Here is a 60,948-nt window from a genome sequence, read left to right as displayed (position 1 = left end):
AGGGATGCTATTTCAGTGCATTAACCGTGTCAAGAATCCTCAGTGTATAGCCGCAGAGAGTGTTGACTACATAATATTATAGCTAAACAGCTGTTATAGTCCAGTAGTTTAACATATGACTGCGGCAGGCACCTTACAGTGCAGAATCATATTGACAGTACTCTTCATCACTCGGTATAAATCTACAGAGTGTTACATATTATTAGTACTTATTATTGCTTACTATCTCCTAATCCAAATATTATAAATGCGAAAGTGCCATTTTTGTTTGGTTTGCATTCACTTGTAAACTATTCAATCGACTGTATTGAAATTTTACATGGACATTCTTAGGGTCTCTGGTTTGAATATATAGACCTATTCTCATTTTGAAAATCCCTCCGGGCTATGTCCCACTGGTATCTGAAGTAGTGAAAATTCCCATATTGGCTCTTTCAATAAAGTTGTGAAATAATTATTGAAAGAGCCTGTCAAATGTTATCAACTACTCTGTGTAAACATTGCTTTATGACATCACTACCATATGTTTAATTGGTTTAACCACAATCTTTCATTTGCAAAGCTTATGAATTTGCATGAAAAGCCATGGGTAACTGCTAGCAGCATTAATTAGGTATAGGAATCAAATACAAGCATATTTTCATTCCCATACCACCCACAAATGCTTTTATAAATAATTTAAAGATAATTTATTTACTGTAAAGATAGTAAATATTTTTGACAGCTGTATGGTCACGGTACGCAATGTCTCTTTGCTTTTATTTGCATGAATAAATCACAACTTTCATAGTCTGATGTACGAATAATAGCGGACATGAATTAGGAAAAAAGAACATGTAATTTATCTATCAGGTTTAAAGATATTCATTCTTTTAAAAAACAATATAACTAATCATTGTTTCATATTGATTGCCAAGATTATGAGAAACCATATCTGCATATGCAATTCAACATAGTCAAAATCATTTCGCAATTGTCTCAACCAAAAAGGATATTTTCATTTATAACTTAATTTAACTTTAATAAATTTATAGAATTTTGTAATCATACATCAGCTAATTTTTAAATCTAGGCAACCAGACAATCTAAATAAAAGATAATCAGTATAAATATAAATTGTCTTTATAAATTTTATTTCTTTGTTGAAAATATTCTACATAACAGCTGATGACAAGTATAATATTTTATGATATTCATTCCTTTATCAATACATAATATAAATTAAAGTCGCTTTTTGTGTTGGTCTGTTTGTGCATCAATATTTTCTAAACTACTCAACGGATTTTGATATGGTTTTCACTGTCGGCTTCGTTATGAACTAGGGCAGGATCTTAAATATTATGCATCAATATTGTTATCATAGAAAGTAGAGAAAAGTTTGTATATTTGCAATATATATATAAATATTTGAGCACTTTGATTGTTAATATTGACTTTATAACCTTACAACTTATAACAAAATAATGTACTACAGAATTGTAAATTTTAAAAAGGCCTACAAAAAGGTCCGTGGTGGCATATATCTATCTCCTAAGAATAACCCTCAATAACCATGATTCTCTTTTAAAGTTTACATTTTTATTAGCATTTCCAAGGCTACTTAGATTTATAAAGTATAATAAGATTAATAATATCAATGCATTAAGATACGTACAGATTAGACCAAATTAATCTTTATGCAAATAATTTTGATCAATATTTTGGTAGATAGGTATTACATTTGAACGGTGCCTTTGCTCTGATTGGTCAAGTGGGACCAACCAACTAAGGTTACTAAGTATACTTTTAGATTCTCAAATTTATTGTCATTTTATTGTTGTAACATAATTAAGAAAAATATTTTATTTTTTAACAATTTAATTCTTGACTATGGTTGTTTTTAGTAGACTTAGTGATTTATGTGGTAATTAAATATTTAATAATTTTGATAGCAAGGTAACATAACTCAAATTATGTTATGGTAGGTAAATGTACAATTTTACTTTTCCATCTGAAAAATCTGAATGTAAATAGGTATTTGATTAAATATAGATTGAACGTTTTTTTCCTGCCAAATAAGTAAAAAAGGTTAGGTCTTTCAAAGAATACGTATCTAACTACTAAAAAGACAAATAATTTATTAAAGGTTATGGAATAAAATCTAAGGTAAAAAGGTGGCAACTGACTTAAAATACGTTCATGACATCAGCATTTATCTGAAAATTTTTATTTGGTGTTTTAAAAAATAATGGCAAAACCCGTAATCGGTTTTTTACTTCAAACATCTAAGTATAAAGAGAAAGGTTACATACCTAAGGTATGTAGGCTTCGAAATTTTGCACAAAAACAAATATTTTATGTTTTTTTTCATTTTTATTCATGCACCCCAAGGGATATTAAAAAAAATGAATTTACCTTAAAAATTATGCAATTGTGAGTCTGACGGGCTATTTACGATTCTATAAATGTTTTACTATAAAAACTGATAATTATCGTGAATACTAGTGTTTTATAATTTACATTCTGTATATATATAGTTTCTTACAGGAAATTCTATACTGCGTAGAAATTGTAAATCTTATTATTTCTATTTATACCACAGTTTTAAACTCCTTGTTATAAGCAGATCTTCAGACACACAGCTGGCATCAGTTCACTAACATTATCACTAAAGTATAAACGTTAAAAGCTACATTCCTCTAATCAGTTGGCTAGAGCACAGAAGTAGTTCAAAAATCATTGTGAAAAATAAAGTAAAATAAAAATCCAAGGGGTTAGTAATGGTTAAATAATGTGGAAAATATCTGTTTAATTTGCCTGCATAACTAAGTAGAAAATTTGTCGCTACAACAAAAGAAACAACAAGGTGAATGCCATTATAAGCCAAACACCAAAATGTAGTCTCTTTATACTTTGACAGCGACTTAACCACATTGATACTAAGAACAACGAGAAGTACTTGGATATCATTTCCCCACACATCAGTATGAATCAGAACCCATTAGAGGTGCAATGTAAATAAAATAAGGAAATGAAACATATTGCTAGGTTAGTAGTAGGTAGGTTGGTAGGTAGTAATAAACTAAACCATCTAATGGAAATCACATTTAATAAGATTCTCAAGAGCATAAAGTAACAGAAAAAATATAAACTTTAGAAACAAAGGTGAAAAGTGGATGAGAGCAACAGCAAAAGTAAACCTCATCTCTCGGAAAGTATACAACCTCTTATTTACATACTTAATAAATATATTTTATTGCAAATATAGCTATGTACAGACCTTAAAATTAAATCTTTGGAATGGTCAATAAGAAAATACTAGACTGATGACTAATCTAACAAACACAACCATACATCAAATAAATTAAATACTGCTGAAAATGTATTAATGTAAAATTTGTTTTTTAGTAAATTTTAAGTGAAATAAAACATAAGAATAAAGTGGAACTAACTTTCTCCCATATCATTTTGGAAATTAGAATAATGGGTGATGACCTTCATATGCCAATGTAGCCTGTCTGTAAACTTGATAAACTCAGAGAACTTTTAACTGAAATCAAGACATTATACAAAAATAATTTCTATCTGGATTATTTTGTTTTGGTTTTAAATCATGCTTTTGGCTGTATTCATAAACTACCACAGGTCTGTAGTACCAATAGAATTTCAGAAACTATTTCACCAAGACTACAAGGAATATTCTTCAAGTTAAAACAATTCTTTCATGTACTGTACATATTTATTTATGTCAGCAAACACTTTCCTCCTGAGTTAAAGATATCCCTCCTCCATCAGATTCAGAGAAAAAATATTAAAGGTAAAGTCCAAGGATTAATAAATTATAAGTTAAGGACATACATTAACAAAAGCTTGGAAAATACAGCAGTCAGATAAGGCATATGAATTCTACACGAGAAGTAAATGTACAGACTATTGACTTCTCAAAATATTGAAGTTTATTTTTTTTCAATAAGAAAATATGCCAATAAGAAAAATTTTTGTTCTTTAAAAGTAAGTTTTTCTCAATTCTCTTGGATATTGTACCTAAACCTTCTTTGTTCATGCTTATCAAAACATCACATATTGCTTTTCAGATAATAAAATGTTCTCCTTTTTGTGCTTATTATTAACAGAACTGTTATAAAATAACAATTGTCAAATATTAATTTCAGCTACAACTGCCTTTAGTGTTATCCTGGTACTGTTTAAATGACACATATTACTTATACCCGAAATCCAACAGTGATTTACAACTCTTGTATTTCTAGAATTATACATAAAACGTTGCAAGTATATGTAGTAAAAGCATTTAAATTTACTAGATTTTGTCAAGATTTTTGCAAAAGGTATTAAAACCACTGCTACAGACCAAAGTTTCATCTGTGAAGAGTGTTTTACATATATCTACAAGTCAGCCTTGCTCTTGTAAAGATCATACAACTCTTCATGTTGTTATGGAACCATATGGGAGAAAGTTATTTATTCAAATTAACTAACTACATAAATTCCCTATAAATTTCAGATTTTAAGTAAAGAAACAAAAAAATATTAATATTAGCCAAAGTTATATCGCATTTTAACTTTCCTGATAATAATAATCATTTTCAATAAACTTTTTAAAGAATTACATTTGTATCACTTGGTTCTCATATAATAAATTTTTATTTTAACGAATCCTTTAAAACAACTAATAATGAGTAAACCTCACAGAGGCTTAATTAAAGATCTATAAGCTGTTTAAACATATTGCATATAACTTCTATAGAAAAACAGTTATAGCCATGGTCAATTATTTCAAATCAACAGATAAAAATTCTGAAAATAACAAATAGATCTGATAGTAATTGTACAATAGAAATGTTAATGATGTAATTTCACTGATTGCCAAAGTGGTAAAATGTAACAAATATCTTAAGTTGTAAAAATATTAATTTGCCCAACGAGTTTTTACTCTTTGTATCAAAACTTTCTCTCAGTAACAAATTCACAACACTGTGGTGCTCCTTATAGTTTAGATTGTATCTAATATTTTGAGGATTAATATCATTTATCATACTCAGATTCATCCATAATCCCTTACATCCACCTCAGGCAACGATTTTATAGTAGTATAGTGGTTCTAATTGTGAACTAAAATCATTGCCTAGTGTCTCAGAAATTTCCTACTGGATTTTAAATTGTCGGGTGAAATATTTTCAACTTGCATTATGTTTATGCCTGAGATATCTTACGGATTATTTGTCATTACGCTTTGAAGTTTTATCAGAAACAAAGCACTCTGGCAATCAACAAAATACATCAAATTAAAAGCTCAAAAAAGCACAGCTTCAAATGAATGCTTGAGAGTATAACATCAATAAAATATTTTAATAAGACAATGAATATGTCACAACAAATTATTATTGTTCAACTGTAATTTGTTTGTATGGATCTATATTGATCCTAAAGCACATGTAGTTTTAAATAGTACATTTTAAAACTCATTTAAATAAAGAAAATAACCTGGAAACTGTGAAAGTACTGCTTTATTAAATGTGTTTTTATAAATATACAAACACTGACAGAGTTTTGTTATAATATATTCATTGTCTATTGTAAAAACAATTATTAATTTTTAATACAGCTCCAAAGTTTTAATTATATTTTTTTTTCTCTTGATAATAATGCCAAATGGAAAGATTCAACCATACAAACAATATTATTGCTTGCATTTACCACACAGATTGCTCTTTACCTGTATACATAAAACACTAAAAATATAGTTTAATGTTATATTCAAAGTTTAATACAATTAACTACCTTTATTTGCTTATCATATCACAGGAATATAAATTGTACAAATTAAAATATTTCCCACTCAAATAATTTTTTAAGGCACATACAACAATAAAATGAATAAATGATGAATCTTCAACTGGAAAGGACATGGAGATACAAAGCAAGCTACTATATACAACGGCACATTTTGTCCCATTGACATAACCACCTATATTTAATACTAAACCATAAAGCACGGGAGTATCGTGAATTTTGACTAGCTTATTTAAAAATAAAATACATTAAAAAAATGGCATGAAAAAAATGTTTTCAATAAAATCCTGGAAAGAAAGAATCCTACTATTAATAATACTTGAATTTGAAACAAGAATACTTTCTGATGTCAATGAGTACAGGCTCATCTTTATTTATGACATTTGCTAAGAATTTGTTGAGATTCTTAATTGAGTTCTTGCTAACTTAAATGTTACACGTAAACAGAGTTCCTTATTTCTGAACACCTAGCAGTTTCGCTGCGTCATCAGCTGACTTTGACAAAAGCATTTTGTCAACGATTGTTTTGTCCTGAATACCAAGCAGGTTGCTGATGAGATCTGACTCGTCCTCTGTTCGTTTGGCGAGCCATGGCTTGACATTGTTGTTGTTATGATTGGTCGTGTGACCTGCATCGTCATCGCTGGCAGGGGAAGTCTCTTCGGGTGCAGCACCGTTGTGCTTCTTGCGGTGGCGAAGCATGCTGTGCTTAAGTGTAAAGCGGCGGCGGCAGATGTCACAGGAGAAAGGTCGCTCGCCTGTGTGGGTACGCATGTGACGTCGCAAGTCTTCAGCAGACCAGAAACGGCGTAGACAGAAGGCACACATCACCTGCAACACAAGTTGATATAGTTTGTTTGATATTGACGAAAGTATATTTAAGAAAATCTATGGTTGTATAAATTAGCTGAACAGTTTTTATAAAAATATCTTATTTGTAATTTGATTTTAGGATTAATTAAATAACGATATAGCATATTAATATTATTGTCATCATATTATTGATGTAGCATCATCAAAGACCATCTCTCAAGGGACTGGACAATTTTTATTTCTCTGTGTATATAATAAAATATCTACAGAAAAAACTGACCCATAGGCTTATAAACTGCATGAAGCATTTATTTTTTGTCAACTGATTATACTTAAGAAAATTTATTACAAATACATTTTAAACATTCTGAAAGTTAGGTATTCTGCAATATTAATAAAACAAAGTAGAACAAAAGTACTAAGGGTTTAATAGTCCTAATACTGTCTTTACTTTGTAGATAATTTTACCAAATTATTGTTTTTTCTGTAGAGGAAAAAAGGAATAATGTTTAAAAAGAGAAATAATGATGAATGATGACAAAGTAAACTAAAAATGGTGGATACAAGAAATCAAAGGTTTACCAATGCATAAAATATGGAAGCTAACATGATTAATAATAATTGTGTTTGTATTCACTTAAAACACAAGTTTACTGTAGTATGTAATTATTATGAAATCTTTGCTAAAAATAATGCTGAAAATTCATTTAAAAATAAATGGCAGGTTTATTGTGAATTTTTACCTTTCTATTAGCATAGTCAGGGAATTTTCCACGAAGCTGTTCTAGGCTTTCCTCCCCACCCTCCTCTGGGCCTGGAATATCTTCAACAGAAGCCTCCAAAGCTCCCTTGGACACCAAAAGCTGGAAATCATCATAGTGGCGGTCTCGGATATGATCCAGTGCCTCCTGCCTTTCTCCAAAACTCCCTTCACAGAGGTGACATTTGAAAGGTAAATCTGATGGCTGTGAGGCTGTCGTTAGGTTCCGGTCCACAAGGGTAGGATGTGACTTATAAAACTGACCACTTTCTGAAGAATGACCTGGATGTATTTCTCTGGGATCAATGGGGATTCTTTTTTCCTTTTCTACCTCTCGTTCGTTTTTACATTGCTCGTTATCCACGACTTCTATTTCCTCGCTGACACTGCCTTGGCTTTCATACCCACTTTGCGTTCCTTCACTCCTGCAGTTCTGATGTTTTGTTGAAAGATGTTTCTTTAGATTGCTCAGTGTGGAGAATGTTGAGCTGGGGCAGCTTTTACACTTGTAGGGCCTTTCAGGAACATTCCTCATAGTGTAGTTAGGGGCTGCGGAGGAGTCACTGCCAACTGGGGCAGTAGGTTGATTGTCCACTGATGCAGGGGTGCCACCCCCATGCTTTCTCAGCAGGTGACGGTCACAGTTGCTCTTGGTTGTAAACAACAAGGGACAGAAGGAACATTTGTAAGGTTTCTGGCCGGTGTGGGTGAGGACGTGACGACGAAGTGACGATGACCATGGGAACTTGCGGAAGCAGTACGGACAGGACACTCTGTTAGGGGCTAGTGAGTAAGCACTCTTCTTTTTGACCACTGTTGTGCTCGGTCCACTATTATTCTCGGATTCAGACCTGCAAAGTTGTGTCTAATTAATTATAAATGAATTAAATTACTAGAAATGTTCATATAATAACTTCAATGAATATACAAGTTTACATGATAGAGAGAGGATGAGAGCAAATTCACTGGAGATGCAAAACATAAAAATAATTGAGTAAAACATTTTAAAATTCCACCTAAGATTTGCTTCACGCAATAATATTTACATTATAAGTCCTCATATGTAAGATTGGTAAAAGCTAAATTATTAAGTATGAAATAATGATAACAATTTATCACCTAGATGTTGATAAAGGGACTGAATTAGATTTTTGTTGTAATGAACATTCCCAGCCATTACAATCTTGTCAGAGTAGCTATATGCAATCCAAATCGTATTTCTGTTATTTAATTTGACCATTCACAGTAATGTGGGTATTTTGATAAAGTACGGTAACTGATTCATAAAATAATGAAAAGACTATGCTGTTTCAGATCAATTTAGTGATAACTGAATTAATCATAAAAATCCTTGACAATTACTATGTGGTATCACAGTAAACATACCAAAAATAAACTTACCGGTTCTCATCACTGCCAGAATTGCAGCCTTCACTAGCACTGCCTGCTGCCACCAGGCCTTCTTCATCTTCTTCACTTCCTTCTCCTCCTGGATGATCTTCATCAGAATGGAAGTACTGACGGAATGTTTGTGTTGATGCATTGTCTAGCAGACGAGAAACACTAGCAAGGTCTTGGTTTTCTTCTTTCATTGATAACTTTTTTCGCAATGTTATTTCTTCTTCAAGTTTTTTATTATTTTCAGCTTGACTTATTTCTTCATCTCTAGCTTCTTCATCTATGATTAAATCCTCATCTTCTTCTTCATCCATGAGATCATCGTCATTATCATCCTCATTGCTATCATTTGAAGTATGTTTTGATTTTAACTGTTGTGCTATGGCATGTTTAACTTCTTCAGATATGCAGATTTTATTTTCTGAGGCAACACCTAACTTATCAGTTACAGCATGATCATTTGAAGCAGATGATCTAGATACTTCATCCTCTGATTTTACATTATATCCTGGTAATCCGTTGTGAGAGTAAAACTGCCCATGGTTAAGCAGAGACTGAGGTACTTTAGAAGACAAGGAGTGATTTCTCCTCACTGGCAAATTTGCTGCATTCCTTTGCCTTTGAGTCCAAAATTGTGGATGCTGTTGTTTGATATGTCTTTCCATATTGGACCTTAGAGTGAATCTTGCTGAACAATGTTCACATGAAAAAGGTCTTTCAGTACGATATCTTCTCTGTTTTTGTTTTGGAATAAGAACACCATTCTTAATTACCATTTTGACTGAAGCTGATGTGTCTTGTTTTGGTTTAGGTGGTGCTAGCTTTTCAGGCACTGTTGGTTGGTGTATCTCTTGGTTCCTGACTTCTTTTTCATTTTCTACATGAACTAATTGCTTAACATCTTTGTTCAATGAAGGGGAGAAAGACTTTCTTTCTTCTTTGTTGTTTTCCATCTGCCATTTAAATTCAGCCATTGCTTGTTGATGAAGTGCTTGAATTCTATCAGCCATGGCAATCTGATCCAAAACAAGAGATCCTCCAGAAGTTAGCTGCAAACCTCGAATCAGCTCTTTCTGAAGCCTTTCTTTCATCTCAACAAAGTCTTGGTTAGTATTTGTTGGGAATAAAACAGGTGGAGGTGGAGGAATAAAGTAAGGTGAGTAAGGACCTTGGGGTAAAGATGCAGTAGTACTGAATGGTGGAAATGTGGAAGCATTGTTCAAGTAGAAAGGGTGGGCACTTGGACTATAAAATTTAGAAAGATCTATTTTTGGTATCATAGCTGGATTGGGAGGAACAGGACTTTCTCTTTCAAAAGAATGATGCGGAGAAGGAGTAGAAATCTGTAGTTCTTGAGGATAATTGGGAGGCAGATTTGAAGATAATTTTGGTCTCTCTGCGGTTTCAATACTGAGTGGGTAGTTGTTATTTTCGAAAGCAGAGTTTGATCTTTTTGAAAGATCTTGAGGTCCAGCCTCCTCAAGCTTGTCTCTCAATTCTTTATCTTTAATTTTTTCTGGTGTACTGTTTTTCTTTTTACTTAAGTCTAATACATCCATGGAGAGGTCCAATGGTACATCACGCTCAATTTCCATTTTAACAGGAGTGTCAGTTGCATGGTCTGATTCAGTATCTTCATAAGTCATTGTGCCTACATCTAAACATTTTCTCTGCCCATTGTCTATTCCACCAAACTGTTGGCCATAAGTCATCTTTTGTACTTGTATAAATGCAGATGGTGGTTTTTGTTGGTGAACTGTCTCAAAAGAACTTAAGTTCTTTTCTCCAGTATGTTTAATGAAATTTGGTAATCTCTCTACTGTTTTAATGCTCTCCTTATTTTCAATATGTTTTGGTGTATCTTTCTCAGAAAATAAGGAGCGCTTAACATCATCTCGATTTGGTTTGTGTTCAATTTCATTAGTAGGATCTTCTGATGGATGATAAATTATAGACTTCTTAACTTCTTCTCGGGTCATTTTTGCATGTCTGTTTCTCAAATGACGTTCACAGTTGGCTTTTGTGGTGAAAGCATAATGACACAGAGCACATTCATAGGGTCTATCACCATTATGTGTACGCATGTGTCTAATTAGAGCAGATTTGTCAGAACTGAAGTGTGGACACATATTGCACCTGTAGGGGGCAGAGTTATGACCACTACTACTTGATAAATGTACTCGATTATGGCCTTTCAAAGCTCTTAAGTTTGGAAATATGGCACTGCAAAGCCGACATGGGAATTCCCCTCGCAACTTCATTTTCCTGAACTCTGCAGCAAAACAATCCTGTTGTTCCTCATCATTCACAGCAGAGTCATAGACTCCAATTCGTGAGCCTGAGTCTGGAGGGGTGACTTCTAGCACTGTGGGCTGAGGCGACTTGGACAAGTCATGTATAAGGCCTCCAGCTGATGTAACTGAGATAATGCTCTGGATATCTGCGAGATCCCTGCCCTCTGTATTATTATGTTTGTAATAAGATTCTCTTTTGAACTTCTCATTTCCAGGAGAATTATCATGATTTTGGACATTTGTTACTGACTTGTTCTGTAAATCGAGACATGCAAAGAAATTGTATCTTCTGTGTTCATCTTCAATTTCATCAGAGCTGTCAGAGACCTTAGTTTTGCCCCAAGACATTCTCTTGTCTCCACTGCTAAGATCAGTTGGAGTGTCATTGTCACTAGAGGACAAGTCATTGTCCTGATGGCAGCTCTCCCCAGATGATGCGTAGTTCTCCTGCCCACAGTCTTGACGGTGGATACTGAGGGCAGATCCACATGGAAATGCTCGACCACATTTGTCACACTGGAATCTGTGATACAGGCTGCTAGCATGGTGCACACTCTGCTCACACATTGCTCTGGCAATGTGAGGAAACTTTTCACTTGAAAAATCAACAAATGTCAAATCTTTAAATCCAATAGTTTCCTGTTTTGTATTTGCCAAAGAGTGCTTCTTCACTTCTGCATAATGGACCATGTATCGATGTAGATTCAATACTCGATGACTCTTAAAAACAAGATTACAGGGATCACACTTTGCTTTGTAGTCTGGATGACATTCTTCGATGTGGGTCTCAAGGAGATTCGAGGAGAGAAAGCCAGTTTTATCACACAAGACGCAGTCAAATTTTTCTGTTAGAAATTTCTTGTCGCATTTCTTTTTCCTTGTGGAGATGTAATCTTCAGAATCAGACTTCCTCTTGTTTGTCTCTTGACTCGAAGGAGGCGAAAGTGTTATGATATTGTTATTGAATTCTGATGTTGTTCTGGAAACTCGTCTTCTCTTCACGTTTATTAGGGCAGGAGAGGGAGCTTTGGGTGAGCCTGGACTGTCAGAGCTAGCATCACTCTCATAGCTAAAGCTATCACCATTCTCACTGGAGGCATGTGTGCGCATGTGGCGGTGCATGTTGCCGTTGGTGGTGAATGAAATGCCACAGATTTTGCACTGAAACGGACGCTCTCCAGAATGCACCAACATGTGACGATCCAGAGAACTTGCAGAACTCAGCACCTGTAAATGATTAACACTTAGTTTTACAGTAATTTTTACAGTTTATCAAGAAAAGGTCTAGATTTTAAACATTTTTGTTATTTTAAATATAATCAAAAAGGAACCTTTTAATATACAGACAGTTAATAAGCTCTTGAATGACCTAGACTTTGCAATTAGTTACTAAGAAAGTACTTAAAACTATATTTGAGTTGGTATTGAAAATGACTGTATTAAATATATAATTTGTTCTTAAAATATTATACATAATTTTCTACATAATCATATAGAGAAAATACAAACAGATATTAAAAAAATGTGTTAAAAATCATAAAAGTTTTAATTTTAGATATATACTGTCTTAATCTTATACATAACAGCCTACTTAAGCTAAAAAATAAATATTAGGATTTAATACCTTGCCACAAACTTGACAGGCGAATCCTTTTCCAGACGAGAGATACTGGAGCTCCTCTGAGAGGAAATTATGGGAGCGGATGTGTATGGTGAAGTCATGAGAAGAGAACACGACCGTGTCACAGATGGGACAAGTGTAATGGGTGTCCTCCTTGCTGCTCACTTCCTCTCGCTCAACCTGCAAGACTCAGTTCTTTAGGAAAAGTGAAAAAGAATTTGATGCCACAAAAGAATAAATAACATTTATTCTAAATAATTAATATATTTACAATGTAAAAGAGATAAATAAAGATAAAATGTCTTCTATAACCATATTATAGATTTGTTTGTTTTAGTTAATTACAACTGTCAAAATTTTAAATTTCATAAACAAATGTTTTCTCCATTAGAAGATAACAAAATGCATTTATGTAATTTTCAGTAAAAGTACAATAAAAGTGTCCAGCAATATTTTTTACTCTGTAGAATTACCTACAAGAAATTTGTATTTTGATTGTGTCTTTATTTTAAAAACAAACTTAACAACTCAGTGATCTTTTACAAACGTTTCAATCAAATTTAAAACTGGTTTTCTTTTATTTCTCTGATTAAATTGTTATTTACGTAACAGAGAAGAGAAATGTACTAATCGTAACAAAAATAAATGTCCAAATGTAAATTAAAGATGACATTGTGCTTGTTGTGACAAGATTTAATATATCTATTTTGTTATATTTCACATATGTTTGACAATAATCAGTGAGCCACAAATGTTATTTTTATGTTTTGTTTTATTTTATCTTATAACAATTGATTTTATGCTTATATTTCAATATCATATTCAAACATTAAGCAGCTAGACCTAACAGTAAACAAAAATTCAAAATATTTGTTCCAGTTTGTATCACCTACATTGTTGCTGGAAATTTAGAAAATGTGTAAATCATTCTTATCCTGTCAAAAACCATCCAAACCAGTAATTTAAAAACCAGCTGTCGTGGTAGATGCCTTGATTTTAATCCTATAAGAGCAATGCAAAAAATATTGAACACATCTAAATTATTTTTAGTTTTATTTTTATTGGTTATTCAGAAAAATTTCAAATTTGTATCATATTTTATCTTTGAAATATTTTTAAAATATGTGCTTTATAAAGAAGACTAAAATGCCTTTGGATGTGTATTAATTATATATTTAAAATGAGACATCTCCCATAGTTCTACAACCTACAATAAGGGTGTAAATTGTTTCAAGTTCCACATTGTTCTGATGGGGTAAAACTCAAGGTCTCTTTACTACAACAGAATTTTAAGGAGAGCCCTTGAACTTTTACTACACAGATTGGTAACTCTTATTGGGTATATCACTATAATGAAATTTGAACCTTCTTTTTTAACATCATAATACTAGTGTCTTATTTAGCCTACTATATTATTATATATTAAGAGCTTCCTTGACTAAGGGATCACACTGCTGGAGGTGAGTTTGAGAGTTTATGTGATATAGTTCTTATTTCTTGCAAAGTTTGCAGATCCTTATACCACTCACCTCGTAATCAGGGCTATTTTCGACTAGATTTTGTGTGTTTGTACAGCTGTCTGCACTCGGGTCTTCTGACTTCTGTTCGGAAATGCTGCTGTTGTCTTTGGCTTGGTTGTCGTCTTTGGCATTGGTTGGAACAGCATCCTCTGCTGACTCCTTCACAGCTGGGGAAGGGCTTTGCACTGGATTTGTAGCCATTTCTGCATAAATAATGTTATACAGTGAGAATGTTATTATAAACATGTTGATTTCCTACGAATTAGTTATTTTATGCAAATTGTTTTAGATTTACATCATCTGCAAAAATTTTAAGCTAACTATTATAATTTATGTCAACTTGGATTTGGAAAATGTTTCTATAGCAAATATTTGAATTCTACTTTGCATCATAGTAATCATATATAACAATTTCTGATTAGGTATATCAATTAAATAACTAAAATGTATTCATATAGTATAAATAAGGAGTAAAAAATATAACATTTCAATGAATAAAAATATAAAATTAACCACAGTGACATCTCAAAAAAAAAAACAGCTCAAGCATGCTAATAAAGTCAATCATACAAGAAGCATTGATTATTTAGTAACATTGTGTTATACAATACAATACATAACATAGCCTAATATAAAATGATTTTAGAAATTAAGAAATAACGTTGAATTAAAAATAACTACTTTGTAATCCCCTTCACTAGTTTTTAGTACACACTATTTTCAGTATTAAATAAAGTTAGTACAAGGTTGGAGTACATAACACCATGTGTCACGTAATAGGCTTTGCTGCTGAGGTTACTTGACAAATTTTTAGTCTATAGCTTATTAGGTTACATTTGTTACTATGTCACATGTTAAAATTTCACAGGGTTGTACTCAATTTGCGTACAAATTTATTTTTCTTTAATTTTCTCGTTGCCTTTATAGTTACTTTAGACAATGTTAAAATATTTTCTAACGCCCAGCCAAATCCCATGGAATGACATGTATCATATCAAACTTGATGTTACTCGTAGAAAAATAAAGCTTCATGCACAATTTCTAGTCTTTAGGTTAGTTCACTCTCGAGGCATGGTGAAGACAGATAGACAGACAGAAAGAAATGGAATTGTTCCACCCCTTCAAATAATAGGCTTCACTGATGTTTAGCCAATTAAAAACATAGTAAAAATGTATTATCAGAAACAAAGTATAATACTCGTACTTTAAAAAATGGAACAAAACACATTATTTATTTATAGGGGAGGAGAAAAGAAAGGTTACCATCCAAATATGAAAGACACGACTTTCTTTGTTAATTGTTTGTTTGTAACCTTCTTTATTTACAACTTTAAATTAACATAAGTTAGGAATGTACGTCAATATTTATGTAATTTACAGTGAAAAATAAAAATATTATAGAAAGCTAAGAGATGTTTAAATTAATATAGCCCACAAGAAGTGGTTGTGATTGTGAAAAAAAGTAATAAAAATAGGGAAATGTGTTATTTACTTAAATATATTAACATTGTGACCTCTGAGTGATTGAAATTAGTTATAAAATTGTTCCTTAAAATTCAAACACCGATAGGATTTTTCTGATATTACTATTTATCTATGAATGACACGTTACACAATGCTGTAATATAGTACTAAATTTAGTGCATACATAATATATTACCGTGTTTAGTAGCTGTGGTGGGGATGGTGGGAGGAGCATGGGCGGGGGAGGTGTCCAGTTCACAAGGGGTTGTGTCCTGCATCCTGGGCCTCTACAACACCTTACTCCCTCGACTCTGTAAAAAGATACGTCATTCAGATCGGTATTTAAAGAAATTTAAAAAAAAATGTCAATAATAATACTAACTAATTATTGAATTAAAATTCGAATTCAGGAATTAAAAAATGTATGTATTATATAAAAATCCAGGCAACAATCAATGTACCCTACAAAATTATTTTCTTACTCTTGCAACAACCAACAGGGTTAACAATAACGTTCGCAGAAATACAGCCTTCATTCCTCCGACGCAATGTGATTGCTGCGTTGTGATTGCGTTTGAAAGAACTGCCGGCGTTAACGTTAAATTCGTCTTTACAACAATACCAAGCAATATTCTCAGTGTAATGGATATATATAATATTTTTTTATATAATTAAATTTATTTTGACGTAAACAAATTTATTTTTGTAATTTTAAAAATTATTGTTGAATATTTTTTTTTATTTTTTCTTAATGTCGATAATATTAAATAACGTACAGTTTACAATATTACATCCGGGCCATGAATGTTTTTTTCCCAAAGTTATGTTGCAATACTCATATAAAATATAGGTTACTTTAGTTTGATCATATAAGCCCAGCCTAATTTATCCAAGCCAAAATAAACATCAAATATAAAACTTGTAGTCTGAATTTCAAATAGCCAAAAACGTCTGAACTCTAACTGAAATAATTAGACACAAATATAAAAAATATTAATTTTAAACCATTTTAATGTATTTTTCTATGTAAAAAATGTCTATATTATGTTTCTCGTTCATTATGAATTGGCTAATATTGTAATTGTAAATTGGTATTTTTCACCAGCCGTTTATATAATGTTGAATTACTGTTAGACAATAATAGTGGTTTTATTGTTGTTAACTTAAACACCTGTTCAATTCTGTACTTTCATATAACTAAAACTATTTTGATGTCGTGTATCCAAGTTCAAACTTGGCTAATTGTTCTTTATGTAGTATTTTCTTTTTACTGTAAATATCAAGTGAAAGTTACAAATCAGATTAGTTAACATCAGATACCATTGATTTTATACGTATTCTATAAAATGGTTGTAGGCTAAAACAAAAGTAATTAAGTTTCTTAAAAAAAAAAAAAAAACAAATGTTAGCGTTAGTTTGCGATGCCCGGGGGAGGGGGAGGTCTAGTGTCTATACCTACACCTGCAGCCACCATGCACCTGTCGTCAGAAATACGTTACCAGGAGGAGGATCCTGTCCCGTGGTGGGGGTGGCCTTTAACTGTTATTACCGGACACGAGGGGGAGGAGGGGGTCAACGGTCGGTTGGCCATGTGCTTGGTGCCGGTGAATAGGGGGGTTTTAAATTATAAACGAGTGATAATACGAATGATCGAGTTAAAGATGAAGGAAATGTTTATAAGATGGAAAAAAAGAAATATTTGTGAACCAGTCTTCTCCAAATAGCAAAAGTGTGTACCAATTCATAATTACCGGAGTTTGTATAACCATGTCTCAAATAAATATAAACATCATTCGTACATACATGAATATAAAAGTTCATTAAATGTACTTTACTGGTAAGTTTATTATGATTTACTCGTACGTATGGAATTATTAGAAATGTCGGGATTTTCGTTAAGTTCACCCATTCCTTACACATGTGAATTGTGTGTAACAATACAAAATTAATTGTTCTACAGCTTGGATACTGGCTTTTAAGTTGCGTCAATATGAAACTTAATCCCGATGGAATCAAACCTGTATGGTTGTTCATCCTTCAAGGACATGGTATATTTCAAGAAGGCCAAACTTCCCAAGTGCTCGAATATTTATGGTTCATCGAGAATTCAAGATTAATATTTAGACTGCAAACAATTGAACCAACACAGTATGTATGCATATTGGTACAGTAAGTACTGACTTTAACGGAAGAATATGATTTAAAATCCACTATTGGTTTAGTGGAGGATTTTTACTGATTACTGTTGTTGTTTCAAAACCTAAATTACTAAACCTATGCCATAGCGTAACCTAGCCTAACTTTAAAGCTGAAATACTGCCTGTGATAGATCGTTGACAGTGGAGGGTACAATATTGGGTGTGAATTGGCGATCCCTGCGGTCACAGATAGTCTATTACAGCGGCGCGGCAGGAGCCAGGGTGGGCCGCCACCCTCCACCCCCTGCGGTCGCCTCTCCCACCCTCTGTTGTCACTAATAACAATCATCTCTCACCCAATTGATTTCTTTTTCGAGCCCACCGTGTGACAAACTCATTCACTCGGCCGACACACTCTGTAGCAAGTTGTCTTTATACAACACTGTTTGATTGAATTCGTCGCTGTTTAAAAGGCGTGAAAATAATCACCCCGTCAGTTTTTTTTTATTTTACGTTTGTACAGAAGATGTATCTATGGGTGCTTTCCCTTACAAACACAACACAATTAGCTTTGACAAAATTGAATGATAGTTGTATTTTTCTCAAGTACAGACAAATTATTTTAATTGTAATTGATAAAAGATTACTTGTAAATGGTATAAGAATTTTGGTATTAAATTGTGGAGTTATCATTGAAATAATTTTAGTTTCGTCTTAAATATTGTTCGATTTGCAGTAGTAAATGCAATTTTTAAACACATATTTTTAAACATCATTTCTTGCATATAGAAACTATGCAATTAAAAAATTGGTACATGACGAATTTGAAATATCTTAAACAACAAAAATAGAATATCATTGATTGTAAAATGTAAATTACGAGTTTCATGACAGGAAATTAATTTTAAATCATATTGCATATTAGGCTATTCAATTGTGGTGCATCAACCAACATTTTCTAATCTTTGGTATATTTAAAAATTATAACAAATAGTGTGTAGTACTATTTTGATATAGAACAAATTTTGATGGTAAACTATTCCAAAATAATATTTGGAAATATTCATTATCCGAAAAGGATAAGGTTTAACCCTATACTTAGTATGTGTGGGTACATTATCCATCCCCGGTATTGTCACACACCCCGCAATTCTACGTAGATATTTGACCCTCGTAAGATTCACGACTCTGGCCGCACGCTACAACTGTAAGGGTGTAAACACCAATCAGCTGATAAGTCACGTGATTACAGCTATTTATCCAGCTGTTTGGCCAGGGAGGGGGAGGCTCCATTGTCGAGCTTGACATTTAGCGCCCCTCTGTAGGGTGGCTGCAATAACAACGCTGTTACAGATCATCACACTGTAGGACTTTTCATTATCCCTAGTCAAACTGTGATTAGAACCGGTGAGGGAGGGGTCATCACAACCACTTGTAATCGTATTTGTTACTTGCCATTCAAGTACGAAACAGAACACGTATTAACTATTTCAAACATGTTGCTTTCAAATTATATTGCTTTTGGTAACATTCAAAAACAACTTTATGGTATTAAACAACATGGTGGTACTATACTATAGTTTAGTATAACTATATAGTACTATAGATTTTGGCTTGTTAGCAATTTATCTAAGAATAACAATATGTGTTTTATCCAAAATAACGCTTTTTAAAGCCTAAAATGGATTAGACGTTTTCGTATGCCACGTATGTCCAAATTGTACTTGCATTATCTGGTTTATAATTTCTTAAACGATAGTCTTAGTTCAATATTAATATCGCATGAAACCAACGAAATTTTATATTTCATGCAGTTAGTACTATAACCAAATTGTCGAATGTCACAATTATGTAACTAAAAATATTCTTAAAATGAGGCAATCGTAAGAAAATGATCAATCATTTAAAGTCGACATTTTATGCAACAACTTATTACAGATTAATTACAAACACTCATAGACTGTTCGTGAATAAACGTACGGTGCAGTGAATTTGTATTTCGAAATAAACAGCGATCGGCGTTATCCACCGCTGCGGTACAATCTTCAGTGCGCGGTGAGAGACAGGTGAGAGAGACGGTGGGTGACTCACGTCAGATTGCGTGACTCCTCGTGACTCACGGGTCAATCTGCTCTCTTCTGCACTTATCTCTCTTTGTCTCTGGATAGTGACTGTACTGATGTAGTTTGTTGAATTACTCGATATACAAGACAATGTACAAACTTTATAAAAATCAAACACTATTAACTCATAATATTGATTGTTTAACAGCACTTTCCTCAAAACATACGCCAACTTTGTAAAACGCTTGAAGACAAATCGATCATTTTTAAGTTGATCTCGTTTTTTAATGTACCTAAATAACAAATGAAGCGTTCAAACAGATTATAGTACGTAAATATTAATTTTTTGTAAGATTAAGCTGTAAAGTTTTATAACACCATTTTACATTGGCGAGATGAACCATTTACGCAGATCATAAAGTCCTTTTTTTTAGTCTTCTATGAATTCAAATATTTAGAAACAAATGTCATTTTTGACGGTATGTCGGTTGTAAATGTTGATATAACGAATATCAGTAATTTCATCTGTACTAGTGAAACAGCAGAGAACCTGAACAGTCTCGTTAAGTATTTATGTTGGATGTTCTTCCAAAACCTTCTTCTTTGACGTGATTAAACAACCTGTCAATTCCCCTTGAGTGTTCCTGGGCCTAACAATGATTTAGTCATAATCAAAATCAACGACCACGCCTTATTGGAAACACTAAAGCCAGACCAGCGCGCGGTTGTGATGCCGGTTGCCTAGCAACGACAGCAGTGCGGGGATTGGCCACCAGGGCGCAGACGTGGGCTCCTTGCCTACCCTCAGTCTGCAGGCGCTGCCCTCTCCCATATTGATCTCCAGGATAACAGCACAGCTCCTAGCAACGGAATACAAACCGCTCGGTAATACTTAAATGCTTTGTTGCCCTGACAAATCACCTTTCGATGCCGTGTTTTGCGTCCAATCGTTGCCCGTTGACAGAGAACCCTCTTAGCTCGATGTGAAACAAATCGTTTCATCGAAAATGCTAATATAAAATGTTACTGCTCATTTTAGAACCCATCCATTCAGATTATTCTCTACGAACGAAAATCTACATTCTCTCCATATTAAAGCTGCCGATTAAAAAATTAATTATTTTATGTCCTCTCCGGTGTGTCATTTCAAGGTAGAAGTTGTCAAACTATTTGTATTTTGTAACAATTACCGATTTTCTACTAAAATGAAGATGTTGTTTCTATTGTTTACGGTGTGTGAGAAACCAAACTTGTCGTGGATGAACATAATACTAAATAAACCTCAATCTTTGTTCCTCCCCGGATCGCCTCCAGTTAATGTCGCAAGAGCGCGAGCCGAGATCTGAGCCGAGGATAACGATCTCACTTCCGGTAATCCGTACATCTGAGGTTGATTAATTAATAATAATTAGCACGGCAGAGCGGCGCGGCGTGGTGCGGGCCGGCGGGCGCGAGGTTTGGCGGGGAGCCGCTGGCGTAACTGCTGCGTGGCGTGGCGGAGACCTTGGGCTGTAATCTCCCGGTGGGAAAACTGGGTATTGTTGGTACACGGGCAACTCATCTGGTCTGGAACTGGTTCTGTCCGTCTTCAAGGTGATGCCGCATCCGCGCACACAACAAAGAAAATAACGCGACTAGTACATTTTATACATGTCACCGATCTCATATGCTTTCGGAGGAAGATCAGCCATAACACCAAAAAGTAACACCATTTTTGGATCTATTAAAAATTGAGGTTGAGAAGCTACAAGCTTCGTTCAGAAGTTTTTTGCAACATATTTATAGTTAAGATATATATATATATATATATATATATATATATATATATATATATATATTTATATATTCAACTTAAAAAAATATTGAATATCCATGACGAGAGATTTTTAATTGGCGACATTTACAATTTTCTGAAGGAGCACGAAATCTACATATAATTCTAGTATTGTGATTTGTATGTGCAGTATTGAAATAAATAATTATACATTTGGAAGAATATCCTAGTATTAAATAAATATGAATAATAAGATACTTTCAAACTTCTATTCTTTCTTCTATACGAAAGAATAAAGGGGGTAAGTTAGGTATATATAAAAAGGTCTTTGTTATAAATAAAAGTAAATGGACTTGTTAGAATTTACTGCGAAACAACTTGTAGTACCAGTACGGTGTATTTGTTTAACTGCATACTTAGCGGCAATTTATTTCATTTCAATGTTACTTAAAATTTTGTTTGTAATAATGTTGATTTTACTTTATGAAATAACAAATAGAAATAAAGTGTTACTGAAATGCTTCAAGTTTTTTTGTCAATTTATAAGTAGATATTTTTGTAAAGGGAACAAGCTTAACCCCAGATCCAGTATCACTGCTACAAGGCAAACCTCAACATAATTAGTACAATTTTAATTATACACACAGCTCAACCGTAAGTCCCAACAAATGACTCAACTACAGCAACATATCCTTCGTTATCAGGTGACCGAGATAAGTTCAAGTTTTTTCCGCAGTGGCAGTCGCTTCACTATCAGCAGAAGGACTCGTCCCGGCGGGGGCCGTGCTCGGGCCTTGTTAGCCCTTATCACCACCCATTAAACCTTATCACAACGCCTGATAATCATGTCTCGCAACCAGGTCTCTTCTTATTATTGGTACCTCGTTAAAACTAATCGCCTTTTCCAAGCGTTACAAAGTAAACCACGTCATATCATTATATTTTAAACGGTCCCAGAAACTTAAACGCAAATCACTTAAATAGGATTGTCACCTTTAAGATAAAAACTCAGATTAGTGTTGATAATGCCACATATATTAGTTTGAATAAGAGCTTTTGAAGTTTGAAAGGTCTGCTACGAAGATCCTCTCTAATATTTTTCACGTGCGCAATTTGTTTGTTTTCTGTTGTTTTTAATAGAAAATATCCAATTTGGGGAATTATTCTTACTGCCATAACAATGTACTTCGGGAGATTATATCAACAGAAGTTCTCGAGAATATATGAAAAATCAACAGTTAAAATGCATTCATAAATTAAATGCCTTCCGTACATAATAACAGTTACAATGGTGTCACGGAAATGCTTTCTTCTGGGACGTGACCATGGCCATCGTTGAAATTTTTGAAACTTTTAATTCATATCTATTCCACTCCTCTCCAGCATTTGGCCATTCCATCTCAAACTAATTATACGCAAACTTTACTGTCAAAAATGCATCTTTGTAGTGGCTATTTGTGCAGTAAATTGTTTTAATTGCAATGACTCCAATATAAAAAGATTATGTGAATTTTTTCCCAGTGAAACATAATTGAATTCAGTCAGATTGTAAAGATAGTGATTAGCTCATTGTAGGCTGTACAAAGATGTGTGCACGGTATTGCATGTGGTTCTCTAGGCTCTTACAAGCACGATACATATTTGTCCGTAGGGACACAATTGGATGAGTGACGGACGCAGCCGTGTAAGCGATGCCGCGTCGCGCCGCTGTCGGGGAAAGATGAGCCTGCTAAGTAGGCCAGAGAACGGTTGAAGGGCTTCTCTACAATCCAATATAGGGCACCATCCTATGTCATTCATCCCACATCGCATCTCCTCTACCTCGCACATACTGTCTTGGTACGTCCACTACATTCGCTTTTACCTTTTTAGCTTTGTATGCAATACCATACCAAAATTGTTTGAAAAACATGATCTTATATAATTATGCACAATCCAGAAATATTATATTTTACATATTACACGAACAAACTATTAAATGTAAATATGAATGGTACACAACTGTACAAGTTGACAAGTTGAGGGTATGCATCGATTTAGAATGGAGTGTTCATAGTGTTATAAACGTCCAGCTTCTTATTGCAGAAATGTCAGTAAGAAACCAAACACGTATTTACTATATGAAATAAACTAAACATATTTAATTCTATGTTAAATATTTGATACTGATTCAATTTACTATTTACACCAAATGTGGCGACTTTTCACACGGTATCGTTCTTTCAACGTGAGAAAATCCTCAGTATTTATTACAAATCATTCTCACATACATATACATTACATTACATATTACATTCCTCACTAAACCAGCCTTACAGTTATGAGTTGTAAAAATGGTCTTGCTTTTGGCGGTAATAACATACAGTTTTCACATATACTTGGAATATTTCAAATACACCAACATAAACTGAATAAGTCAACTCTATGCATGAGACGGAGAATTATTCGGATATTCAAGCTATGAAATGTTGTTTTTGTAATATTTCAGAATTGAGAATATTAGGAAAATCCTTTAAAAAGCTGAATTAGTAAAATTAAACATCACATGAAGAATTCCATCAAGCCTCATAATGATAGCCTAGAACCGCGTATATAAGGTTATACGAAATTCCACTACCGTATAATACTGTAGTCACAGTGAGACAACGCCTTGGTGACGATATCAGAACTTAACCTTACAATCTTTGAGACGTTTGTGTCTTAGGAGGAAGTTCGGCTGACAAGGTGTACGGAGATGTCCGAGCATCTGAAACTCATCAAGCGGTGGGAACGTGGCCGCGGTCCACTCCATGGTCTGCTGACCAGGCATTTTAATTCAGCAGATGGAGCCAATGCGAAGACAGGGGTTCCCACAGAGTCGTTAGAGCATCTGCGACCTGCGACCGAGGCTCACGCAAGGACATCGTGTCCTGACCGGTGGCGGTGGCACGCAGGACATAGGACACAGGACACGTTATATAAGGATGGCCTCTCGCTAATCAGTCTCGGGTACGGTTAATTAATGTGGGATTCTGGCGGACGGAGGATAGCAGCGGATATGTTCACGGCTGGGCGCGCGCCATCTTGCTCTGCTCTCGAGTCCTCCTCCACTCACCCTCGCGCTCCGTTCGCTGGACACCGCCTTGCCCACTCCCGCGCCCGGGAGATCGCTGATAAAACTGATGCACGCTTCTAAACATCGCTCTTAATTGCCTCTTTTAAAAGTCACGCTTCGCCGAATTCACTGCTTATTGTAACGAGGAAACAGTGGATTTCTGGAGTTATTTTTAAATTCACTAAGCTATATAAACGCAAAACTATAAATAAGTTCTTCTAAACAAGAAACACTACACAATTAACAGCCGGCTCTAGTGAGTTAAATAACCTTGAATATTATCACATAAGAATTATGTTCAACTTTAAATACTTTTACGCTCCTAGTTTTGGTCATTGACTCTTGAGTCTCGTTTCAAAAACGTGATTAATGCGCGTATAAACGCCTATTTATTATTCATGTAAAGTTTATACTTTTTAAGTATTAAAACGATAAAGAACAACGAAGTGTGAAATATACCGATACCGTAACAAAAACGTGTGTGTCTGCGACTAAATATATGATCGTAAAAATGTTTGAAGTTTAATGTTGTTCTTATAGCGCTAATACCAAGATAACTGTCAATATATTAGGCTCTTAAAAAAAACGATTTACTTTCAGTACACTATAGTTGTTTATGGATAATCTGTAATTGTTATGAATTATGTCTTCTGTCGTCAGTCGAAAACCTCAACGTATCGAGAACTGGAATCTGTTACCTTTTCAGGCGCGAAACCCTCAAATACAAACTTAACAATAAGAATGCATTTATCAATACATCAAGAACCATTACACTTAAGTTTATATCAATTGATTTTAATTAGTGAGCTGTTTTAAATTTCCATGCGTTGAAGTCTTTCAAGGCCAAACGTACATCTAGAACTCTCCTAAGCTCCAAATTAAAATAGTGTACTCAGTAGATTAAAACCACAGCTAATGACTAATACTTTCGATATGCGAGCAATTTTAGCGAAGTTCGATAGTCTATCGAGTGTTTTATGAAAGACAATTATCTAAGTACTTAACCTCACGTAACGAAGCGATGACTTATGTCGGGGAGTCCAGCATTAAGTTATATAACATCAAACAGATGATAACCGTGGCTCGTATGTTCACATTACGTATTCACATTTACCATATATCCGACCAGTTAACAGTGAGTGGGTTTCCTAACAATATGAGTAGCTCAATTTATAGTAGTCAAAACTTCTTTGCACTTTAATTGTTAATATTTGCAAAGTGTTTAGATATGTTTTATTGATATAAACTGGGCCTGAAAATATAAAAGTTAAGGAGTGTAACTCTGAAATTTAAAATGAAATTAATTTTTAAAATATATAACCGAATTCGTTGCGAAATGCGATTATTGAATGTTCGCTCGCTGACGCGCAATACAGGCTGAGGTTACATTGTTTGGATGCAATGTTAACAGAATATGCTCATGGTGTCTTTGTTTTTCATGCAAAGCCGCGGGTAACTGCTAGTATTAAATTACCTCTCTTCTGTGCGTACTGTTGTTGGCACTGCTGTTAACCGCATGCGAACCTCTAGTGACACGTCACAGCAGCGCGTCACTTCCAACAGTCGTAGATTACTTTACTTCAGTTTTTGGAGTCTTTAAATAAAGAGGTTAAGAAAAAAACATGAAAACAATCTTTATAGATTCAACGACATTACACATTAAAAAATTTTATTAGTGAGACAATTCCAGTTTGCAGGTTGATCCGTCCGTGCCTTTTGGAAATTGTCCTTCTCACGGCCACTTAAATGTATTAAGAGAACCCTTGTTATTCGATACAAAACTGAAACTTGATAACACAGAAAAGACTGAAATATTTCCGGGAACAGTACAATAAATACGAGATTACAGAGTTATTTCTATTATCGAGTTATCTGACAGATCAATGTTTGAGGTGGTCGGGGGCCGAGTTGAGAAGAATGGCAGTGGAACCGGCTGAGATAAAGGTAATTACTTCATCCGAGGGGTCAAAGTCTAAAGGCAGGTCCAGGGATGGGGTCAGAGATCAGACAAGTCGGCGCGTGCCAGACCGGCCAGCGGTCAGCAGCTCTCCTGCCACTGCCACTGCCACCTGGATGTCGTCTTCTTGTTCTCGCTCTGTGTCAATTCATCTGACCCCTCGACCACTAATCCCGTGTTGTAGTGACCGCCGCTACACGCGTTAAACCCGTATCTGATTGCCTCTCAGTCCCCTTCTCGTCCATTGGAGCTAATAGATTCATTATAGCGATTACTTACTCTCCGGTTACTTATTATTAATAGATATCAGGTTTGCTGCCTAAGAGACAATATTATTCCTTTCGTTACACATTGTTACCAACGAACTATTATAGTTCTTAAGACCATGCTATCACTGCGCCGCTTGGTATCGCGTATTTGGTACGATACAAGGGATTAGCGTTACGTAAAAACTCAATCCGAGGTGTTAATATAATATAATATAATAATTCCCAAAAAAACCCATAATCTGAAAACGTTTAACTTGGGCAAGTACCGAATTGAATGAGGTGAAATTTTGCCTAGATTTGACTTTTCTGAACTACAGTAAGAAGAGGAGACAAATATGGGCTACATATAGAAGGAGATACAATTCTGTAAAATTCCTTTCCAACATTAGTTCCCAAAAATACCATACCGCTATTTAACTGTAATACCCTTAGGCTCTCTGATCACTTGGTTAATGTCAATAAAATACATTTCCCATGTGGAATAATTAATCAAAGTAACAGCGATTTAAAATTATTGTACACTTCATTGAATAATCGGGTTTTTAAAGTATTGATAACAGAAAATTGCAAGAAGAACTGTCCAGATGATAAATTAAGCATTTGCACCAGCGAAATCTTTCCACTGTTATCGGCCATAATTGGTTAGTCTCAGTATTAAGAGTAAAAGATAAAGAACTTGAGATTATTTAACCCCTTGTCCCATTATAGACTGTACAGTACGCCAGATCTTACTAGTTCGTAGACGAGCATGCAGTGGAAAGTTATTACCGTAATGGTGAAAACAATAGATAGGACAATAGAGAGGCTTGCTTGTACTGGAGGCAGGAGGCGATGGCCATTAGCAGTGACGTCACAGTCTGGAGATCGCTGTCTGGTCTGGGCCACGGGTGACTGGGTCCGGTCCGCACTCCGCAGTTCGGGGAACAGGGCGAGGCTGTCTAAGAGACAGGAGCCGGAGACATTAGGTGGGGTGTCTTCTCCAGAGGAATGTGGGTCTAGAGATGGCACAGGAATTTTGGCTCCCTTAGATTTCCGTACAGTAATGTGATATTTTTGAGCTATTGTTTACCCTTCCGTGGGTAAAATTGGTCAATTACCGTAATTTGGTTTATTTGTATATCATGAGATTTGTGTGACGATAGTTCCGTAGATCCGTACTTACAGTCGGTAGATAGTAAACCATGTGTTGGTATTCATGGAAATTGTTCTTGCCAGCAAGTTTCAGTTTTCTATGAACGAGTACGAATCTCCCTAACCGCCCGATAGACGACAAGACCAGCACGGGCTCGAGGGCAAGGACCGGCCGGGCATCAGCACAACAGCGTTGCTTCAGAATGTGCTGAAGCGTGTGCTGAGGCTGATGACCTCCATTGTCCACCCAATACAGCCCAATACTAGCCGAGCTGTGTGGTGTCTTAACGTCATGTCTCACTATTGTTCACCTGAGCTGGGGCGATCGAAAGTACGACTAACTATAAACCTATCACGCTATTTTCCTTTTTGTCTAAATTTTAAACAACGTTTTTATAAATCGAATCCAATACAACAGCTGTCACTTACTTCCACATTACCATTTTAAGAAAAATATGAGCATACAGCAAATGTTAGGATTTGCTAGTATGTACGATGTAATAATAAATCAGTAACAGTTGTTAAGTAATATTCAAAATTATGTCGCTTTTACTCTAAAAATGTAGTAACATTTTTAAAACGTTAATAACTTAATAATAATAATTAAAGATTCATAGTCTAAAGAACGAATGAGTCGGTTAAAAGTGAGAGGTTGCACTTTTAAATATGTTATTTAATAATGTGAAAAAACAACTTTCAAGAAACATTAAACATACTGAACTGCCTTTGTACATAACCCGATACATAAGCAGCAAACTGTGATATGGAAAAGTTTACCATATGCACCAGTTGGTTTTCACGTCGTCGGAATCTGTTTATTAGATCATCTACATTTTTCATAATAATTCTTTTATACTTTTCCTCGAACAATAAAATTTCAATTATTACTGAAATTTCGACATTTTGACAATGGCTACGAAAGACAAAACAACATTCATCTGTAAACATGTCACCGACCAGGAATGTTTGTTACGCGGGAGACGAATCAGTTACACGAATATTCTCGGCTAATTTCTCTTAACTATCGTTACAGCAATCGTCCACCTTAGCCTCCACTATTTATATCCGCAATGTCTTGACCCGTTCAATGTCCAAATATAACCGGAAGGGAAGGATGTGAAGGGAGTATCCGTAAGGAGATGTGCTGTGAAAGTTGGCCCTAGGCAGGAGCGAGGAACGGGATCTAAATGGCAACACCGAAATAGAAAATCGGTCGTGTATCTTGACAATTACCGCATTCTTCAGCCGGGTATAAATATGAAGAAAGTGGGCTCCATTGTAGTACAGGGAGATTAGCCCAAGGCTCTGGCAGGAGGCGGAGGGTAATTGGGTACGCTGCCCAGGAGTTAAGAAGTCCTTGTGTTCGGTTGACTGAACTAAACTAATAGTGCACTGATCTATGAAAATATATTCCTAAGTGTACAAATATTAAGTGAGTTTGAGTAAGAAGCTCATTATGATCTTTCTTCCGTCTCGTATTAACAATCAATTAACACCAACACCTAACACACAAAATTCTATAATTCTGAGAAATGTAAAAATGTTTGAGGTTCTTTAAAATTCAGAAATGTAATCCAGATGTGTTGCATATTTCGTTCATATTCATTAACTGTGCTGGGTTAAGTATGTTTTTATCCGAAAATAGACAACAATGCGAAATTTTTAGATTCACTCCCTCTCCTAAAGATGCAATTTGCTTTTAATATCTAAATGCTTATTTCCTAAAACTAAAAACACAAATATTTTTGTACGCTATATATTGAATCGAGACGGGAAGGTCAATTACAGTGCATGTTTAATAACGAATGTTGATAACGAATTCGGAGATTACTTTACTAATAATTAATTAAATTCTGTCAACTTACCTAAAAAATTAATAAGTAAATATTAAAATTGAATTCGTTGGGAGCAAATAATAAATTCAGTAATTAAGTTAGAGTTACGATTCTTTACAGCGAATAGTGTTTTACATCTTGGATCTTATAAGCTCGCAATTTGTTGAGAATTAACAATTTAAAAAATGTCTTGGATTAATAAGATTTTAAACCTGGGAGAACAGAAATTCTGTTATTATGAAATGTATGTTTTTTTGTACATGTGTTGTACATATCCTCCCGAAAACCTTAGATAGATAGTGACTGAGTTCTCTGCCCTCATTTAAGAGGGGTAGAAATGACAAATTCTATTCATCGAAATGTCGATATCCCTAGGCTATATTCTAGATTTTGCGGCTGAAGGTGCTCAGTGGAAATTATTAAAATTCGACAGTTTTAATGAAGAGAAAATATGGCCAAAATATTAACCGTTCATTCACCGGGGATGAACAGAGAGTTCTATGTAATCACAAGAATAAATAATTCAGTTTCACGTGGGTTCGCGTTGGCCAAGTGACCGCACTGCTGCGGGATCTCCGGCGCGGTGGCGCGGCGGTCCGAGTGACGCAAGGTTAGCGTGACTCGAGGGAATGAGACATTCAGGTTGAGACATAGGCTCCAGTGGATGTACTTTAAAAGCGTATCTCTGTCCCTGGTCCGGGCGGAAGTAGCCAGATTAGGATGCTGCGAGAGTCGGTCAGCTGAGCCCGTGACGTCATTACATTTCCGGCTCGGTACCGTTCTCTCTGACAGATCCGGTACACCTTACGTGTCTCGCGGAGTCAGCAATACAGTTACCCTGAGAGCCCTGAGTCAGAGTGGCAGAGAACACAATAAGAACATTTTCTTCGCGAAAATAAAAATATCCATTTTCAATATTCCTTCGAATTTTAGAACCATTTGTCAGTTTATTTTTCTATTTAAAATGCATAATATGGTAAAACTCTTTAGATGGTAAGACAGAAAAAAAATTTCGTGGGGCAATGAAACAAAACAATTTATTTGAACATATTGACTGCTTTTAGGTCGTATTTTAATACGACACCTGTGTTTATAACACAAAAAATAACAATTACTCGTATAATAACATACTTTGCATATTGTGACTAAAATATATCTTGTACAATCCAAGATCAAAAACCAAAATAGGTTTTTTCGTTTTCTTTTTTTTGGAAATGAATTTTTAAATAAAAAATAGTGAACCCATGGCATAAGTGGTATACACAAAAAAAGTAAATATGTCAGAAATATGACTTACTTACAAACGACAGATTAGAAATAACAAAATATTGCAGGAGAATACTTCGCGCTGAATTTAGTAGGTTGGAATGAAAGATACATAAAGTATTAAAACGACAAAAACATGTTACGCAAATTACGAAATTGGTAACACAAAAACTACGAATAAAAAGGCAAGAAATAAAAATTCGGAGAATTTTGAATTATACCGTATACCCGTTAATTTGATAAGAGATAAAAAGTAACATACCTTTACAGAAGTACATAAGTATTTCAATTGGTTTCGTCAGTCCTGTGTCCACGAGGCATGCAACCTGTTTGCGCTAAAATACCCGCTCTGCTACCAATTTGATCTACAAATAACCAGAGTAAATGCTATCTCTCTATATAGCCTTCATAGAACCCATTCAAGTGAACAGTAACATATCTACCTGACCAATGACACAAAGTATACTTAGCAGGGTTAAAACTGGCCCGCAATCTTGCATCAGAGACCAAAGATGGTATCTGTCAGGCAAGAGGGATCATTAGGCCCGGGTCCTGGCAGCAGACACTAATTCTGACAGGTGCGACAGACTGTCAGCCGATTGTTGACAGGGGAAAGTCTACCAGTATACACTACTGACAGACTGACTTGGCTCAGACTAGGGGAACAAAATCGGAGTCAAAGTTGTAAGGAAAAGGTGACAAACAATCACCCAATAGAACGTTTGTCAATATCTATCACACACGGCTCAGGCAAGTATTTACGATATCATAAATGTTATGTTCTAATCAACTGTTTTTCGACAGAAATACGAGACTGCAACTAACTATATTTTAGACACTGAACCCCAGTTAGTTCTACGCGTTGTTATGGATCGCATAATAGCAGGGTTATTATGTAAAAGGATGACAGGTTTATGGACATTTGCCATTGTTCATGTTACAAAAATAGGACACTATGCTTCGAGGATTTGTATATGTCCTACTCTACAAGTGTAGGAGCAACATTAAGGCTTAAGGTTAAAAATACTCAAAAAGTATGCTGTATCTGTGTATTCTCACCCTTATGCTTTAAGGTTAGTTGACACCTAAAGAAGAGCTTCGATTCCAATTTTCGAAACGTAGTGTTCTTATATGCATGACAAATGTCCAAAAACCTGTTATTTGTTCATATAATCCATCGTCAATAAACTTTAAACAAAGGATTATGATGTATGCAACAGTTAGACGTAGTATCTGGAGAACTCGATGACTCGTAAATCCGAAATATTTCACACAAAAAGGGGAAATCTATCTGGACATGAATCTGGGCGACCGAATCACATGTCCACTAATGAGGCCTTTAGTACTTTGAATAACAGAAATTACAATGCTCGTGTGCACCGAAGAACTGTGGTTATGTTTAGGTAAGCTTTAATGAGCCTACTATACAAATTATTGATATTGCTAAAAACCTTTGACTAGTCTATCAAAAATTATAGTACACACAGACAGGCAACGCGATTGCCACATATAACCGTGACGCCGCGGGCAACTTTCTGGAGTTCCCTGCCGCGCGAAATTGGAATTAAGAGTCCATAATAACATTTTGTTCATCATTTTACAGCAATACAGAACATTTATGTATTACATTATAGAACATGAGCGGAAATGCTGGGCGATCACATGTAGCAGAGCGGTTATAAATATATTAGAGATATTTTGCTGTATTCCGGGTGGGAGTAGTGTTCGAACCATCTAAATTTGCATTTGTTAACTACACTACACTATTTACTACACTAACGCTTACTAAACTACAGAAAGAAATATTATTTGTTGCGTATTTTCAAAATTTTAAATATTTTGTAAATTTAGTACTGTAACGTTATAGATCTGAACGACGCCTGAGGTGAGCATGGTCAGTCATGAAAGATTACGATTATCGAGGGCAATAACATCAAACCTGACCAGAATGAGACAGCTGGTAGCGATCGATCAGTGGATCAGCTGATGATCGACCGAGATGAGTCCAGAGTCCAGGTGGCTGCTGCGGGCAGATGGCAGGGCCGGTAACTGGCTTCCTTCCTGCCAGGGGTGTCCGAGCAGAGGTAATTACCCGGGGGAGACAGTAGACCTAGGGGCATTTGCATAACCGTCTGGCTCATCTCGCACTGAGACAATAGCCTGCATCTCAGCCCCATGCCGCCTATCCTACACTGATGTTTGCGTCGTACTTCCCAGCCCTTGCAAGATTAAAAGTGCTGCCTTCTCAGTTTAACAATTTCTCGCACTAAGACAATAGCCTGCATCTCAGCCCCATGCCGCCTATCCTACACTGATGTTTCCGTCGTACTTCCCAGCCCTTGCAAGATTACAAGTGCTGCCTTCTCAGTTTAACAATTTCTCGCACTGAGACAATAGCCTGCATCTCAGCCCCATGCCGCCTATCCTACACTGATGTTTGCGTCGTACTTCCCAGCCCTTGCAAGATTACAAGTGCTGCCTTCTCAGTTTAACAATTTCTCGCACTGAGACAATAGCCTGCATCTCAGCCCCATGCCGCCTATCCTACACTGATGTTTGCGTCGTACTTCCCAGCCCTTGCAAGATTACAAGTGCTGCCTTCTCAGTTTAACAATTTCTCGCACTGAGACAATAGCCTGCATCTCAGCCCCATGCCGCCTATCCTACACTGATGTTTGCGTTGTACTATGAATAATAATATTTTTGGATTGTAAAATTGTTTTATTTACAACTTACTTTCAGCGTGTTATTTATGAATCCAAGTTCAGTATTGTTGAAAATTAAACAAAATTATATAATAGAAAACTAATTTAAACTAAACGGATTTAAAACATGAAACATATCTTACAAATTGTGTATTTTATGCACTAGTACATCTTATTCTTAGATGAGATCGTATAGGTACAATTTCAATCTTACGTTATTACATCATTAAGAAAATATTACAATATCATTGTACCACAATTTAACGCCTTCCGGTAGTATCACAATGTCAGCAAGCATGCGTAGCTCCGCAGCAGATATTTGTTGACGACCCATCATCAAGACTTGTAGAACAAGTTGCCATATTTACTGACAAGCGGGATGAGACTGCTACGCGTTGAGTCGGCCAGAGGCGGCGCTGTTAACAGGAAAACCGAACTAAACGTCGAGTCGAGTGCCACAGATTAAAGGTTATCTAGAGACGACACGTCAACTGGCAGATTCGAGAGACGGGTTGTGAGTCACCGGTATCTGCTGTCGCAGCATCACAGCAGGCAGGGATTTCCTGGTAGTGTTACTGATCAATGTCGGTTACCTAACTTGCAGCAATATTTGCTCTGGCTAGCCCGCACAGCCAACTATCGCAGTTGGCATTTTGTCTGTCTTCACCATAATTGCAGTAATAAGTTAAATTTTGTCTCTGGTCTGCTTACAAGACTGCTGTCTTACACATAAATAAAATAATCTATTGATTCAGGGATGTTTTAGAAACAGAGTGCCTTATCTCAAATTTTAAATGGTCCGCGATGAAATCATATTATAATTGTATTGTGTTGCAATGCTCAATTGTGGCTCCAGCACGTATTTGTAAATGAATATCCATTCATTCATTCCCTGTAATTTTCTCATTTTGAAGTTAAATTAAAAGTTGCTCAAATTGTTTTTGTAGTAACAGTTCCCAATTATTTATTTAAAAGTTTCCAAAATGTACTTTTGGTTTAGTTCTTAAATACTACCTAGTCGGTAACGAAGTGAATATTTAGATAAACTAGTTGTACAATTATATCATTGACAATCTACGAATACACGTTGCAGGCTACTAGACATCAGAAGGATATCTCGTACCAATTTTCAGCGGAGTAAAAAAAGGATAAACGACAATATTAAACACAAGGCTATCGAAATTAAGTTAATTGTAGGCTACACTGCAAGCATTCTATGACAGCCCATCACGAGGTAAGGGATAATTGTGTTCACTTAGGCCTTTGACGTGATCAACTCTCACAGAATACGCGTAAAAACCTTTCCCAACGAGCGATTTGTGACACATTGGCGGGCAGGAAGACGGATGGCCCGGTCGCCCCACCGCTCCGCGCCGGACAATATAAAAGAGGTTACCTACTGTAGGATGGGGTGACACAACACGCCCTTTAACACGCCGCCGGGGTCACGCGGAAGTGTGGGGTCCAAACAGGTTTATCCCGGGAATCAAGTGCCAGACTCACCCGTTCTATTGCATTATTGTCAAATTTATAGCTCGCGTCCTCTTGTACTTGGTCTTTATATGTTTATTTAAGGTTTGGCCGTTATAACAGCCGCGCATTAGCACGCGCGAGTTTTACAACCGAATCGAGCGACCGTCGCGGCTGTTAGGACACAACAATCTCGAGTTTTACGGCCGTTTCGACCCGATGTGCAGTGACAAGGGGGTCAAATGTAGTGTAACAAGCAGGACAAAATATACACTAAGTGGTCATTTCATAAAATATTATAATATAGGATACCCATAACGTCAACGTTAACTCGTCATATAAAATATCACCCTGTAAAATGATTTACAGATCGATGGAAAACTCCAATGTCAGCCATATACGAAATAGCAGTAAATCCTGCAGATTCGCAAGTGAAATTTATGATTTTTATTTGACCATAAATTATAGTTCCTATTTTAACATATTACCTGCGATATCGAACAGATGACCAAGGAGTAACGAGCCCGATTCGATTAAATAGGCAAACAATATCAGAAAAATATTTTTTAAATATGATTAAATTTTAGTGAAGCGAAACTAGCTTTTTAAGGAAGTCTTATTAGAAAGAAATAGCTGACCAGGGGGTCATTTTCAAACTATATAAATAGATGTTTTAAAATGTCGTTATATAGCTAAATGATCAATAGAAATGCTGTTTAGTATGCGTGGCGTGGACCGTTAGTAATCAAACAGAAATACCGCATAGAGGAAAGTTTCAAATAAAACTGGCGGAAGGATCCAGAGAATAATATGTGGCACTCGAGCATGAGGAAGGCGCTAGTTCGGGAAGTCCTCTCTAGTGGGTTTGCCAGTTGCTCTAGAGATTCCGGAAAAAAATTCGGGTGTCCAGAGAGCGAGATGTGGGTGGCGGTGTGTGAACGGCCGGAGGACATCCACCCAGAGGCCGGAGCTGCTTGGGATGCGTAGCCGAGAGCTAGGCGGGCCTCCCGCGCATAAAAACTCGAGGACCGCTACTCCAGAGTCGATGCCAAGAGAGGACCCGGGTCTGCAGCGGTCAACTGGTCTTCGACAAGACGTGTAGATTGTTGTGCGTGGTAGCCTCAGATGATCGTAACCAAAATATGAGTAGATCTCAAGAGCGGAATAGTGTAGTCACGAAATATTTAATTATATTAAAGATCTGGTAAGTTTGGTCGAAAACCAAAAGTTAAACAGAACTGCAATGGTTTGAATAATAACGACGTATAAAATAATTAATAATCAAAATACCGGGATAGAAGAATTCATCTTCGGAAAATGTTCATTCTTCAGTTGTCAATACACATAAGAATGTCGCCATGTATTTAACATTTTTCACGTCTTACCTTTTCTTATAGGTACTATGTACATACTTCAATGACTTCAGTCATTATTATTTAAACTTTTCTACAAACCTTTTGTGGTAGATTATCGCACTAAAAGCTATTTGCCTACATACTGTTAGAAGTATCTGATAAATCATACTCATGAAGAATTTGTTATTATTACCAAACGTGATATACTGTACCTTATGGCAATGCAGTTTTAGCAGATAATTCTAATTTAAACTTCTAGCTCTTAAGACTATAAGAAACTGTTTCCTCTACGATGAGTAACATCTCGCTCTATAAGCCAAGTTCAGCCAATGACTCTGCGGGAAGACACCGTGAGTTGACGGCCTTCCAGGCTGGGTATCTCGGGGAAATCTCTGGCCTTCGTTCACTCATTAAAATTAATACATATTTCACTTCCTCATCATTCGGTTTCCACATGTGTACTTTTCTGCTTGTGCTTGCCAGTGCGTGGCATACCTGTAGTCTGGGGCTGCGTTTGCCTTCTTCACCCCACATTCTCGGTCCAGAATAATATATACAGTGCATGGATACAAAACATTTGTGTAAAATATCCTGGAGTAAAATTCTAGGTTTCAATAATAGCAAAATTCTTTATCCACGCGGACGCTCGGTTCTGCCTACCCGAATTGCAGCAGGAACAAAGTACAGCACGCAACATTGACACCTGAAGGAGGTACTGTTGCAACAATAAACTGATTGTTTAGCCCGCCACAGATCAGATTTCGCCGGCCCTCAACCTACTTACCGCCTGTTTTCCAAGCTTACTGTGGTCGGCAGAAATGTGCAGATTTGTGGAATCCCACAGTTCCGCGATCGGTTCTCGTCAACAACCGTTTCATGATCAGGTTTAGGATTACAAAATATACGGTGTTTACCACAACTTGCTATATAGCTTCTCATAAATATCAACAGTTTAATTACATCCATAGAGGCGATTATGGGTGTTGTTTGGGGTCAAGCGATGCAACATGTGTTTTAAATTCGAGTGTGTTTTTAGTGGTTAATATCTACAAAACACCACCAAAAATACAACATTTCGTCTAAATTTCGTTCGTCAAGCTATAATTGTACATATTGGAAGTACAGTTAAGCTATGTTTTCACGAAATACCATCTACACAATACGTTTATCCAAACCATTTGTACAGTTTTCGCACCGTGCATGACCTATTTTCAATCATGAACCAATAATTGATTTTGTGTGACCACGCACTGGAAGTATCACATTACCTGATCTCACGACAACAGGTGAGTTGTATGACCGATCACTGACCGGAATAACTGGAGAAGAAGAGAGCTAGTTAAAGAGTCAGAGACCAACACCTAGTCGAACCGTTATATGAGCAAAAACCGACCAGGGAGAAAAACTAGAGATGAGAAGGAGACGCAGGGACAACCAGAGCCAGTGGGACTCGACCGCAGATTGGACGCACGAGCGCTCTAGCCTGCGCACGTCGCCCATCTTCTCTGTCTCTGTGGTACTGGTAGTTGGTTTAGTGAGGCAACCAGTTTACACTTCAATCTGCAACTATTATCGGCCGTTATAAGTACTCGAGCGAAATCTCTTTGTATACAAGCTTGCTGACAGAAAGTGGTACTAGCCGAAAACCTACAAACAAAATTTGTCAGTCCTACATTTAATTTTGTTCAGATTTTATAATAAAGAAAGCATTTATAAATATTTTATGGACGATCTAAAGCACCAGCCCAGGACTGATTATTACATTACACCAGGCAAGGCTCACTACGACATATTGTGACTTGCCCAAATTGTGATAGGAACCCGAGTCTCTGGAGTTGTGATTGCTTTCGAACACGGTGTATAGAGGTGTAGGTACATACAATAATATAACGTATAATCCTGTTGTAAACTAAATTACTGTTTAAGTTTATAAACACGGATACATAAAATTAGTACGTCATGGATTAAAAAAGAATCCATAAAATGTATGGTAGTTTAAAACAACTCAATCCATGTATACTTTCCAAGAAAGAGATCATAATAACTGAAAAGGAACGCTGAAAAGAAAATATTAGTATCCTTGAAATAATACTCAAAATATAACTATAATGTAATTCCAAACATTTCCCTTGGTATAATCACGATTGGAATACTCGTATTCGCTATAATATTTCGTTTCTTTCTGTTCCTCTTAATTTAGTACTAGATGAAAGTGCATCAGCCCTCGTTAGCGTATTTGAACACCAAGTGTGCACTTATTAAGAAGATGGACAGATGTTCTGAAAATCGGGTGTAGGGTAGTTTGTTGATTTTAATTTACGACCCACTTTCCGTTTCCCATGGCACTCCCACATTCTTAGACCCATGTACCTGCCTGAGGACCGACCGTCTCATTGTCTCGGTAACGGTCCTGACGGTGACAGCGCGACTGTAAACCGTCCAGGGTCCAAGGTCAGAGGATGTGCGTAGTTCGGTGCCAATGAGGCATCGGTTGCTAGAACCCCAACCGTCGCGTGTTACTGGGGACATTCCTGGCAAGGCCGTCACTGTGATGTCCTCTGGAGGTAATGAGCCTGGCCTTGTCGCGTCAACGCCAGATCTCGCGGACAGAATCCATATATCGGACATGTATACATCTCTCCTGTCTACATCCATCAAGTGACAGGCACGGAAAATATTCGCATACATTTAATCTAAGATTGAAAGCGCAATTATCACTGGTTATATACAGGGTGTCCCATGAAGAAACGGAGAAACTGTCAGGACTTGTTCTTACGGTGAAAATAACGAAAAAAGTTCATATACACATAGGTCCAGAAACGCTTAGTTAGCTAGCTATACAGGGTGAAAGATCTCGCCCAGATTTCAGTGCCACCGTTAAAAGGGAGCCCTATTAAATTATTTTGGGCGTTACCCAGGACGTAAAATTTAATGTATATTATGCAAATTGAACTGAAAAAATTGAATAAAATTGGTACCAGACCTCTAGCTGCAGTAATTTTTAAGATATCTGAAGAAATAAACAAAATTCTGTGTCCAAAAACAAGTTTCATTTAGGTTTCAAGTAGATTAACTTTGTTAAATGTGTAACAAACACGTAAAATTTAATGTATATTATGCAAATTGAACTGAAAAATTGAATAAAATTGGTACCAGACCTCTAGCTGCAGTAATTTTTAAGATATCTGAAGAAATAAACAAAATTCTGTGTCCAAAAACAAGTTTCATTTAGGTTTCAAGTAGATTAACTTTGTTAAATGTGTAACAAACACGTAAAATTTAATGTATATTATGCAAATTGAACTGAAAAATTGAATAAAATTGGTACCAGACCTCTAGCTGCAGTAATTTTTAAGATATCTGAAGAAATAAACAAAATTCGGTGTCCAAAAACAAGTTTCATTTAGGTTTCAAGTAGAATAACTTTGTTAGATGTGTAACAAACACGTAAAATTTAATGTATATTATGCAAATTGAACTGAAAGATTGAATAAAATTGGTACCAGACCTCTAGCTGCAGTAATTTTTAAGATCTCTGAAGAAATAAACAAAATTCGGTGTCCAAAAACAAGTTTCATTTAGGTTTCAAGTAGATTAACTTTGTTAAATGTGTAACAAACACGTAAAATTCTTTAACAAAACTTGTAAAGAATTAATTTCTTAAGATAATGATGTAAAATAAGCCAGTAAAAATTGTACGTAAACGTTAAGAAAATCAATTTTTAATTAAATAAATAACAAGTGTACAAGTAGCCGTGTCGTACTGTCGTATAGTAGTACATTATGTCAAACACCTCTGGCAAAACCTGTAGCGACATCTGACATTATAAGGTATTCTAAACTCTCATTATGACACATTTATATAATGCGTACTATATGTCAAAGTAATGCGTTTTTACAAAATGTTCTTTCAAAGTACATATTTCCGACGATCTTCAAATTTTTAAAATATTATGGTTTTTGGTTCACCGAATCTTTTCTAATTAGGAGTCTCGTTGATGTGTATCGCAGTTGTGCACGTGCTCGTGGCAACACGATTTCTGCAAAACCCCTTCTCACTGGAGAGAACCAGTTCCCGGCCGAATGGAAACTCTCACCTCCACACTCGATTTTCTCGAAAACTTTACACCGTAATATGTAATGGGAGGCGTACTTTTTTCATTATCTTGTATTATAGACAAATTTCACCCTTTTAACGTAAATTTAGACAACAGTGAGTAATATTGTCTATATGCAGGAAATCCTTTACATCCAAATATCCTCTACACTGTCCAAATGATTTGTATGGCCAAAACATGAACTCGGCATTAATGTATGTGTTTAAAACATCGAAGAGCTCTTGATCCGGAACGGTGCATTATTGGAAAACTATCGTAATAAAAAAATCGTATTTTGATTGTGATAATACTCCACAGCAGCAAACTGGTGGATAGACACGGTATCTATCGGTGAATATGGGGATGTACCACTAGGTTACCCACCCACCTACTGACGATCGTTGTTATATTGCAGCAGCAAGAGGCTGGGTGCGGTGGGAAAGCCACAAGAGTGGCTCATACTCTGCGGTCAGACATCTTCCTCGGATGTCGCCGAGAGAGGAAGTGATGTTTAAATATTGCCCCATTCCGGTCGAAAGTTACGATAGATTACATTTATCACAATAGGAAAACCGACACTAGCGACAGGAAACAGATTTGACACATCAGTGAAGAGTGCCCGCGCTACCGAGTTACCGCCAAACTAAAACATCTAGCCTATGTAGTACACCAAACATCTTACCTGAGGTCACCGATGTGTAACAATGACCTTAACTGTTGTTATAACAAGTGTTAATGAATGAATGAGCTAGCAAGCCGTGAATGAAACCAGCTGATCAGCAACTTGTAGTTGTGAAACGGCCGGAAGTGGAAGTGTTACACCTGGCAGCAAAGGATTCTGGGGCATTCCAGGAGAGGAGGAATCTCGACAAGGTGATCGAGAAGAAACACCAAGGTTGGCATTCTCCAGCGTTAATTGGGTACACTTTGTACAAATCCTTGATTCATACACATTGTGGTCTAGAAATTCTAGTGTTCATTGACATGAAAATGCAAAACAACTTTGAAAATTTTTAGTTTGGAGTATCACGTAATGTATCCGATTAGCAAAATAACCAAATAAAGAGTTAGTTAGTTGGCAAAACATGTCTATTTAGTTTGTAAACCAATCATAATATATAGAAAAACTATCAATTCTGAATAAATCTGAATTGATAATATCACCAGCAAAAACTCCAAGGAATTCCATTTGATCTAGACCATTGGATATCAATTATATTAAAGTTTATTAAACACTTTAAGGTGAAATATTCGACAGCAGATTATATTCTCGTTACTTCATGCACGAGAGAATATAAACATCTCTATTGACACAGAGTTAGCAAAGGATACAGTTGTACTGGGGTTTTGAATTTTTTTAACAAACGAGAAAATAACTAAAACAAATAATAAAATGTACCTTTCAATTGAGAAGTTTTAATTTTCTTTCCTCCGTGTACTCTTTAATACTATTCATTTTGAACAAATTTGATCCTATTCGAGAAATTGATCTAGTTTAAAGATAAGTACTTAAATGGCCAGATATAGAACTTTATCATCGACAAAAATGCTTATGTAAAACAATGAGTAATCACAGTTGGAGACAGTTCGGCACGGCAACTGGTGCTATTCTGGGCTGTGAGATGCCGCTATCTCAGGCTATCGCAGGTATTGCCGATCATCGGGCTGTAATAATTGACAGATAACATTGCTCAACTCGCAGCAGCGCCACTGTGTGTAGCCTACTTTGCTGGCACAGAGAGAGATGTGTGGCCAGTACACAAGGTGTCAAATGTTTCTGGCAATGCCAATGTGAGTTTACACAAATCCAGCTTTTTCTGGATGGATTCCAGATTAAGATATGGGAAGATGTTTGCTCCGTACATCGAACAAACTGGTCGAGGTAGGCCTATTGTAGACTTGCTCATTACTACACCTGAGTGTGGTGCGAGATCAGTTTCACATAATAATGCACAAGTTGTACTACCCCAGTTATAGCAGCAATTCAGAATACACTGTGTGTAAGTTGCTATTTCTGCCAGCGAATTCAAAATTAGCATGTCGGCAAGATTGGTGAACATAATTTTGAAAATCATATAGTCTACATAAGGAGGATCTCAACAGAATAGGGGTTTATGAGCCAACGTATAAACGTTTTCTTTTTAAAACGCCATGTTTCTACGTTTTCTATAAAGTAATCACAGTTCGACGACAGTACCTTCACATAAACATTTGAATGGAAAACTAACTTTTTATCTTTGGCAGTTCTATTTCATGGCAGCCTTGATATAATAAATTTAAAAGTTAGCGTCCTAGATACCGTATAGTATGAAAATTCATTAGTTCTTCTTTGCCTGAAACTGTACAAATATCAAATAAAAATTTCAATTGCCTCCATAATCTGTACCGTTACATTACCATTATCTTTATCAAAATTAGTTAAGACCTTTGGTTAGTTTATATGCCATTAAGATGTTACATATCTATATGTTTTCCTAAAAACAAAGGATGATAACCGCTTATAAGCTATAAAAAGGTAGACAAAACGTTCCTACACTAAACTTGGTACATAATTGAGTTGATGACGCAGAGCGCGGGCTCCGTTTATCACCAAATCCGCATGAAAGTCGGTCCACGTAAGCGATTGTTTATAAACCCCCGAATCTGTTTACATACACGATGATAAGAATGCTGCGCGAGATCTACATCACTCGAGAATGGTGCATGTGAATATGTCTCAAGTTTAAACTAAAAATAAGAACTTTTTCTTAAAATTGATCACTCAATAATAGTTTTTAAATGAAAATAACCAAAATATAATATCCATAATTACAATGATGTAAAGATTATTTCAAAATACTAGTATGTCTATGTAGATTAGAAAATAGATGTAAATACATTATAAGTAAAAAGTATTAAATCTAGTTTTTTAACTCCCCAAATTTGTGGTCATACTTTTTTTACTATTTAGATTTTCAAATGGTCATCTAGGCTTTGCAGGGAATTTAATGTTCCAAAATCGTACCCTTCCCCATTCAAATGCACATCTCAACTACTTAAATGAACATTTGTATGCTTTGTGTAGCAAATTTCATTTAATGGTCATGCAACACTCAAGGGAATGGTTAGTAATCTATGATATTAGAATTAATGTACAATTTATAATTTTTTGAGTATTAGTAAAATTAGTTATTAAACAATTGAATATTAGTGCTTGATGTTTAGCCATACAATAATTATTTTAGGATAGTATTATGTTCCATGAGAACAGACCCAACTATCTAACAACTAAAATGAAAAATACATATTATAAAAGGGTATAAGATTTTATTTAATAACGCGAGGGATAGTGGCGTGAGGGAGGAGGATTGTGGGTTTAAACATTCTAAGTTTAAATTGAATTTAAATGGAAAATTTGTATAATGTAATTGCTGTGTATAACTGTGTAATATTTATTCGAGTACCGTTGAAAGAAAGTAGAAGGTTCCATCAACAACTAACAAATTATAATATGCTAGTCAGTTTCAAATAAATTTCACGTCTATCTATACATTTGTGTTTGTGTAAACAAATCTCTTTGTAAACATAACATCATGGTTGAGTCCTAAATCAATTCGAGTAGTAAAAAATTGGCAAGATTAAGTTCGTTGTTTGGACCAATCGGATAAAGGCGAGCTTAGTATCAGAATCAATGTATTTTTAAACGTTTACTTTATACAACTTGTGGTTGCATACATTTTTACAAAATTTGCAACAACGTTGTTAAGAAGTTGACGTGTGATTTTGAAAACAAGTAAGAAGTGGACAAGACCACTTCGCCACAGCATTCCTGGAAATTAACCAGAATTAATATGACCATTCTGTGCTATAAGTGGGAACCCAGGATGGATGACGCAGGGAGCGGGTCTGTTAGCTTTCATAAGTTAGGGGGAATTAAAACACGATTCCCGAAGACATACATCTTCATAACAGTACAAGATCATCTATGATATCCCGGAATCTCCCAAGATACACTCCAGTCTGAGAGTTTTGCAGCCAAGGCCTCTTATAAGACAGGAACTCTCGTAAGTTGTTAAAGGCAGAAAGTTTCCAAAAGATGGAAAGCTCCAAGCCCTAGCTCTAGCATCTAGACTAGAGATTTTCAGGGGCAGGGAGTTTCCATAAACCAATAGATTCTAGAAAGAACAATCTCAAAGAAAGCAATTCGGAATCAGGTACTCAAAACTTGGGTACTTCAGATGCCGGTGTATACAAAGACGGGAGCTTCCAGGGGCATTCAGAGGCCTAGAGCTTCCAAATTCCGGGAAGCTGACATAAGCCGAGAGCGATAGAACAAAGGATCCAATAACAGAGAACAAAAGGTCTGTCTTACACGACCAAATACAAATTTCCTAGTCGGTTTTACAAAAGCGAAGAGAAGTCAGTTCCAGCTCTTAGAGACCGGTTGGATTAGGACATTCGACGTCAAAGGAAATTGAGGTTTATACAACATAAGTGATGCAATAAGCAGGTAATCCAAAAATCATTAGGTAATACAGGTCATGGGGTATCAGATGTTAGGCTGTTCCAAAGAAATTGTAGTGTTCCAGAGGCTTTCAAAAGCAATTTGGCTTAGTGCATAAAAGTTTGAACAAGCCTTTAAGTCTTTAAAAAAATTATGACATACGTTTACCTTAAATTTCGTAGTCGGTGAACCAATAGATTCGTTCCTAGTGAGAATGGCGGTGTTTGGAAATATTAGCATTGGATCGAAAGTACGGAAATTAAAATCATTAATGACTGATAAGGAGTAAAGTATTCCTTGTTATACAAACGACAACCTTAGAATTGTTATACTGAATTACTCTGAAAACGGAAATTGCACGCCTCAAAAACGTTTCTTTGATAACTATTCCGGGAAAATCTTAACGAGAATGCTACGACATCTGCATGATCGCACAATAATAGGAATTCACTCAGAAAAGAATTAGATTGAACTAATCAGCGAGGTATGTCGGCAAAATCAATAGTACCAGATTGAGAGATAGCGGGCCATGGCATCATCCTGGTACCGGGTATTTATAGAGAGCTGGGTTGAGAGTACGACAGAGACAGGGTATCTTATCTCGACCCACTATTGATCTGATACAGGCCCGCCCGCGCCCGCTGCCTCCCACACCTGGTCTGGTCGTGCTGCAGTTATTGGGAACTGGCTCATCTACTGGACTTTGGTAGTTTACATTTTAGGGGTAGTCAACAAGTCCAAAACTAAGTTATCAGATTTTCACCGCAAGTTGTCCTAAGTAAATGGACATTAATCACACGAGATAAGATCGAATATACTGAAGAGTGATTTTGCCAAATGACTTAGGAGTACTTAATACGTAGTATGTGGAATGTTTTATATTAAACGGATTCAGCGAATTATTATTTGTCATTATAGACTTGAGACACCCAAGCAATAAAAAGAATCAATGCTAGATAGTTGAGAATGAGATAGTACTACGTCCGAAGTCAGTAATATCGTGGCTTTTGGTGTTCATAGCGCGCTATTAGTAGGTCACCAACCCACTAATCAATATCAAAGAGTCAGTACAGTTTTAAGTGTGGTTTGAACCACGGTTACAACGGGTGTCGACAATAATATAGCAGAATGTGTGAAATCAGTTTAGATTACTAAATTGTATCGTTTCGCAGCAAAAAAATTAATTTAAGTGTAAAACTCCGTAACATCGAAAGAGTAACGGCAGACGTAGTACGTACAAGCCAACCAAATCCTCAAACCCTCTCCATCTCTGACTTCAACCAAGTGGGTTACAAGATCCAGCGACCAGTAACAAACTGATCGATGTTGAGGATGGCGGTTTTCATTCTGAGAAAATTTTAATTGTCGTGCTGAAATTATTTCCGCCTCGTGGTGACGGCGTTTAGAACGTGTCTCCCATTAGACAGAAACGACGTTGTTAGTACAAAATGGCAATAAAATAAATATCAATAATGTAAAATATACGAGTATGTAAGAGCATACCCCTGTGTGTGATGTGCTCTACAACCAGATTGATTCCTCCCTCAGATTGATAAGAACGTAAAAGGCTCTGAGCGGCAGGCAGTTTATTGGAACTCGATGAAAATATAAATTTGTATTGTACGCAACGCTTGCTCTGAACTGAGACGTTAGTCACCGAGACAATCCATGCACATCAGTGCGCCGCGCAGCCTGTGCTGTCAGCTCATTCGCTGACTCACCGAATCTTGGACGCTACCTTACAATTTTATAGTTACAGTAGACAATGTTGGGAGTTAACTAACGATTGATTTTGATCTCTTATCGACGAAAATGTCGATATTGTTGTAGTCTGAGGCTGTAGCTTTCCGACCGACAGGTTACGGGTTCGATTCCCGGAAGGTCACAATACTTCGTAAACGAGTTTAGACTGTTTGCTCATAAAACCGTCATCCTGCATACAAAAGAAACTTTCAAGGAACCCTAGTAAGAATGTTAACTGACCAAAATGAAAAGTTTGGGTTTTACGCGAGATTCGTTCTCTTAAGAAGGAAATAGTACCGAACGATCTATTCAAAATATGTAAGTGTGATATAATCAACCCTTATTAATTAAAAGTATAGAATTTTCAACTATCTAAAAATCGCCACCATTTTTAAATAGCCATTCAAACAATTATATTAAAAAATTCGTTATCTTCGAAATGGCAGAGAAAAAATGTTCTTGTTGTCACTGGCATGAAACTTATCATAAGTCAGTTCTTTACAAACTAAATAATATATAGCTTATTCTGCAACAGGATAAAACAGCAATGGAAATCAAATAAATACAAGTGAAACATCAATAGGACGTTGGTCGGACAACAACTAAAATCTGGACTTCGCTATTACCTCACAACAATAATGCAGCAAATAATAGCACGGTATCATATTATTGCACTAGCATGGCTTTCTGAGACAGTCAAATGAAGGGCATATTTGTCAATTATATACAAATTTCTGTATATGTTATCAAATGATGTTATATATTACTACAATTCAGTTTATCTTAAGCAATTTTACTAAATAAATTGTTTTAAATATTATTTTAAAAATAATTAATTATTTAATTATAACTAATTAATTTCTCATCACGGATGAAATAAAAAAATCGAAATATTAATAGTTTTATTAGTGTAAATAATTTCTTATTTTTAGTCACATAGTTTTCCATATTTTGACTGTCTAATTATTATTATTTCTTACCTACGCGTAACACCGAACATTCAACATTACAGCGATAATATGTAAACTAACTTTGACTCAGCCATATCATTAATTATATTGCAGACGTAAATCCAAGGTCTATTAAAGTTTTAAGCTACATATTGTTTTCATTTACGACTATTTGATAACTGAATATTGTTTTTAATCTATCGTATTGATAACTTAACATCTATGATTTTATTAACTTTCAGGTCCATTACGATCGATCGAATACCATAAAACAAGTATGTAGTGTGTTGCATCGTAAACCAGTTTTATGACACAAATTTAATACTCAACGTGAAGATCTATACATTAAGTTAGGGATCAGACTCGGGCGTACCTAACTTTTCTTTGTGTAGACCTTTCCCGCTGAACGACGAGAAGTTCAAAACTCAATATAAATTTACGAGTGGTACCAGTAAAACTTCTGCACATTTACTAACATTAGTGTGCACGATTACGTTGTAGCAAGCTATTGATAGTATTCACTTTGTAATGTAGACAACATTATGTAAGGATTTCAAATACAGTAATATCTACCGAGAAATAGGGCTTATATTGTTAAAATATCTTTATAAAAATAGAGAAACCTTTAAGATGCCAACACAGAATAATCCGAATCAAAAACAATTGGAATTGTATAAAGTTAGCATGTAATGAGTGATTCTAAAATTAATTTCAGTAAAATGACAACACAGAAATACACTGACTTTTCTCAAGGGTTATGAAAAGAACTGTATTGATAAAATAAAAATAAATGACAGGAAAGAGTTGTTAGTGAATGGTGTGCCCACAAGTCGGCACAACAAACCTAATGTAGAGATAAACACACCGTTATTAACAATGCACTTTATAACGAATATAATCAATAAATAAATATAATTGATGCACTCACCATCTCGTAGAAGAAAGTCAGAGCGAGCGGGTGTACACACCTAGCGGGAGCGCGAGCGCACAGAACACAATAGTACGCAGCGGAGCGGACTGGCACGACACTGTCTCGACTAGCACGGGATGAATCTGAAGATGCGGGCTACAGACAGAAGCGAGCGCCGGGCGGGAGGTGACTGAGGGCCCAGAGAGCGCGCCGCCGCCGCACCGACCAATGGCAGCAGTCCTCAGAGGGGTGGGGATCAGCCGTCACCGGTCACCGTGCTTCCTTCTGTCAGACTACATCCCAGGCGCCGTCTGTACCTTTACAATCTGCACTCGTGGCAGACTTCTTGGAACACTTATTGTCGGGGGCGGACTGCACATTTTGGAAATGATGGGTTCCACAATCATATTGTCATGTTAACTACAGAATGATGTGAAAAGTAGAGTCAATTTATATCACAATGTTAGTTTTATTAAAATGAGACTCAGCCTATTTAACAAACTTAAATAATCTAAATTTACCTCGAAATAAACACGAGACACAAACAACGACAGTATTTTAGGTTAGTACACAGCGTGTGGTCAAAAGATTTAAAAACTTAATTTTGCACGAGGAAGTAAGCCCAATCAAATTGGTAATCAAAAGTGATTAGAGAATTTTAAAGCTCTTAATATTTTACCAAAATCAAGCTTTTACAACTTTTATTAACAAAAATGCCATCATATATTTTAAAGATAATACGAAGCTATAGCCCAGAACTGTCTATCAAATACTAGCAGTGCGAGAAAATTCCGTACCCGAACCTGGATTCGCACCCTAATCCCTGGAGTAAATGCACACTCCACTATTCTGGGACATTCATCACTTAGCCACCATTTATATTATATTTAACGATTAATTTTGAGACACATCTAATTAAAATAAATACCTGTTAAGCTAATTTGATGGAACTAACATCTTTATTGTGAATTTAAATCTTTTTACCCTCAAAACTTATTCAATCGTTGAGTTTTTAATGCATTTCTAAGTTGATGGAATTGAAAATTTAAGGTTATATTTATTTATTCAAACAACTGGTAACCGAGCTAGTTTCTTACCTTTTACATGGGCATACTCATAGAGGGGAGGGGGTACCTGTCGTTTCTCTCCATACAAAAATAATATTACAATTATTATACACTTGATAATACGAAACAAAATAGGGTAGGGTTACTAATTAAGGGCCGTATGACCTTCATTAATTAAGGGTGAATAATCAGCTGTTTACGACACTGTAATAGTTAAAAATTGATAACCTATAGCGACCAAGCGATTGTTAGTATCTATAACAACCTGAACAACCAAGGCTTGCTCCCCCGTCCTTGTGATTTAGTCACAAGTATTTATTCCTTAATCTCCGCCTCTCGCGTTTGAAAAACAAAAATAAATAAGCCTTTCAAAAAAATATAACAGTAGTAACATTGCCCCCCAGACTGAAATGTTTGGTATTTTCAATATTTTGGTAAATGACAAAAATATAGGGAATGTTGACATTCCTAGATTTCGAACAACGTAAAACCGGATTTAATGCAAAATTAATTTGTAATTTATCGTGGTATTAACCATTTAGTTATATTAACCATTTAGCGGCAGTCGTCATATATACAAACACTACAAGTGCAAGTTACAAATGATTATGAATTGTTAGTCCCGCTCTTTCAAGCACCTTTATTCACTTTTTGAGAAGTAAAGCATTCTAAAAATAAAGCAGATGTACATCTTGCATATAAATCGATCGTACGAAGTTTCTAGGCATATTTATTATTTATTGAATGAAAAATATTATTCAAACACAATTACATCAGGTGTCGGTTAATTCAAACGATTTATCCTCGCGATTTTATCGGTGACGACTTGGGGATGAGGGACCTACTATATTTGTTTATAGGCTATACGAGTACAGTAATGCAGGACATTTTACGACCCCTCACACATTTACGAGTCGTAAAATACAGCAGGTAATTGACAATAGCAGTTAAGTGTAACTGAAAGCTTTAGAATGAATTAATTTAACATAAAGAGATTACGTTTCAGGACTCATTGATATTTGATACCACAAATTAATAATACCGAAAGAGCAATATACGCAACAGTAGATTAATACGCTCACTGTTTATAAAAGGCGAATTATGTACAGAGAGCTGCAATAGTTTATTTCCCACTAAATAAAGGGACAAAAACTGCTGTAACCTATTTGCTGTGACAAAAAGTTGGCGGGGAGACCTGAATGCGACTGCAGCACGATATGGGGTTGGGGTTGGTGAGGGGGTGACGCAGACTCAAAGGTCACTTACCCCCACCCACTCCTCTGCCTTGATATGCTTTGCTGCGGTCGCCATGGCAACGGTCTGACGCATACCTATTCATTGCTTACATATAATTTGGGCACGTTTCAAGTGTAAACTGGGAACTAAATTTTGTTTACACAAATCGCCCATTCTCCACCAAACGTCGACGTTTGCGCCTCCAAAAGGACTTTCTATTTTTATAAATTAACAAAATTCTAAGGTTAGTATTACGATTATGACGTCGATCGAACCTTTGCTTAGGTTGAGATGGGATAGCTATATCACGCAGAGGATGTTAGCACCTTATCACGCTATTGTTAAAAACATATTTGTGTTAGTTTGTTTTCATGTTTGAGGTTTATTTCTTGTAGGTGGATATAGAAATACAAAGTTGAAGATAATAACATAGACACGAGTAATCATGAAACATTTTTAGCGTTGATACAACAAACATTTTGTTCTGATTAACTTTGAGGAACAATAATTTCATAACACAGATATTATTTACGTGTATTAAGAAAAACCAATCATAAAACAAATAAATTCCAGTTTTTCCGACTTTTCCGACTTGCATTAGCCACCAAATATTATGGAATACAATGTAGCTAATATAATATAAACCTTATATAAACTGCGATGAAGCACTCCTTCAGTTCTGATACTATATTTCCACAGTCAATGTGGTAATAGCAGTTCCCAAAACTGAATTGCCTTATTAATTAGTAACAAAAATTAAACCGTATATACTCGATGTATTCATCATATTGCATCATATTTTTGTTTAATCAATATTTTAGTAATGCTTAACGAAAGGTCAAATTTTCTCAAGATTTATTAATCCACGAAACATGTTTAAAAACATTTTGTTTTAAGTAAAATTTTTCATTAAACATCTTTAAATTAAAAATAAAATTTAGTAACGATTTTATTGTGAATTCGTAGCATAAATTTTATCCTCAATATTTTATTTCCCAATGCTCCACATATGTCCTAACAAGAAAACTTATTTTATATCTGAGAATTATAATTGTACTCAAATAAATTACAGCTTTTAGTTTTAAACCTCTAATCGACATAAATGTAGATTTTGCCTAAATAACCCAATTGTGTTTTTCTACTTGCATGATTTGAGATTCTTGGATGAAGGGGTGGCAATACCATACCATTAGGGGCATATTACACATAAAAGGATAGCACGTTTACGACATGTAATTAAAATACAACTGACTTGGTGTTATTATGAACAGAAACTTAGGGTTACTGATTTTTTTAAGAAGACCAAATATATTAAATTAATCAATATTGATGCAAAAATGAGCAATATATAAAACCTCTAGACAACGTTTTAACACCCGAGCTGACAGGTTGTGTCAAACATTGAGCAATGAAACCAAGATTTAGTTTTTATCCATAAAATTTAATCAGGGTATGAATTTGGTGTGTAACAAGTAGTAAGTGGACGGTACACAAGAATCAGAATATTGCCTTCAGAACCGCCTGTAGTGGATCGCCTTTAATTTTACCCCATAAAGAGTAATTTAAACCACAAATACTTTTCCGGCCGCATTTTTAATCGTAGCGTTATAAGAGTTGTCTCATTATGCAATTTTTAAAAATACGCATCCTAGCGCATTATTAGTTTTTTTGTACAGTTGAAAATTTTTAATATTTGAATGATGAAGTTCACAAAATTATGCAATATTTTATGAAAATCCAATAAAAATATCGAAAATCGTTTGCATGAGTATTATTCATATCTTTAAAATGAGACATATTTCATAACTACATGATTAAAATAATGTATAACAAGTGCTTGAGATATAACATTGTTCGTATGTGGATATAAACAAGATGGCCGAAACTACAGCCTGCTCTTAATGTGGTAGTGAGGTGCTTTGGTAAAAATAAAATGTAGGGGGAAGGTAGAACATGAGATTTCTGCAAATAACTAAGCGAGAATCTCGAAATATGGTCCATTACGCGTGAGCAGGTTAAGCCCTAACCACAGCCGGATGACTTGCGAATGCAAAGTTATTGGTAGCAGCCGTGTGCAAGGCGGCCATGCTGTAACGAGGCTAGCTAGGTAGTGCATGAGGTTTCTCCATATGACTGCTCGAGAAGCTTGAAAGATAGTCCTAGTCTATTATGCGTGAGCAGGTTAAGCCCTAACCACAGCCGGATGACGGGCGACTGCACAGTTATTGACAGCAGCCGTGTGCAAGGCGGCCATGCTGTAACGAGGCTAGCTAGGTAGTGCATGAGGTTTCTCCATATGACTGCTCGAGAAGCTTGAAAGATGGTCCTAGTCTATTATGCGTGAGCAGGTTAAGCCCTAACCACAGCCGGATGACGGGCGACTGCACAGTTATTGACAGCAGCCGTGTGCAAGGCGGCCATGCTGTAACGAGGCTAGCTAGGTAGTGCATGAGGTTTCTCCATATGACTGCTCGAGAAGCTTGAAAGATAGTCCTAGTCTATTATGCGTGAGCAGGTTAAGCCCTAACCACAGCCGGATGACGGGCGACTGCACAGTTATTGACAGCAGCCGTGTGCAAGGCGGCCATGCTGTAACGAGGCTAGCTAGGTAGTGCATGAGGTTTCTCCATATGACTGCTCGAGAAGCTTGAAAGATGGTCCTAGTCTATTATGCGTGAGCAGGTTAAGCCCTAACCACAGCCGGATGACGGGCGACTGCACAGTTATTGGCAGCAGCCGTGTGCAAGGCGGCCATGCTGTAACGAGGCTAGCTAGGTAGTGCATGAGGTTTCTCCATATGACTGCTCGAGAAGCTTGAAAGATAGTCCTAGTCTATTATGCGTGAGCAGGTTAAGCCCTAACCACAGCCGGATGACGGGCGACTGCACAGTTATTGACAGCAGCCGTGTGCAAGGCGGCCATGCTGTAACGAGGCTAGCTAGGTAGTGCATGAGGTTTCTCCATATGACTGCTCGAGAAGCTTGAAAGATGGTCCTAGTCTATTATGCGTGAGCAGGTTAAGCCCTAACCACAGCCGGATGACGGGCGACTGCACAGTTATTGGCAGCAGCCGTGTGCAAGGCGGCCATGCTGTAACGAGGCTAGCTAGGTTGTCACTGTGTTATCATGCCAATTACGACCACAGACTCGCATAAATTACTGCTATCAGTGAGTCAAGTAGGAGGCCTTCTATCACTGCTATCACCTGCCAGCGGCAATCGTAGCGCTGCGCTGCGCTGCTCGCCTCGACTCCCCGCCAACGTCATGGAGGATGACGAAGTTGAAAGTTGCAGGTCACTTACAAGTTCTGGGTATTTCCTTCGTTTTTTCCCGAGTCTACATTTCCACACCTATTTATAGTGTTTCTTCGACGGCAGATAAAAATAAAACCAAAATGACATGGGATGAGTAAAGTACAGGTATATCGACTTTTTTTCCTCGTGTGGCTAATAGCAACCCTTCTGCAAGTTACATTACGATATTCAGAAATGATTATGGTGATTATAAGTACAGATCTTACCCGATTTAAGTTCCTACACGTTCAGAAAGAATGAACTGGGGTTAAATGAACCTGAGTTTTATCCTATAAGAAAACTGTTAAACTTTAAACACTTTTACTCCCTTATTTTTGAGGGTAAAAAAATATACTAGGGTATATATTATACTAGGTATCTTTAAATATATTATTAATACACATATAACTATATTTAGTTGTATAGTAAAATTTGTTCGTTGTAATTATTAAAACAATGATGTACAAACAAATTTGAGATTATTTCCCCTGAGCAACAAATTATTGTTTTAATAATAAAAAAGTATCTTTACAAGAAAAACTATGAAGCATTTGCGTATTAACTATAGTATGTTTATATTGAGACATCAAACTTGGGTCTACGACTAAAATAAGGCCGTAAAAGTCTATCGGATTCATCATTGTTCTCTTACGATGGTCGACATCAATCCACAGCCTGATCTTAAGTGGGAACATTACTTGAGGTTGGTGAATTCAGTTCATGTGAAAGAACGCACAGAGTACAAATTCATCTTTCCCCTAAGCTTAATTTTATGATTCGTAAAAGTTATATTTTTTGATCTAATGAAACGTAAGAGTTAAACTTTGGAAGCATCTACCACTAAACAAATTCAGTTTAACATAATATTACAAAACAAAATTAATAGTTAAAATTAATTTCAACTGTGTACTAAATAATATTTTTCATTATTTCCAAGTATTTAATATTCTTTTCGTTCTTATTTTTCAGAGTATAAACTCTTTCGTACCGTTGATATTATTTACTGTTACTAGTTTCTTAGTATTCGATGGGCGCTTGATGTTCCGTGTCATAAACATCTAAATTTGCAGGTACTGGGAAAATGCAAATCTGTTAGATTTGTATAGTTCGCGTTATCAGACGAGAACGCGATCATCTCCCCCCCCCCTCTCCGTATTCGTTATTGCTGGCACGTAGACTTACTCTCATTATTACTAACACGTAAAGTTAACAAGTAATTAATTATTAAACCATCTTGATTAGAACAACGTCCTCCACAGTCTGCAGCAGTTATGCCATGATGATTAAGCACCATAATGTGGGTCGTGAGCGTCATGAAATCCTGTGACATTTATTTCCTCTTTAAAGGTCAACAACACCCGAACTGGTTCTATATTGCAACTATTTGGGGACCATTTAAGCCCTTTTCACTAACAAAAGAAAAGAGGATTCTCGCAACGCGTTTAGCCCTTTTCCTGGAAAACGGAAGAAAACGAGTATCCCCATCACAACTTCATATTGACAACCACACAATTAGTCCCAAGACGACGTTGGCTAAAATCAACATGAAAGTAAGACGATAAAATTGTTATTAATCTGATCTAACCTTTACAAAAACAAACATACAACTTAAAAAAAAATATAAAACATTATTTATTTATTTGTTATAATATTATAAGGTTATAATATTATTTGTTTGAATTCTGATAGTTTGAGTAATCTTTATACATTAAAATATGATTAAGAACGAATACAGCCAAAGGGTTGTTAGACTGATGTGTATATAAACCTTCACTTTATATTTAAAATTTATAAGCAGCAAAATCTTCCAAATATCCATCGTGAAGACTATAAAAATCGAAACAATGTTTTTAAAATGTCACATGTTGTAGTATCCACCATTTAAATTAAATATACCCTATTAGATAAAAATTGAGTGTGCTCCAAACACATTGTTAAATAATAATGAAGACAAGGCAGGAGTACGCCACACTAGGTGTTGCGAAACAAGCTTCTATGCATAATTTGAAATCTAGGTGGCATTTCATTATTGACAGATAGAACGACAAACAATCAACGGAAATTAAATTGTTACTTTCCCCGGCAAACAAAAGAAAAATTCTGTCAGCTTCCTGACTGATAGACCTTGATGACGGTCAGGAAAATTCCTCGATTAGACATGTACCATCAGTTCATTATGGTCATGCAACAATTTAAGATCTACAGATGAGATCTTTCTCTAGATATCTTGTCACATGTTTGTTAGTTAAATTGTGTTTAATACCAGTGTTAAAATAATAAACATTTACACACCAAGTTCCCCATAAAATGATGTTGTATGTATTAGGGTAGTTATGCTACACGTGTTAATATTTAAGATGTTGATAGCTCTTATTAGTGTTCTGAGTTTGTTAGTTAAATTGTGTTTAATATCAGTGTTAAAATAATAAACATTTACACACCAAGTCCCCATAAAATGATGTTGTATGTATTAGGGTAGTTATGGTACACGTGTTAATATTTAAGATGTTGATAGCTCTTATTAGTGTTCTGAGTTTGTTAGTTAAATTGTGTTTAATATCAGTGTTAAAATAATAAACATTTACACACCAAGTCCCCATAAAATGATGTTGTGTGTATTAGGGTAGTTATGCTTCACGTGTTAATTTTTAAGATGTTGATAGCTCTTATTAGTGTTCTGAGTTTGTTTACCAATTTATTTATTCTACTATTTTCATGGTTCCCCGTAAGACCAACATAACATTATTAACTAACCCTCTGCCAAATCCCATGAAGTGACATACTCCAAACAAATGAACTTAGTGTTGCACAGATAGAAATTATTCTATTTCAGTAGTAAGTACTTCATGCACAAGTTCGAGTTTAGAGGTCAGATCGTTTTAGAGATCTTGTGGACAGACAAATAGCCGGACAGACAGGCAGAAATTAACAATTTCCTAAATGAAACTTTGTTAAGGCTCAGCCAATACATTTTTGAGGCAGTTTCTTTGTGAAAAGAGTTAATTTAAATTAAATTTATTTATCTTATTGTATACACTTCGCACATTAGACCATACTTTGGCATAAGAAAGATATCACATAGGTCGTAACCGTGTGTGGAGCTGAGCCCATGATACTGAAATCTTGAAACGTATGAACAACACGATACAATATGTGACAAATTAATAGAACCCTGCATATAGAACGTAAAAATCAAATCAGACTAAACTATTTTAACTTGAGCAAAAGACATAAATAAATCTAGTCATTTGCTAAGATAAAATATAGTAACAAGCACATTTTAAATTTCTGAAAGAGAAAAAGCTTAATAAATTTAAGTAATATGCCTATATTTTTTTATATTTCAGAACATTCAGGGCAATTAAACAACTTTTAAAAACAATTTAAATGTTGCTTATTTTAAATTTTAATCCAAACTCTTTTACAAAAGTAACTCAAATTGGATTGCTCAAAGATTTGTTTAATTAGTGAAAGATAATCGAGGAATATTTGACAGACTTGTCCTACTTGTGAAATGCTGTAAATGTCATGTTTCTCCTTTTAATAAGTAGAGTTTTTTTTAAATATATAATACTAGTTATTTTACAGTACAAGGGATAGACGATCTTAGATCTAATTTTGACAATGATCTATGTAATAATATATTCTTTTATAACAATAGAAGATTAGACTTTGAACTTTTTTTATAAGAAGAACCAGCACGAAGTTCAGGGATGTTTTCGTGATGGAAGTTTAGTAAGTGTTATATTTTAAAAACTAAGGCCCTACTAAAAAACTAATTTGGGTTAAAAATATCTTTTTACGTTTTATAATGGTTACTGCGTCTAAGTAAGCGTCAACTGACAATATAGTAGCGACTGCTGTGCATTTATGTTACGTATCTTAAAAAATAAGAAATAAATGAACATTTATTAGTAAAAGAGGTCTATTGATGCTTATTTGAATCAACTAACCTTACCAAGGTTTTTAAACGTAAGCGAAGAGTGTGAAATGATTACGACAGTTTTCAGGCGGACTTCCTTAGCGGTATGAGGTAACGTGCTCAGGCTAGTTAGGATGTTTATTCATGTCGATGACAAATATCGCGTGATATCTCCGATTATCACACTCCGTGTCACTATTATGTCTTTCATTCTCGTTTGTGAGGAAACAGTTCATTGGAGAGGTAGTTTTGGGTCATGTTGTACGTATTAATTATATTTTTCAAACATTACTCCGGTTTGTACATATTAAAAACTGCAGTTTTGGTTCCAATTTTTTTAGAGATCGGTTCGGAAGTTCAAAAATTTATGGAATTGAAGGATAGCAAGAACAATTTACTCTTAAAAAAAATAGTAAAAAATCGGAAATTGTACTCATTTTTGTTTTACGCTGATTCTCTTTACTACCTTATGTAGGCTATACCAAAAACACGTGAGGCTGTGCCATTTCTACAATGAGAAATTACCATTCAAAGTTACAGCACTTGTTTTATGTAGCTAACATTAGCGGGTTCAGGACTTTAAGGCTAACTGATACACGAACAAAAATAATTAAAAAGGGAATATAAGTAGCATTACTTTAAGAGCTCTAACCTCAACGTAATTGTTTGATGTTTCAATCACATAGAGTAATCTTAGCACTTGTACTACGCGATGGCGTGATCTAGTGGATACAGAGATAATTGCAAGATAAATGAGTCAAGCAACGTCGATCGTGATTGCTCCTTGGATGGGTGACCGCTGAGTGATCCTGCCTTTACAATCAGCCCGGAACAGACCATTGGTAGGTGTCCAGGAGTCTCCGAACCTAAGCTGTCTGTCTACAGATTAATTGTTATAAAGGGAATCAACCTTAAGTTACTTGGTAAGATAAAACATCCTTTAATAATCATTACTAAAATGTATTGTAATAAACCAAAACGTGAATGTTTCATTTGTTGTACAATTATTGTCATCACTGCCCATGTGGACGTTGAATGGCATCTCAGTTTTGCACATAGACTCCCCAGTCTCATCTTTATTCATAAGCTGACCAGGCGACGCGACGGCGACTATTATACTGTCTGCAACTCCCAGAGTCCCAGACGTCTCGCTGCACTGTCACGATAGTAGCCTACTTCTCTCTCTCACTCAGTCCCATCTCTCTCTCTGTCTACAGGCACACAGTACATTACTGTATTGGCTAGTTTTAACTGTCCTTGTGCCTCCTGGTAGATCTAGGATTAATGTTAACTTGAGAATATTATAAAAATCGTTACCGATATCATTAACAGTCAGTTTTACCAACTGTACGTTGTAAGTTTTTCCATAACAAAATATTTAATAAAAAATAATAAAAATGATATGTGTTGAAAATCAAAGAAAAAAAGATCTCACATTACATTTAAATAAATGTTAAACCATCTTACCAATTCGTTTTTATTACGAAATTAATGATTTTTTCAGAAAATATAAATGTTCTATAGCTGATATTGACAGTGAAAAACTAAAACTTCTGTAATATTGAAAAAGCTTTTCTGTTCCTATTACAGATGGATTCCCATAGAGTTACGAACCCGTGCTGTAGGACTTTTCTAAATGTCAAAATAAACTATTTAATTTTGTCTATACCTAGTTTTATTCCAGAAGTGCTACAATTTGCTATATTATCAGATACGTCCAAAGATTAAACAATAATGTTTGTCAGGTGGTAGCTAATCTATTCCCACAAATGTGTCACAATAAAGGCTTCTTAGATATTCAGAATTCTAAATTAAAACAAGAGTATTATTTATATTTTTAGAATTACACTACAAGTTTGATGCAAGTTCACATTCATCCCACATAATATAATCCATTTAGTCCCAGTTGCAAAATATGGCTGTGTCCGTCATACTCGAGTTACATCGAACAAGAACAGCTATAGAATCTTGTGCGAATTGTTGAACATTAAATATACTTGTACATGGATTTTTATCTCAATTTTAAGATTTTGGAACATCACAGAACTATACGCTGTGTATTCTGTGTTATTTATTTAGGTCGCGATGCGCATACGTCGGACTATTAGTTCTCAGTCCAGCAACACGGAAATGTGAGAAGTTATCAACAATCAAAATAGGAACAGGTTCAGAGGGAGATACAGTGTACCAGAAGGGCAGCAGGGTGAACAGGAGCAGGAAGGAAGACCGGAAGGGTAGAAAGGGAAGTGTAGCGGAACAGGAAGGCCTAGGGTCAGGTAAGGTCGGGGTCAACTGCAGGTCTGGTGACCTGTCCCTGTCTTGTTGGACCGGTCCACAGTTCCTAGTGTCGATACAGTTTCAGTTCAGACCGAACCGGTCCAGGACACAATTAGACGATAACAGTTGACGTGACCTAGGTCAGGAAGGGGATCCTAATGTCCGAATAAATTTAATAGTTTTACGCAACTTAAACTCAAATTATCGAAAAGAAATTGTCATGGTATGAGGACTAATGGAAGGATTAAACGTT

The 60,948-nt window shown here is 35.7% G+C and overlaps 1 protein-coding gene across 1 annotated transcript; it reads right to left on the bottom strand.

Moving 5' to 3' along the window:
* Positions 1–3,071: 3,071 nt before the first annotated feature.
* On the bottom strand, positions 3,072–49,072 carry LOC124362164 (ras-responsive element-binding protein 1). The gene is made up of 7 exons (XM_046816416.1): positions 48,919–49,072; positions 15,857–15,971; positions 14,206–14,399; positions 12,680–12,856; positions 8,765–12,282; positions 7,347–8,214; positions 3,072–6,621 (listed from the first exon to the last, which is right to left on the bottom strand). The coding sequence occupies exons 2-7, from the start codon at positions 15,936–15,938 to the stop codon at positions 6,244–6,246; spliced, it is 5,217 nt and encodes a 1,738-aa protein (XP_046672372.1). The 5' UTR covers positions 15,939–15,971; positions 48,919–49,072; the 3' UTR covers positions 3,072–6,243.
* Between the last annotated feature and the right edge of the window lie 11,876 nt (positions 49,073–60,948).

This window comes from Homalodisca vitripennis, chromosome 1 (assembly GCF_021130785.1).
Source record: "Homalodisca vitripennis isolate AUS2020 chromosome 1, UT_GWSS_2.1, whole genome shotgun sequence".
Lineage (NCBI taxonomy): Eukaryota > Metazoa > Arthropoda > Insecta > Hemiptera > Cicadellidae > Homalodisca > Homalodisca vitripennis.
Note: the sequence above shows the minus strand (reverse complement) of the source record. Positions and strands in the feature narration are given on the sequence as shown.

Bases quoted from the DNA above. Each gene is read 5' to 3' on its own strand.
- LOC124362164 (XM_046816416.1), bottom strand. From the start codon at position 15,938: ATGCAGGACACAACCCCTTGTGAACTGGACACCTCCCCCGCCCATGCT. The intron at 14,400-15,856 runs GTAATATATTAT...TTATTTATGCAG, and splicing joins CACCACAGCTACTAAACACG to AAATGGCTACAAATCCAGTG. The intron at 12,283-12,679 runs GTATTAAATCCT...AATCATTTACAG, and splicing joins CCTGTCAAGTTTGTGGCAAG to GTGCTGAGTTCTGCAAGTTC.